This window comes from Pangasianodon hypophthalmus, chromosome 6, assembly GCF_027358585.1.
Source record: "Pangasianodon hypophthalmus isolate fPanHyp1 chromosome 6, fPanHyp1.pri, whole genome shotgun sequence".
Lineage (NCBI taxonomy): Eukaryota > Metazoa > Chordata > Actinopteri > Siluriformes > Pangasiidae > Pangasianodon > Pangasianodon hypophthalmus.
In genome coordinates this window covers 18907079-18979167 of record NC_069715.1, presented here as the reverse complement: position 1 = coordinate 18979167, position 72089 = coordinate 18907079, and the positions used below count along the sequence as shown (strand labels likewise).

The window sequence follows — 72089 nt, the reverse complement described above, 5'->3', positions numbered from 1 at the left end:
GTGAACAGTTGATAACTTCAATAACACACACTTCATGTGAAAACTATAATGAATTTTCCTTTTTACACAATTGCACCTTTTGACCATGTAGTACACAGTTATACTAGGGAATTATTTATAATTGCACGATCTGTTGTCACCCAGATGAGGATGGTTTCCCTTTTGAGTCTGGTTCCTGAAAATCCTCCTTGAATGATTATCCTCATAATCCTTCTGATCAGTCCTTGACAAAATGCACAATATTGCCTTGTCTAAGTTGTTTGGGAGTTGTTTTTTTTCCAATAAATTAGACATTGTTTTTCAATGCTTTTTTTTTCTTCAGAACAAACACAACTCTCATGGAAACAGCCTTGACCGGAGTTCTTTTAGTGTCTGTGCTTTCAGGTCAACAAACAAATATCCATAAGGTCTAGCCGTGGCATCTTGAAAACATTCTAAAAAATACTTGCTGTTCCCCAGATACATTTGAAAGACTAATATGTTCATCTGTAATTTGTCTCTAGGGTTTTTAAAAAGAACCATGTATTTGGTTTTCAGGTCCATTGTTCTACTAGTCTTGCCTATATAAAACAGGTTTTGAACGAGATAGATGATGCTCAGATTTGTAGGGTGGGTGTATTTTGTAAAACCCTTCTACTTCATCATTTTTACTGGCAGATTCCATCAAGTCATCAATTACCAATAAGTTTGTTTTGCTGGGGGGAAATAGTCAGTCATCACACAAAGAATCAGGGATTCCTTGAAGAAGATTTTTATTTATATACATATACATGAATAGTCTTAATAGCCATAAGGGAGAGTTGTGAAGGTAATAAAACAAGCTTATCATACACAACCCTGAACCTTTTTAACTGTGATTTGTTTCTCAAATGAAAACTCTTTTTATCTTGCACAATTTGGTTATGTGAGGTTATAAGTTGACTGGTTTGATCCAGATTTTTCACACGTTTGTCCACGAGCTCTGTCAATGATTTCAAATTGTCAACTTCAGAATTGATATAATTTAAAGTAATGCCTTTAGCTTTCGTTGTTGTTTTTCCTTTTATTATTTTGTAAGCATAGGTTTTAGGGCCTGCACTTATGAATTCTATAATTTGATCACCATCACCTAGTTTGCTGGTAAGACCACCCAAGTAATCGCTCAAAGGTGGCATCTAGTCACCTTCTTTACTTTTAAAAATGTTGCTGTCTGCATTGCTGTTCAAACAATGCTATTGCAATTGGTCCATCACATTGTACAATTAAAGTCTAGCATATGCTGTAGTGAAAATGCCAATGAATACATTAGCATCAGTCTCTTGTCTGCATAACGCCACTGCACGTTTGCAACCTCATCATTCAAACTAGTTCCATTTAGAACTAGTTCCATTTTTAAATATCAGAGAACATAAACTGTAAAAACTTAATGAGATCGCTGATCAAAGTTGTGTTCGATCTGTCTGGTCTTTGACACATCCACAATGAAGTTTAGCCACAGATCTTTTTTTAACAGGATTAATGATAATACACTTTAGATCCAACTTGATCCCTTCATTCTCCTCATAATTGTGCACTCAATGTACTCACGTTTAGTGGCTTCATCAACTACCCAGGATGGATATCCTGAACTTTCCTGTTTCGTCTTTAGAAACATTTTAATATAATTGGTAAAAAGATTATCCGACCTATTAGGAAAGTGCCACACTTCAAACACTTTTAAAATTTTGTAACCTTTTTCGACAGCTTTTGCAATTTCGATAGAAACCCATGCTGCTATAAGAGCTCTCTCCTGATCTGCATGGTCACAATGCTTTTGTTGTTGCTCAGTGCACATTCTACATAGAGGAAAGAGGAGTTTGCTTTTCACACGAAATGGAAGAACAGGTGCCCACAGACCCCTAGGTGGTAAAACATTTTCTCTGATGATACCAAAGTAATTTTCCAGAGAGTTGTCGCTTTTCTTCATTTCATTCCACTCGTGTTCCCACATCACTGTGAGTCTCTTGCAAATTCTTAATTTTTTCCATTGATTTTTGACAGACATCTCCGAAGCTAACATTAGATGAGCTAGTTGTATGCGGGGTCATTGAGTTGTTGACATCTCCGAAGCTAAAGTTAGATGAGCTAATTGGATGCGGAGTCATTGGTCGTTGTTCTTCATCACAGCCATGATAAAAACAACCAAGAAACTCAAAAGCCTTATGTGTGTCTGACCAACTTCATCTACAAAATAGTCACCAAACCTTGCTTCACCATCTTTCAGTGCATGTTGAATGGGTAGGTGTGTAGAGATGTATTCGGGCCATTGTATGGAAGGTGTTGAAAAAGTTTTCTGTCTGCTTATGTAATTATAAAGCAGTGGAATAGCTAAAGTGTTTTTAGCAACAAACTTGGTTCTAAAGATTATCATGCAGAGAGATGTGATTGTGATGCATGAGGTGATGCGTGATTGTGATGAAAAAGATCAACGCTTGTACTTTTCAGAAATTTATTTTTGAAGGTTAAACAGCCCTTTCTCAAATTGTCAACGTCATTCACACAGTATTTGGCCATCTCTTTCTTGAAATCAACTTTGTCAGAAACCATTCTGTACAAATGAAAAATTCTTCTCTTTCTTTAGGCATCATGCTACCTGCACCGTAAAACTTAGGCTCAGGATATGGGCCTATGTAGTCCTGATGTTCTAAGGTGTTCCAGAAATGGGGAAAATAACCTTTCTTTTTTCTGAAAATCCCTTGGCATTTGGGAGGCTGCTCAGCTTCATGGGTAAAGAATGATAGGCTATCAATGTAGGACTGATGAAACTTGTAATCAGTGAAACTTTTTACCGCCTTGCACTATATCAGGCATGATTTCTTCTTTCACTCAAAAGATATGAACCATTCCCTCTAGCATTATGTGCAATAAATGTATAGCCTTTGTATTTATTAAGACAGAACTTCTTTATAAAGGCATCAACGCATCTGTCCCCTTCGGTCACCTACACCTTTCCATGAAAATTAATAGAGCATAATAAATTAGCTATACGAGTTCCTGTTTCCTCTCTAGTCTCGAAAGCATAAAATACGTATTTCTCATCCACTTGTTCTTCCTTAGCTGGTTGTATTAAGGCAGAGGCGTGCTTCTGGCACTGAATGGAGTGAACGTGTTTTTTATAGCTCTCCACGAATCTTAGATACTTTATGTCAATATACCTTGTACCCGTTTAATTATCACTAGTTGTTATTTCTTAATACTCTGTACAATGCCGGCAAAGCAAAAGAAACCTGATAAATTGAATACCGAAGAGACAGGAGGCACAGATGGTCACGAGGAGCCGCCAGCTAACGCTAAGCAACTGTGCCAACAAACACGGACATTATGGAAGCGATAGCAAAATCGAACAGTTCATTTGATAGAAAGTTCAGTGTCCTTTCATCCACTTTATCAGAACTGAACGTATCACTCGCTAGTATTTCCACCAGAGTTGCAGTGACTGAAGAGGCAGCAAAGGCCCACGAAACGCGCATTGAATCTTTGGAGAAACGGTGTGCACATCTGGAGGCCGAATGTGGAAAGCTTAAAGAAAAGACCTGCAACTTAGAGTCAAGATCTCGACGACAAAATATTCGAATTGCCGGTTCGTGACAAGTTTGCTGACGCAGGTACTTGGTGAGGAGAATTTTGACCGACCAATTCAGATCGACAGGGCACACCGCTGGCCACAACCCCTCAGAGATGGCCAGTCTCGGGCAATTATTGTTCGAGTTCATCATTAATGTAAACAGTAATATTGATTATCTTGGGGGAATTTTATCAGAATAAGTTTATACCATTGACTGCTCATTTCGTCCAGCGAAATGTTTGGTGAGCCGTCTTATTGAATCTGGCAAGTCATTACTATCGTGGCTGTCAAGAGTCATAACTTCCTCTGAGGATAACCCTTCTAGAGCACAGTACTAAGATCGGGCACCTTACTTAGATGGTGAGCAGATGGTGAGCAGAGAAACACAGCACATCACCTTGAACATAGACGAGACTTTATTACACTAAGCTACTATAAGCATAGGCTAAACTACTACACACATATACTAAACTACTACACACATGCTAAACTACTACCACAACCAACACACACATAGACATATACATTCATACATGTAGGAATATGGCATGAGAAGAACCAGTGATAATAATCAGAAGGTTGAGTTCTTAGACATAAGCATGAAAAGTCACTAGACCCTGACCTGAGTGAACCATCAATATATCAGCATTAACTTGTGAATTGGTTAGTGAGTGTTTTTTTTAGTGTTACTGCACCAGCTTAATGAAGTTGGGAGGTATCAATACTTGCTTTGCTTGGGTGGTGAATTGAAGTAGTTGGTGTTGGTCAGCAGGTTCTATTTGGACCGGAGTTGGAGGGTCTTAGAGAAGTTATTGATCGTTGCCAGAGAGGGAGGATGGCAGCTGGGCGAAGGGTCGAGTCGAGCGATGTGCGGTGATGAAAGTCTGGGAATCTTCTGGTCCGGGTTCTCTTCCTGTTCCAGCTCTGTTCCAGTTCCAGCTCAGGTCCGGTTCCAGCTCACTTACTTGCTTGGGCATGAGGTTTTTATGCTAGTTTGAATGAGCCCGCCTCCTACGGTCTGCAACCAACTGCAGCTAATTTGCATGTGACCCCTCTCGGGTCGCATCCTTCTCAATGTCCATTGTCCCAATGTCCAGGCTTCCCACCATGTGAGAAGTTGCCTTAACTGAGTTGTAAGTTAACCTTAGACTCTTGCCCTCCTGTTTGATACACCATGTAGTGAGGGCACGTTCCCTATATAAACTTGATACACAAACCAGATACTACATTGAAATAGGATAAGACAGAACACAAAGAAAGAAGAAACACTTTTAAAGTTGAGAAGTATTGGGTATGGAGTTCTTTTTGCTGACTAAGTTCAGAGGGTCAATTCCAAACTCAGCAGGATGTAGCGTGGTGCGGATTGAGAGAAGCTCAGCCAGACACTTAATCCAAACAAAAGGCTGCTTTAAGTGTTGGTCAACTCGAGGTCAGCTCCACTGAGGGGTAATTTACACCCTTTTATTGGGGTGTTCCTGCATTCTGATGACCATTAGCATCCCCTAATGTTTGACAATGAGTCATTTAACCTAGACGGGCTGGAGCCATCTTAGGTCTGTTTGTTGTAAAGGAATGTCTTTGCTTGTCCTGTGTGTGGTCGGAGAGACAGTCAATTTCTTCAGTTTGATGATCTCTAAGTTCCTTCCCAGTTACCTTCTAGCTCAAGAGACAAATTGAAATTATCTAGGTTTGTGCTCGTTTGTTACAATTTCCTAGACACTAGAATCAGATGAATTTGCTGGATTTCTGAAGATGCAATCTCTTTTGGCAGATTGCCAGAATGTGAAAATTAACTTGTTAACTTTGATTAGGAGTTTCTGCCATTCTGCCACTGTTTGTGGTTTTTTCTGTTTTCTATTTATTTTTTTTTTGGTTTTTGTGTGGGGACAGGCTAATCTAGCTTAAAAAAAGGTAATGTGTGTTTATTTATGTCTAATGATTTAGCCAAAAGAAAACATTAGCATCATCTAAGGAACACCCAGGATTCCCCCCAAACACCCCTACCCAGAGAATGCCATTCCACAAACTTTTCACCTGTGGAAAACACATTCACTTCCCATCCCCAAACAGGATAATGTGAGTACAAGTACAGAAAGCAATGGCTTATGAGAATGGGACAGGATGGCTCCAATTTAAAAAAAAAAAAAAGGTAATGTGTGTGTGCATATTTCTTTGTTTCTATCCATTTGGACAAAAGAAAATATGTGATTGTGGGCCTAACTGAACCAACCCTTTTTGGAAATAGAAAGTGTGTGTGGTTGTGTGTGTTTGTGTTGACATTCATTTACACATATATGTTTTTTAACATCTGTGGGGTGTGTGTGGGAACAGTCCTTTACTCATTTAACATCTGTGGATGTGTGTGTGTACGTGTGTGTGTAATTGACATTCATTTACACATATATGTTTTTAAACATCTGACATTCTAACCACATTTAGATTTTCTAGACTTAGTAAGTTGAAATAATGATTTAGTATTTCTTTAATTGACTTACTAAGTCAGTATAACAAGATACTAAGTCAAAATAATGACATAGCAATTAAAAAAAAACATACTTTACAAGGCCAACTCTAGTTTTCAAAATAATAATACCAACTTAGTTTTGCCCACAAAGGGTGAACTAAAAACTCATTTGAGGAACCTCTAAGCAGCCCTTAAATTGGCTCGTCAGAGGTGAAGCCGGCTGTCACCAATTACCAAGAGGTGGCTCTCTGTCTCCCTCTGGTGGCGGGCCGGGGCTGTGTATACTTATACTAACAAGATACTGAGTCAATATAGTTAATTAATAAGTCAAAATGATGGCATTAATAAGTCAATGGTTAATTAATAAGTCAAAATGATGGCACTGAAGCTTTGTGTGTGTGCTACACTAAACAGCTGCCATTTGTGATGACAGTACTATGTGTTGACAGAACTGGCAAAAAAAACAAACTGCCTGCCCACCCAGGTTTACCCCAGGCCCACCCACTGTTCAATTTCCAGCCTTGCCACTGATCGAAATGATAACTGACACACATTGCACGTGAATAATATTTTATACTTACCTTTTATATGGAAAAAAATGTGAAACTCTTTATTCCAATAACAGTAGTAATCAAGCTCACATGGGGGGAAAAACACTTCTGATTAAACAGTTATTGAATCCTGAGTATCAAAAATTACACACATACAGTGCCACCAGAAAGTCTGTGAACACTTTGCAATTTTCTGTATTTCTGCATAAATTTGACCTGAAATGGAATCAGATCTTCATCTAAGTCCCAAAACTAGATAATGAGAACCCAATAAAAGAAATTGCACAAAACAATATCGTTTTTACATTTATTGAGTTTATTTATCTTTGTCAGAAAAAGTATGTGAACATATGCTTTCAGTAACTGGCGTGACCCCCTTGAGAAGCAATAACTTCAACCAAACATTTCTGGTACCTGGTGATCAATCCTGCACAATGTGTTGAAGGAATTTTGACCCACTCCTCCTTACAAAACTGCTTCAACTCAGTCATGTTGGTGTGCTTTCATGCATGAACTGCTCTTTTTAGGTCCTTACACATTTCTATTGGGTTACCTTCTGGATTTTGACTTGGCCATTCCAAATTGTTAAATTTCTTCTGCTTTAACCATTTCTTTGTAGACTTACTCGTGTGTTTAGGGTTGTTGTCTTGCTGCACGACCCACTTATGGTTAAGCTTCAGTTCACAGAGAGATACCTTGACATTCTCCTGTAGTATTTGCTGGTACAATCCAGAATTTATAGATCCATCAATAATGGCAAGCCACCCTGTACCTGAGGCAGCAAAGCAGCCCCAAACCATGATACTACCACCCCGATGCTTCACAGTTGGGATGAGGTTGGGATTATGTTGCAATGCAGAGTTTGTTTTTTGGCAAAAATAACACTTTTCTTTGAAACCAAAAAGTTCCATTTTGGATTCACCTGTCCACAGAACATTCTTCCGATAGGCTTCTGGCCTTTAGCAAACTTCAGATGGGCAGCAGTGTTCTTTTGGGAGAATAGTAGCTTCCTCCTTGCTATCCTGTAAAACCATTCTTGTTCAGTGTTTGCCTGCTGGTAGACTCATGAACATTGACATTACTCAATGCACAAGTGGCCTGTAGCTCCTTAGATGTTACACTGGGGTTCTTTGTGACTTCCCATAATATTATTTCTCACACACTTGAGGTGATTTTTGCTGGACGACCACTCCTTGGGAGAGTAGCAGTGGTGCTGAATTTCTTCCATTCGTATATCATCTGCCTCACAGTGGATTGGTGGAGGCCAGCCTCTTTAGAAATGGTTTTGTAATGTTTTACAACCTGGTGAGCATTGATCATTCTTTTTTCTGAGGTCCTCAGGAATCTCCTTTGTTCGAGGTACGGCACACTTCTATAAACCTGTGTGGTGAGGACCAGACATTGATAGTGAAGACCCAAGTTTATGTTCTTGATACATGGGAGGGCCTGCTAAACTCTGATTGCTATTCCCTTGACTGAAACACCTGACTTCAAATACCCCTTTAAATCAACTCATACTGCTAGAGGTTCAGATACTTTATCCAACAAAGATATTTAATGTTGGATAATTTTGCTCAAAGAATAAATGTAAAATATAATGTATAATATAATGTTTTTGAATCATTTGTTTAATTGGGTTCTCTTTATATACTTTTAGGATTTAGATGATGATCCGATTAGGTCAAATATATGCAGAAATACAGAAAATTGTAAAGGGTTCACAAACTTTCTAGTAGCACTGTATGTGAAACATTTGATATCCTTTTAGCTGAGCTGGTCTTTTATCCCGCTCCTATTCCCATGCTAAGATCTGCATACCTTCCTGGCCTAAGTGTAAATGTGATGCCATATCTGAGGACCTTTCTTTGTCAGTATTGGGAACTTTGATGTATTTTGGCCATGAAGCATCCCATAAATTTGCACCCTCCTCTTTTGAAGGTGTGCCCAGAACCATAGGTTTCTCCCCACTTAGGGAATTTTACCTGTCTTTGAATCAATAACTCATGACACACTGGTTTCTTTTACTTGCAAAATGCCCAATCATGACACAGTGCCCATCAAAACATTCTGGTCTGAACCTAATGCTAGAAAAAGAGGAGAAATCTTACCATCTCTTTCTCAGGCTGACTGCCGCACGATGTGGGTGCAAAGAGAAGGCTTCTCTCCACAGTGTAAAATCAACCTATTCTTCCAAGCAGCATCATGTGTGTTTTTCTTCCATTTTTTCTTAGTAGTTTACTTTCCCTTTTATTAGTAAGAGAAAAAACTGCTTTCAAATTTGTCTGATGACTGGATTTACGCAAATTATAAAAATGACTGAACTGCATCAGTGTGGAATGCCAAAAGGGCTACAAAATGCTCGTAAATATGCCATATCCTTTTAAGGACTTATTTATACTTCTGCAAGTGCATCACTGTGAGTACATCAGGACATTGTACATGGATGCTCACACAGAGTGAAGTATTCATACATGTAACATGAGCGTGTCCTCTAGGAGGCATGAACCACACCAGAATTTAGTGAATTACACAGCAAAGAAGAGAGGAAATCAATGTAAGTTTTGTATTTCAGTGTAGGATTAATAAATATTAGATAATACAGACATAATTTTTGTGCTTGGGAAACAAATCTACAATTCTATCAATCACAGAACGACGATGCATTAGTTTTTATTTTTATTTTACACCTACACTGTGTCTTTAGTCTGTTAAAAGAGAGAGAAAGTAAAGTATGTGATCCTGCATGACTGAATTGGCTATTATAAATCCAGAATTTATGAAGCTTCACACTTTATATGATATATTTATATTAACACAATGTCATAATTGTAGTTTTCCAAAAATAACTCTATTATACGATAATGTGAACTTGCTTGTGTTCATTAGCATTATGATTCCTCATATTTAGGGGCAAAACATGAAGTGAGTATAACTCTATTGGATTTGGAAGGATCTTTAGGTGGCCAAGCATCGAAGGTGTGTAAGCACCTTATTGGGATTGTATGTTTTTTTAATAGGGGTCTAAGCACCAAGTGCTGGAACCCTTTTATTTTAGTCTGGATTTTTCTTCTTAAGCCCCTGATGTTTGTGTCATGCCCCTGATCTTTTTGCAAATATTATTTGTGTTAATATTATCTTGATCTGTTATTTGAAATACATTCCTTTCCAAGGCAGCGCATCGCCTTTTAATGTCATATGTTTTGTTGTTGGTGGGACATCAGTTGCACCCCAGGAGGAACGCACTGGTCATGTGGTCAAATTCTTTCATAAAGAGTCTGCACCATTACCAAAACAAGAATTATCTGCACTTGTGAAGTGACCAATAGCTCTCCATGTTACAAATTCATGGTCATACACTAGATCTTGTGCTGTCACATGGTGTATCTATTTGTGATATTGACATTTGTGATTTTAGTTTTATGGATATCTTTTTCACAACTTCCTTTTGTTATCAAGCTGCCAAATCACATACTTCTATACATTTGTCTTGTACAATTAGTTCTACCGGGGTAGATTTCTCCTCAGTGTACAAAGAGGCTTCTAAATCTTATAATCTAGATTGTCACTCGCTCAATACTTTGAAAAGGTGTTACATGCTTTTATTTCTACTCGACTCAATTATTGTAACTCCTTTTATATAGGCATTAGCCACCTGTCTTTTACTCGATTACAAATGGTCCAGAATATTGTGGCTAGACTGTTGCTGGGTGTACAAAATCGTGAACATTTTGCCCCGATTTTTATTTCTCTTCATTGGCTTCCAATCCGTTATAGAATTGATTTTAAGATTCTTCTATTTTTTAAATCACTAAATGGATTGGCACTAGCCTATATATCCAATCTCCTATCCATGCACAATCCATCAAAATCCCTTAGATCTTCAGAACAGAGGCTGATGACTGTTCCTAGGTCAAGATTAAAATTGAGAGGTTATCGTAGTTGCCCTGAAACTGTGGAACAGCCTACCCATTCACATCAGAACTGCTTCAACATTATATGATTTCAAATCTATGTTAAAAACTTTGTTTTCTCTGTCTTTTACTATATCATGGAGAGTAATTTGAATGCAGTTTGTCCTATTGTTGTACTGTGTGTGCGACTGTTTGTTTTGTTTTTTAGTTTATCTGTGTACATCCAAGCTCAACTAAATCACCCCAAACCATGTGGCAAAATGTGTTGGTCTGATGAGACCAATTTCAAAAGGAATAATAATTCCATAATTTTTTTTTTTTTTGTTCTTTTTGTTTATTTTAGATAGGTCAGGCAGTGAAGCGGATGGCAGTCAGGCAGGGCATCAGCTTTCAGCAGGTATAGTCCACATTTAAGACAGGTTATTGGTTAATGTGTTTATAATGTAAATGTGCATATTGTACATAGTTTGGTTCATGTACTTATTAAAGTAAGTATTGTGACGGCGGGCTGGCAGCCCACACATGGAGAACATCCAACGCTCCTCACACGACTGCTGGTGGTGTGCTGAAAGGACAGCACCAGTTCAGCACCCCCATTGTTTTGGACAGCCAGAGTGCACACGGCTGTGAGGCGGAGCGAGTTAATGCAGCGCGTCTGTCAGCCAATCTACCCTCCCGGAGAAGACGGAGGGCTATAAAAGGAACCAGCAGCTGCTCTCCCTGCAAGGTAGGTGAGGTTTATGACCGCATTAATTGGGCTCTCTGTGCGTTTGCCAGATGGAGACGTCAGCGAGGAAGACAAACCTCACCCTCTGCACGCTGACCTCCACACTGCCTGAGAGTGTCCGTTGTGCTCCCTCCATCTCACTGGTGCGCAACTGCTACCTGCTCGCCATGCTGTCCACTGGGACAACACCTACCTCACACCACTGCACCAGCCACCCACAACTTCAGTCCCACTTATTCCCTGCACCAACTTTGTAAATAAAGAGCACATTCCCCACACTGCTGCCCTCCGCTCAGCCCTCTTTATAGTCTCGCTCGTCACAGTGTACAAAACTAACAGCAATGTTTCCCACACAAGATTACACTTGGTTGGTCTGTCAGAACATATTGACAGCCACCAAGGTATAGATTGCCCCATTAAAAAAATTAAGTATTTTCTTTATTAAACCATTTTGAAAAACCCAGGGACAAAGGGGTTGTAGGGAAAGTGATGTCTGAGCAGACTTTTCCTGTTGAGGTAGCTGACTGTAGTAACATCAATCTGACAAAAACCAGCATGGGGAGAGGAGAAACCCCTGAATTCACTTGATGAATTCACACTGTTTTTCTTAGACATCAGCTAATCCTGATATTCACTCATAAGGGTTTGCCATGATTAAACCATGAATCCACCAATGTGAAAATATTTTATGGCATTTTAGACAGCTTGAAAAAAATCGAGTGAGACCTCTGGGGGCATACCTTAAACATCTAGAAATGCCCCTGGGTACAAGTATGAAGTGCTTGTAACCCTAATGAAATTGTTAGGATTTTTCTTATTCTTATTAGGGGTCCAAGCACTGAAGTTAATGGAACACTATTGTAATTATGAGGATTTTTCTTCTTCTTCTTCTTCTTATTATTATTATTATTATTATTATTAATAGGGGTCCAAGCACAGAAGGTGCTGTATTATAATTGTTATGATTTTTCTTTCCTCTTCTTCTTATTATTATTTTTCTACCTTAAAACGAATTGTGCAGACAAAACAGTAAGTCACTGAGACATGAAATTTGGTCAGCAGGTAGTACTTCTACCCTCTACACGAGATGGGCCCAATCATGTTTACCTTTTGGTCCATATCTCATGAACCGTGAGTCCTATAAACAGAATAATTTTTGCCCCTGATTCCATGGGTTCTCCCAAACAAAAGATCCACTAGAACATTTAGCTCCCCCCACTCTGTTTTAACATGACTCTATTGTTGAAACAACAGAAAATTTCCATTTAGCCACACCCACTTGAATTTATGATCATTTGCATAATCATTGCATGATCACTGCAAACCGTACTTTTGTGAACTACTCCTAGGATTTTTAGCCAGTCTTCACAATATTGATATCAAACTACTCACCTCAATAATTATCAAAAACATGTTGACCTTTATAACGTGGCATGTCAATCAAATCTAATCAGGTTTAGCTTAATTTACTCAAACATCGCTAACTCACATGTCAACCAATTCTAATGAGGCAAAGCCTAATTTACTGTACAAGCCCAGTTGTGAAGCATTGTTTTAAGATTTGGACACAGTTTACATGGGCTTTTTCTCTTAATGACTTCTAAATGCATGCCCATATAATGGGAAATATTATATTCACTCCTTCATGAATGGGTGAAGAATGGAATCAACATCTCTGCAGATCTCTATTTGAATAATAAATGTATCTCTTTTGAACACCTTCAATTCAATTCGATTCAATTTTTTTGTATATCACTTTTAACAATAGACACTGTCACAAAGCAGCTTTACAGAAAAATATAAATTCAGGATATAAATTTAAAATTTTAAATTTATCCCTAGTGAGTGTAACAATTACAGTCCTAGAGCTATCATAGCAATTGCATATTGCATATGAGGATAGCTGTGGCTATCCTCAGCAGCAGCATGAGATGAGAACTCCAACCAGAAGTAGGGCATCAGGCTGGATAAGGCAGGTACAAAGAGCAGAAGGGGTCAGGATCACTGATATCTCAGGAGTAGCATATGACAGAGAGAGAGAGAGAAAGAGAGAGAGAAAAGCAGATTATTAGGTAGGCTTATTGTCATGTAATGATTAAGAACAGTGTACACTGTGTGCACAGTGAAAGCAGGGTCTCCAGCAAGACTAGCTATGACAGCACCACTAAAAGGGAGAGTCAGAAAGTAACACAGACATGAGGGTGCCCTGGGACATAAAGCGGCCAGCCACTCTACTGTCAACAAACCTGAGTGAACGTGTGGGGGGGTGGGGGGCAACAGCAGCCAAACATCCCAGTTCACCACAACACTCTATACCCATGAACCCTCATGATCTGCTCCTTTACCTAAGAAAAACTATTCACAAAAGGCTTGTAGGATATTTAAGTGAACAGGCAGCAAGGAAGCCATAAAACTATGAATCCTCGCTCACAGACTTTGTGGAGCCAAGTTAATTACAGCTTGTTTTGGATTTCAACTGTTCTATGAACAATTGGCAAATGATAGGACATCCCTGACCAGAGAATGAACCCTCTCAGCCAAGAGAAACCTCTGTCAAACTCATTGATTTAGGCCGTTGACCAAGACCAGATGGCTCACACAACAGGAAGGTAAAACTGATAACTTCAGGAAAAAGGGGGGGTGACTCACTCAAGGATTCTCATGGAATGAGACCTTTGCTCTCCCCAGAAACGCAAAGTTCACCACCCTTCACAAATTCCAAAGACCCCAGCTTTAACAGACTACATAAGGCTGCTTTACATCTCCTGTAAGGACAATGACTTTTAAGATGATGCACCATAGTTTGAAAATGTGCTGCCTTTTTTAATGTCATTCGTTACATGTATTATGCCTATAGCCACCAGGTCATTATGATGCTTTTGATCATTAAACATAGTGTTAATGAGTGTATCAATAACAGCAGGTATGTCATGTTTGGTATGTATGTGATTGCTATTGAACTTCCTAAGGGTTGGTATAACGTGAATTTGAGTACAATGTATTACATGCATGTTACCAAATTCCTAACCAAAGTTCTAACTTAACCTTGTGAAAAGTTAGAAAAGGCACATTACTCAGAGCCCTGTATGTTAATTAGTGTCAGAGGAGGAGAATGCAGTTTACCCCCTGCCCCAAGATCCTGCTGATTGGAACAAACACTTTGGGGTCAGCCCAACTGGAATGCGTTAAAACCCCTGACACAAAGGAATCTCTGAGTCTCATCCATCCATATCGCGAGAGGTCTCTTTTAACACCTTCAGAGTCTCATCTACCAACATCTCCGTGAGAGGTCTCTTTTCACATCTTCAGAGTTCTTGTCACCAAACTACTCCAGAAGAGTTCTCTTCAACTAACAGCTCAAGAGAGTCTCCATCCACATCTGAAGGAAGTCTCATCAACCAAGAGCCTTAGAAGTTCTCGCCCCTCGACATTACGAAGAGATCACGCTTGATCCGAGATTCCGCATCCAGACTGGTTCCTGCAAAGCCTCCAACTTCCGCTTTTGCACCGCTGTGAACCACTCGTCAAAGTTTTGCAACGCGCCTATGCTTCTCCGCCGGGTTCGCGCCTCACTCTGTTTATCATCCTCATTGGTCTTCCAAGGCGCTACTTAAGGCCAACCAGACCGCTGACCAATCAACGTCGCTGGAAAACCCCTCGAAACAATCACACAATGAGGGAATCCCTGGCAACACAAACACAAGTATAGTACCTCCAGACTCTACCTGAACTGGTGCATTTTATATAAAGTTTAAAGCCCTTCTAAACAAAGTGAAGGTTAAAATAATACGTTGATGGTTCTTTCAGGTCATGGTTTGAGAAACTGCTAGAAACTTGGGACTTCATTCATTCTCTGTTCAAAGCCATTTTCACCCGTTTGTGTTTTGTGTGTGTGCGTGTGTGTGTGTGTGTGTGCATGTGTTTATGTGTCAGATTAGTTTCTGTGTCTTAGAGTAGTAATAAAGTCTTGTCTGATTTTTAAAGGCAAGTGTCTTGTGTCTCTGTGCTTATAATTTACTGCCTTAACTGGCCGATCTTGTTATTGTGCTCTTAATATAGTGTTTCACTATATTTAGGATATTATTGCCAGTGGCCACGGAGGTAAATATCCTATGCACAATTAATAAATATACTAATTTCAACTTATCGCTGGATGAATAGTTGATCAGCTATTAAAATATTAAGTTTGCAAAATTTCCCCTTCTGAGCTGATTTGCTAATCTCCTACATATTTTTGGTGGAGAATGCATCAAGCTTAACCTAAACAGCTAATTTCCTACAGGCTTGACTAAACATATAATTTTCAGCCTAGACACTGAGACTATGTCTGAGTCCTGAACACTAATTAGGAGGCAGTTCCATAACTGTGGGGCTTTGTAAGCGAAAGCTCTGCCCCTGCTGTAGCCTTCACTATTCAAAGTACCAACAAATAGCCTGCACCTCTTGTTCCAAGGCTCACAACTGCTCCGACCATGCTTTATTTGTTTTTTATTTTTTTGCACTTTCTCTTACTTTAACCTCTTTTTCACTTCACCATGGCTACTATCAGTTATGATAGAAATACAGTATTTCTATTGGTTTACAATTCACTCACCTATCACCATTTTTAACACAGGATCCATGCTGCCCGAGCGAGATCCTGAGGAGGAACAAAAGACATGACCCGAAGCAGCGGCCCTGAGGGAAACGGGCCAGTGTCAGGAGGTCTCACGCACACCGTGCTCCCCTGCCTAGCATCCTGCTACCAATGTCCAGTCTCTGCAGAACAAGCTCGATGACCCAAGGGCCAGGTTTAAGTTCCAGCCTGCCGAGTTCGGAAGTCGTGAAAGTCAAGGTGAGGTGGGTGTATCTGATGGTAAACAGCAGCTGGTGTGACAGTGCAAGCACTGTTCCTCTCTCAAGCTCCTGCTCACCCAACCTGGAGCTCCTGATGATCAAATGTCGCCCTTTCTATCTTACTCGGGAATTTACTTCAAACATAGTTAGTGAGATTTATGTTCTGCCGCAGGCAGAAATGGACACACGAGGCTCTCACTCAACAACAGACTCATCACCAGGTTGCTGTACTCATTGTGGTGGGGGACTTTAACAGTGCCACCCTCAAAAAGCAGTGCCAAACTTCCACCAATACATCACCTGCCCCACCTGGGGTGAAAGGATACTGGACCATTGCTACATATTTACAATATATCTTTTTTTGTGAATCCATTTATTTCTGTAAAGCTGCTTTGTGAGCATGTCCATTGTTAAAAGCGCTATACAAATAAAATTGAATTGAATTGAATACACTCCATTCAAAGACAGCTGCAAGGCACAGTCTTATCCACCGTTTGGGAAATTGGACTATGCCACCATCTTCCTCATGCCTAGATACAAACAAAGGCTCTAACAGGAAGCTCCGGTTCAGAGGGAGGCTGCACACTGGACGGCCCAATCAGTGGCTGCTTTGCAAGACACTCTAGATGACTGGGACATGTTCCAGTGTAGCTCTGATGACATTAACGTGTTTAAGGAAGGGGTTGTGGGATTTACTGGGAAAGTGGCGGATGATACAATCCACAAAACCATAATCAGAATGTTTCTTAACCAGTATCCATGGGTGTATAAAACCATCCACGATGCTCTGAGATCTTGCACTGCTGCCTATAACACGGGGCTCACCACCGGAAATATGGACATGTACAAGGCTGCGTCCTACAACGTGAGCAGAGTGGTGAAAGAGGTGAAGCAGTGCTATTAGAGGAAACTAGAATCAACGTTTCAACAGGGTGGATCTAGGAGCCTGTGGCAGGGACTGAGAACGGTAATGGACTATAAAATACCATCCTTCAGAACAGTGAATGCAGATGTTTCTCTGGCAGATTTGAACACTTTTGTACGCTCGCTTTGAAGCTGCAGCTAACAGCGCTAATGGCGCTAACAGGGCTAACAGTGCTAGTAGTGCTAACAGTGCTAACATCTCTAAGAGCATTTGGCAGCATGCATGTGGAGAGTGTCAGAGTGGGGATTGCTTTCACCATCTCAGAGCACGATGTGAGGAAGGCTTTCAGGAGAGTGAACACCAGTGAACACCAGACGGCATCTCAAGTCGGGTCCTTATAGCCTGTGCTGACCAACTGGCACCAGTGTTCATGGAGATATTCAACCTCTCCCTTGCACAATTGGTAATTCCCACATGCTTCAAACAGTCCATTATTGTTCCTGTTACAAAGAAACCGCAGCCTACCTGCCTCAACGACTATTGCCCAGTAGCCCTAACCTCAGTTGTGATGAAGCGCTTTGAAATGCTGGTCAGAGACTTCATCACCACTTCATTACCTGACACCCTGGACCTATTACAGTTTGCATAGGGTTCCAAGTGCTCTACCAGGGACGCCATCACACACCCCTGAGCCATCCGGTCACCAGGAAGGGAAATTATGTTAAAATGCTGTTTGTTGACCACAGTTCAGCATTTAACACTATAATTCCCTCCAAACTCACCACCAAGTTGGAAGACATAGCCCATCCCTGTGTCAATGAATTTCCAACTTCCTGACAGACAGACCACAAGCAGTATGTGTGGGCAGACGTGTCTTACCTTTCCTCACTCTCAGCACTGGAGCCCGCCAGGGTTGTATCCTCAGCCCCCTGCTGTACACTTATGACTCTGTGGCCACTCCAACTCTAACACCATTGTCAAGTTTGCTGATGACTCTGTTGTGGTGGGCCTGATCTCTGATAATGAGGAGAAGGCCTACCTGGAGGAGATTAAAAGCTTGGAGAACTGGTGCCTGGAGAACAACCTCCTCCTGAACATCGGCAAGACAAAGGAGTTGATAGTGGACTTCAGCACAAAGCAGGAGAGGAGCTACCACCCCCCTACGATCAACAGGACCCCAGTGGAGAGAGTGGACAGTTTATATTACATTTGTATTCACATCATGCAGGACCTGTCATGGTCCTGTCACATGAACACCATGGTGAAGAAGGCCCGGGAGTGTCTTTACCACTTTAGATGTTTAAGAGACTTTAACTCTTAACTGCCCTCTAAGGTGCTAAGGAACTTTTACACTAGCACCAGCTGAGTGCACCATCCATACACAGAAACCAGTGCTGGGCCAAGGCCAGAAAGATAGTGAAGGACCTCAGCCATCTGAACAATGGACTCTTCGCTCTGTTCCGGTTAGGTAGGCACTTCCGCTCCATGAAGGCCAACACAGAGAGAATAAGGAGGAGCTTCTTCCCACAGGCCATTTGGGCCCTGAACCAGGACAACACCAAGACTAGAGCTTGGACCTGTTTTCACAACACCCACACCACCTACATTCCTTAATACACCTTCTATTCATCTTCAGTAACCATTTTATTGTGTATTACATTTAACCTGTATTTATTATTTATTTATTATATTTAATATATTTATTATATATTAATATATTTATTACATATGTGGGCAATGTCATACAAATACCTCAGCTTAATGTTGCTCAGCATTACATTGCACAAAACAACTGCACATATCTGCACTTTATCAGACTGTTGCTGCTACCATCTTTAAATCCTCACATTATATTTTTATACTTATTCTTCAATACTTTCCCATTTTCTAACTCTGTGTAAATTCTATTTTATGTCACAGACAGTCATAAAAAGCATTTCACTACACATCGTACTGTGTATGGTTGTGTATGTGACAAATAAATTTTGAATTTTAATTTTGAAATTTGAATTTGATCAAAGTAGGTGTGGCGGATCATAAAAGACGAGAAGTTCTCTCAGGTACTGCGGCATTCAGTGCTTTATAGGTCAATTAGAAGTACTTTATAATCAATGCGAAATTTGATTGGGAGCCAATGCAGTGTGGATAAGATAGGTTCTAGTGAGGACTCTTGCTGCTGCATTCTGAACTAACTGGAGCTTGTTTAAGCACCTTCTGGAACTTCCAGACAATAAAGTATTACAGTGATCCAATCTAGAGGTAACAAAAGCATGAACTACTTTTTCTGCCTTGCATAGTGACAGCATATTTCTTATCATAGCAATATTTCTGAGATGAAAGAAGGCTAGTAATATTATCTACATGAGTGTGATGGCCGGCTCATGGCCCGCACACATAATTCTTCCATCGCTCCTCACACAACTGCCGGAAGGGTGCTGAAGGGACAGCGCTGCTTCAGCACCCCCATTGTTTTGGACAGCCAGAGTGCGCATGGCTGCGAGGCGGCGCAATCTAATGCAGCGCGTCTGGCAGCCAATAAGAGCAGCGGCCGAAATCTACCCTCACAGAGAAGACAGACAGGTATATAAAAGGAGCTTGCGGCTGGTCTCCAGCTCGGGTTGGCGAGGCTTGTAAGCCCACTAATCTCTTCTTTTCCTACAGAAGGAGACGTGAGCAGAGAAGACGAGCTTCACCCTCTGCACAACAGCGACCTGTTCTGTTGAGAGCACCCGCCGTGCATCCTCTGTCCCGCCGCTGCTGCCTGCTCACCACGCTCCAGTCCGGGATGACCCCTCACTGCCACCTGCATGCCACCTTCCTTCACTCCCCACTCCCTTCACCCTTGACTTGAACTTCAAAAATAAAGAGCATGTTCCCCACATCCCTGCCTCTGGGTGCTTGTGTTCGACCACCTCGTGATCTTCTGTGTCACAATGAGCTTCAAATGAAAGACTGGAGTCAATAATCAAACCAAGGTCTCTTACAGAAACAGAAATGACATTCAGAGATACTACGAAATCAGTAAGCTTACTTCTAGATGCCTGTGGTCCTAGTACAAGTACTTCTGTCTTGTCAGAGTTAAGTAGAAGGAAGTTACTAAGCACCCAGTGTCTAAGGTCCATTACACATTCCTCTACTTTATTAAGCTGGTGTCTCTCAACTGTTGTTTGAAACAAACAACTGTGTGTCATCAGCCTAATAGTGGAATCTAATACCATGTTTTTTAATAATTTTACCCAGAGGTGGCATATATAAAGAAAAAAGCAGTGAGCCTAAAACGGAACCTTGCAGACCACCAAACTTTACCTTAGTAAGCATAGAGAAATCACCATTTACATCTACAAACTGATAACGATCAGTCAAATAAGAACTGAGCCAGGAAAGGGCCATTCCCTTAATTCCTATTCTATTCTATCAAGGAGAATAGTATGATCAATGGTGTCAAAAGCTGCACTAAAGTCAAGCAACACAAGCAAGGAGACAAAACCCTGATCAGAGGCCAGTAGTAGGTAATTTACCACTTTAACCAGCACTGTCTCTGTGCTATGATGAGGCCTAAATCCTGATACATTTCATGAATGTTATTCCTATGTAGGTGCTACAACATTTTCTAGGATCTTGGAGATAAAGGGGAGGTTTGATATTGGCCTATAGTTGAACAACTGACAGGGGTTGAGGTTAGGTTTTTTTAATCAAGGGTTTGATAACTGCTAGTTTAAAAAATTTAGGTACATAGCCAGTGCTAAGGGAAGAATTGATTATTTTTAGAAGAGGTTTGATTGTTTCTGATATTATCTGTATGCAGAAGCATGTAGGTAAGGGATCTAGTACACAAATTGATGATTTTGATGAGGAAATTAGTGAAATTAGTTCATTCTCTCGAAAGGGGAGTAAAACAGTCTAATCGCTGAACTGATATAGTTGTATTGTTTCTACGGGGTTAGTCATCAAATTGTCTGGTTTTAAATTTACAGTCTGAATTTTTTGCCTGATATTTTCAATTTTGCAACTGAAAACGTTCATGAAGTCATCACTAATACATATTGATAGTGTCCATGTCTCTGTGGTGGTCTTATTCCTAGTTAATTTTGCTACAGTATTAAAAAAGAATCTAGGGTTATTCTTGTTGTCTTCTATTAGGGTGGAGAGATATGTTCTAGCAGCACTAAAAGATTTTCTATAGCTCTGGAGGCTCTCTTTCCATGCTGTTTGAAATACTACCAATTTAGTTTGACGACATTTACATTCTAATATTCAAGTGGTCTGTTTTAAGGTGCATGTGGTATCATTATACCAGGGTGCTAGTTTTTTCTCTCTAATTATTTTATTTTTAAGTGAAGCTGCATTATCTAGAGTGTAGTGGAACTTTGACTCTAAGTATTCAAGTTCTGATCAAGTTCTGTGGGGCCAGACAGTGATCCAATCATAGTTGATAACTCTGGGAGATTACTGATAAAACTCTGTGCAGTAGCTGATGTGAACGTATGTTTGACGCAGTAGTGTGGCAAGGTGCATATATTATAACCAAGACACAATTTAAAATAGATGAGATAATGATCTGAGATATCTTCAGACTATGGAAATGTATATATTTTCACATGACTATGAAAAATATGACTATATTTCAGGGGTGGCGAACCTGTTTGGCATAAAGAGCCAAAAAAAAAAAAGATTTATCACTGCAAAGAGCCACACAACAGATGTGCAAACAACAGTATATCACAATAGCTAATGCGCTTAATTACATAACACAATAGTTCTCATGGATTTAAATCAGCCTACCTCCTTTTACTTGACTCAGTGGGACACCTGACAGTCCTTGGTTTCCACAATCTTTTTTAGGTCTGGCTTGTATTCAATTGTGGCTACTCATAGTAACTCTTTCACATGTGTGTCAGTAAGAACAGAGCAATGCTTTGATTTCACTTGTTTTAGTGTCGAAAAAAGTGATTCACAGATGCTTGGTAAATTTTCGGAAAAGCTGAGTTTGCTTTTATGACTGACATTTCAGTGTCTTTACCTTGTGCTTGCGAAGTTCACTGCCTTTGGGAAATTCCCGGGTTACGGTAGAATGGAGTGAAGTGAAATGGCGCTCAAGATTTGAGGCCTTAAAATGCGACAACGAAGTCTGGCATATCAAGCAGAATGGCTTTCCATTTCTTTCAACAAAAAAATCCTCTCATTCAGATAAAAATGTTCTGTGCTCATCTTCGTATTTACTTTTAGCTGTACGCTTCCCTGACTCTTCCCATGACGATTGATACTAACGAACTTCATGTCAATCGGCTAACGTATGTTAAATCGCGCGAGAGGTTGTGAAAAAAAATAATAAAATAAAATAAATAAATAAATAATAATAATACATATTAAAAATCTAAAATAGATTCAGCAAATGCATTTAAATACATACCCCTTTATTGCAAAATTAAGTTTTGACATTTTAAAAATAAATTGCGATTGTAAACACAGAACATGTGGATTGAAGAGCCGCACAAGAGCAGTGAAAGAGCCGCAAGCGGCTTGCGAGCCGAGGGTTCGTCAGCCCTGCTATACTTTCTATATTTAATCCGAATGTTGGTATTAGATCAAGAGTGTGACCAACATTATGAGTAGGTCCTATTACGTTCTCATTAACCCCTACTTTATCTAGAATGAACAAAACCGCTGTTCTTCCGGATTATCAAAATGAATATTAAAGTCTCCAACAATTAATGCTTTGTCTAAACAAACAACCAGGTTTGAGATGAAATCCACAAATTCACAAAGGAATTCAGAATTAGGCCCTGGGGGTCTGTAAATAATAATTAGTAGAATCGACTGGGTAGATTTTTTTGTGTGTGGCTACATATGTTTTGTTACTATAAAGAACTTCAAACACACTGAATTTATGTCTAGGTTTTTGTGTGACACCTAGATTAAATAATTGCGACACCTCCTCCTCTGCCAGTTAGACGAAGCTGATGTATGTAACTGTATCTGGGAGGACTAGCTTCATTTAATGCTACATATTCCTTTGGCTTAATCCATGTTTCTGTTAAACACAGTACATTTAATTCCTGATCAGTAAGAGCTTCATTAACAATAAGCACTTTAGATGTAAGAGATCTAATATTTAACAGTCCTGGCTTCAGCTCAAAGTTCCTGTGCATTCAGTATGATCTAATTTTATGTTAATTAGTTTACTAAAATATTCTCTCTGAGCATTTCTACATTTTTGTTTAGCTCGAGGAACAGACACAGTCTCAATATGGTGGAACCTGACTGACGACTCAGTGCAGCTACCAGACAGTCGGTTTAGCCTGCTTGTCTGCTCTTTGCCCTTGACTCTGGATTGTCACAGATTAAGTAGCCCTGTTCTGAGACTATGTGCTATGCTGCAAGAAATGAAAGCAGCACCTTCCCGAGTAGGATCGATACCATCCCACCCTAAGAGGCCAGCCTTGCCCTCAAAAACTGCTCCAATTACCTATAAAGCCCACACTGTTTTCGGAGCAACACCTAGACATCTAGCAGTTTAGCGACCATAACCTGCTGTTAGCTACATTGCCACGCTGCATTGGGTTGGGCCAGAGCATACCACTGCATCAGACATAGCCTTTGCTAATTTACACACCGCTACAATGTTACTCTTTGTAACCTCTGACTGATGAAAGCATATATCATTAGCTACTATATGAATAACTATCTTTGAAAACCTATGCTTGCCTAAGACCCTAAGATTACCTGCTATGCCTGGTGCTCTGGCTCCCGGTATACACCTAACTAGTGCTGCTGGTGCCTCTAAAGGCCTAGCTAATTTCACATGCCTTAAGATAGAGTCTCCTATAACCACAGCTCTTTCAGGTTTCTCGGTGGGTGCTTCACTGAGGAGAGCAAACCTGTTAGACATGTGAAGCAGAGAGAAGTGGTGCTCCCTTGGGCAAGCCTTAGCATTAGCTTTGGTTTTGCGATTATGCTGCCGAGTTATCACCCCCGCTGTGAGGGCTCTAATGCCGGAGTGTAATGCAAACAAATTTCAATATTCCCTGCTAACATTTCTTTAGATATTTACAGCTCCACAGTTTTATTTCATCACATTCTGCTCACTTCCCATCATCACTACCTAAATACCTTAGTCCATATTCTAAAAATATCATATGCATATTATACTCACTAATTAACTCAAATAATTTGAAGCCCCTAACCATACTAAAACAGCTGTGGGAAGGATATCTGTACATGAAAGTATCAGATGAGATATGGCATACATCCATAGACAGGATTCTATCTTCATCAATCTGTCTACACCATACAATTATGCAGTTTAAAATTGCACATCACTTACATTGGTCCAAAGTAAAGCCGACTAAAATAAAACCAGAAACTGGTCAAATGTGTGATAGATGCAAGGTGGAGCTGGGTACCTCACATGCTCACATGTGCAGCACTTATAGCCAGACAACTTATACTTATTAAATGCAAAGATAAATTCCCACCAATATTCAGTCAGTGGATTAGAGATATTATGCATTTTATGATATTGGAAAAAAATTGCTATTCCACAAAAGGTTCTGCAATTAAATTTTATATTATCTGGCAGCCAGTCTTAACATACACTCACCAAACACTTTATTAGGAACACTATACTAATACTGGGAAGGGCCCTCCATTTTGTAATGACGAGTCAACAGAGTGAGGATCCATTAGCAGCGTTTAATAAAAGGCAGACACAGTCATACAGGTGTGGTTGAGCAACAGCAAACAGGGTAATCAGAGGTGAGACAAAGGCAGAGTAATCAGACAGGCAGATGATCAGGGCAGGCAGCAAAGAATCCAGAAACGAGAGAAAACAGTCCAAGGTCAAAACACGGTAATCCAACAAAGAAGGTAGAAACACTCAGAAATGTCAGCTGGGGCAAAACAAGACCTCTGGTGACGATCAGGGGGAACCACAGAGGCCGGATTCGTTACAGAGCCCCCTCCCTGCGAGAGGCTCCTGACGTGAGAAGGCAAACAACGCCGGGGTCTTCCGCAAGGACGAGGACCCGGTTTATCCGGATGAGTCCTGTGGAAGTCAGTAGTAAGAGACGGGTCAAGAATGTCCTTGGCATTGACCCAGGATCTCTCCTCCGGTCTATACCCCTCCCAGTCCACGAGATATTGCAGGACTCCTCCCCGGCGCCGAGAGTTTAAGATCTCCTGAACCTGATATGCCTCTTCATGGTCGATGATGAGAGGAAGGGGAGGGGGTCCCTGGTTCCGGGGCTCATCTAGGTCATCCGCCCTTCTCGGAGCACCAGTGGCCTTGAGCAGAGAGACATGAAAAGTGGGTGAGATACGATATTGTGGAGGTAAGGCCAAATGGTTAGAAACGGGGGTTATTTGTTTAACGACTTTGAATGGACCCACGTACCTGGGACTGAGTTTGCGGCAGGGTAGTCAGAGCCGGAGGTCTCGAGTGGAGAGCCGGACCCACGATCCCGGGACATACTCAGGGTTGAGACGTCGGTGGTGATCTGCTTGTTCCTCCTGTCTCCTGATGGCACGTTGGAGATGAGTATGGGCCTCGCTCCAGGTAGTTTCACTCTTCCTGAGCCAGTCATTAAATGCGGGTAATTCTGTGGGCTCCCTGGACCAGGGAAAGAGAGGTGGTTGGAACCCAAGCACGCATCGGAAGGGTGTAAGCCCGGTGGATTGTTTGTGCAGGGAATTTTGTGTGTATTCTGCCCAAAACAGATATCAGCTTAATTGCCCAATCAGCTTAATTGCGGTGACAGTAGGATATTAGAAAGCGAGTGATCTCTTGATTGAGGTGCTCGGTTTGCCCATTTGGGTGGACTGCCATGACATTGCGAAAGAACGGCCCCGATGCCTGTGCTGGAGGCATCTACCTCCACTATAAACTCGCGCTCAGGATCAGGGTGATGGAGTATAGGTGCAGTGGAGAAACGTTCCTTGAGGTGATTAAAGGCTCTGTCAGCTACGGGCGACCAGGATAATTGACCTCCCCTCCTCTTAGTCATTGAAGTCATGGGGGCTGCGATGGAGCTGAAGTCTCTGATGAAACGTCTGTAAAAGTTAGCAAATCCAAGGAACCTCTGCATCTCCTTGACAGTCGTAGGTTGGGGCCAGTTCAGGACGGCCTGCACTTTGCGATCATCCATCGCCACTTCCTCAGGACTGACCAGATATCCCAGGAACGTGGTGGAAGTCTCACATTTCTCTGCTTTAGCATATAACTGGTGGGAGATCAAATGTTGTAGAATGGCTCGGACATGGTGAATGTGTGTTTCAGGAGCGTCAGAGTAAATGAGAATGTCATCCATGTAAACGATGACCCATTTATTGAGCATGTCACGGAATACATCGTTTATGAATGCTTGGAAGACTGAGGGACTGTTGACGAGCCCGAACGGCATGACCCGGTACTCATAGTGCCCAGAAGTGGTGGAGAAGGCAGTCTTCCACTCGTCCCCCTCCTTTATGCAAATCAGATTGTAGGCATTGCGCAGATCGAGCTTGGTGAAATATGTGGCGGAGCGAAGCTGCTCCAGAGCTGGTGGAACTAGAGGTAAAGGGTACCGGAACTTGACAGTTATTTCGTTTAAGCCTCTATAATCAATACAGGGCCAAAGACCCCCATCTCTCTTTTTGACAAAGAAGAATCCGGCGGAAGCAGGAGACGTAGATGGAACGATGAAGCCCTTAGCCAGTTCTTCTTCTATGTAGGCTTTCATGGCTTCAGTTTCTGGTTGTGAAGGAGGAAAGATTCTGCGGTGTGGAACCAGGGAGCAGCTTGATGGCACAGTCGCTAGGCCGATGTGGCTTTAGTTGGGTGGCGTTGGACCTGCTGAATGCCTTAGCTAGATCAGCATACTCCAAAGGAAGATTGGCTGAAGGCAAGGGGTCCATCTTGACGATGGCTGCTTCAAGTGATGTCGGTTCTAGGGTCTGAAGACACTGTGCAAAACACTTGGCCGACCAGTGAGTGATTTGACCCTCAGTCCATGAGATCTGTGGTTTGTGGAGCTGAAGCCAGGGTAGTCCAAGAATAACTGGGTTATTGGGAGCTTGTATGATGTAGAAACGGTTTCTGAGTGCATGGCGCCAGTAGTCAGGCAGATGTCATTGGTGGTGTATTGGACCTGACCGGCGCCCAGAGGTCTTCCGTCTAACGCTGCCACTGCCAAAGGAGATTTACTGGGTCTGAGAGGGAGGTCATGAACTTTAGCGAAGCCACATTTACTCTCAAAACAGTTTAAATTCTTAGTGGCATGCATTCCACAAGATGTTGGAAACACTCCTTTGAGATTCTGGTCCATGTTGAGATGATTGCATCAGGCAATTCCTGCAGATGTTTTAGGGGCACTTTCATGCTATGAATCTCCCATTCTACCACATCCCAAAGGTGTTAAATTGAATTTTTCTGCTTATTACAAATGTAAAGAGTGGTTATCTGAGTTACTGTAGCCTTTGTGTCAGCTTGAACCAGTCTGGCCATTCTCCGTTGACCTCTCTCATCAACAAGGCGTTTCCATCTGCTGCTCACTGGATAGTTTTTCTTTATTGCACCACTCTGAGTAAACTCTAGAGACTGTTGTGTGTGAAAATCCCAGGAGATCAGCAGTTATAGAAATAATCAATCCAGTCCATCTGTCATCAACAATCATGCCACGGTCAAAATCACAGAGATCACATTTTTTCCCCGTCCTGATTATTAATGTGAATATGACCCGAAGCTGTTGGCCCGTATCTGCATGATTTTATGCAGCCACATGATTGGCTGATTAGATAATTGCATGAATGTGTAGGTGTTCCTAATAAAGTGTTCAGTGAGAAAAGATGGAGTCTCTTGACATTACAATCCCATGAACAGTCTTATTTAAGTTTTTTTTCATTCTGCCACTAACTCTTATCATGCAATCTCTCTTTGTCTTTCCATTTTGTGGCAAACTTCTGTTTATTTTTCATATGGGTACTGTTTTTATTCTCCTGTATTGATCATGTCTAAGTTTTTTTTTTTAACTGTATATGCTGTATACGCTATCCCAATGGTTTGGCCTTTTTTCTGGACAGAGTGTAAAACTTAATAATTATCAAAACAATATGGCCACCACATGTCAATCATTTTCTATTGAGGTGGAGGCCAATTTATTTAAACAGCTATAACACAGTGTTATCATTGACATATTGCCACCAAATTTGGCAGTTAGATCCCACATCACACCCCTTACTCAGGCAAAGTAAATGACACATTTCCACCTGAAGGGGATGCTGTAATATATGAATTTATCTTTTGGTTTATATCTTCACAACTGTAGGGAATAGAGTAAAACTATTATATCAGCAGAATACAAGAGTCCTCCTGCATCATTTTGCCATACGGTTTTGGCTGACATACTTTCTGCCATCTTTAATTAAAAAAAAAAAAACTTTTTAAACTAGTCCTAGGCCCTTTATCTGAGAAGCATAAAATATGTAATATAGCAAGTAGAGAGCTTGCTGACAAAAACATACTAAGTTAATTTTGATTGCCCAAACCATTTGGCCACTACAAGTCAGTGAAATTTTAGGCCATTGTATATACTGTATGTACTGACTGCAAAGTAAATTTTCTATGAACTTTACAACAGTCAGTAGGACACTGTCTGGCCACTGCTCAAATATCACGACAATGGGCCTATAGAGGGCTTTATAATTAAAAATGTATATATCTCCTCAACAATTTGATATAGGAAGAGGAGATTTGCTGTACATTTTTTTGGTCAAAATTTAAAACTTTTGCTAGTTATTTTTCTCAGACTTTTCGACCATGGGCTCTGTGTGTGTGTGTGTGTGTGTGTGTGTATGTATGTGTATACATCACCAGGAAATACACTAGATGAGAGTCTATGTTTATGATCAGCTGAGATAATTCAGTATTTTAAAAGAGGTTTTGGTCCCTTTAAATGGGCTTCACTGGATTGACCAATCAGTGTGCGCCATTCACGAGCACCAAACTCCGCGCTCCTGTGAACAAGAGTTGCACAATCTTTAAGAACCACTCAGTGCTAAGTTAATTTGGTTTATAAAACTTATTAAGTGGATGGTTAATTTATTTAACTTCAGTAAGGTGTATTTTGCATGCATATTAAGTACGACTGTACTATTTTCATTGTTGTTGACTTTAATTAAGCCGGATGCATAATACAGTAATGTTAGGGTGATATATGCGGTTACGCTTCTGGTGTTAGTATTAGTTGTTACACTGAATTCTGCCACTACATTGGATTTAAATATTAGTGTTGACTTAAAGAATATAAATGCAGGTTTCATCTCCAACCAAAATCTAACACACCTGTTTTAGTTGATCAAGAACTTCTTAAGGCAATGATTAGATTGTTAGGTGGGCACGATTATGGTTGGAGCTAAAGTCTTCAGGAAGATAGATCTCCAGAAACAGGGTTGGTGACCACTGTTATAGAGAATAGAGAATTTTCTTTCTTCCCCTGATTCAGTCATTTGGCCCCATCCAATCAAATTTTGTATAATTTCATTAATATGTGAACTCATGTTTTGCAAACTATTGCTAGGATTTCTGTCCGATCTTCCAAACTGTGGTGTCAAAATACTCAGCAGAGTCTGGCCTTCAATAATTATTTAAAATCTGTGGACATTTAAAAAAGAATGTGGCCTATGTCTACTAATCAGTCATTCCAAGTCAGGGCTTAATTTACTTGAACAGCTATAACACATGATAGATGGATATGCACAACACTTGAAAGGCATATTCAGGGCCAGATTCTGAGGCCGTATGCTAAAGATGGGGTGTGGTCACCCTCATTGGGCATGGTTAAGTTCTCATATGCCATATGTCTGATGGAGCTGAAATGGCATTACAATCAACAAAGTATAAGCTAGGAACCACGTGCAATATACAGTCAGGTCCATAAATATTGGGACATCGACACAATTCTAACATTTTTGGCTCTATACACCACCACAATGGATTTCAAATGAAACAAACAAGATATGCTTTAACTGCAGACTGTCAGCTTTAATTTGAGGGTATTTACATCCAAATCAGGTGAACGGTGTAGGAATTACAACAGTTTGCATATGTGCCTCCCACTTGTTAAGGGACCAAAAGTAATGGGACAGAATAATAATCATAAATCAAACTTTCACTTTTTAATACTTGGTTGCAAATCCTTTGCAGTCAATTACAGCCCGAAGTCTGGAACACACAGACATCACCAGACGCTGGGTTTCATCCCTGGTGATGCTCTGCCAGGCCTCTACTGCAACTGTCTTCAGTTCCTGCTTGTTCTTGGGGCATTTTCCCTTCAGTTTTGTCTTCAGCAAGTGAAATGCATGCTCAATCGGATTCAGGTCAGGTGATTGACTTGGCCATTGCATAACAGTCCACTTCTTTCCCTTCAAAAATTCTTTGGTTGCTTTTGCAGTATGCTTTGGGTCATTGTCCATCTGCACTGTGAAGCGCCGTCCAATGAGTTCTGAAGCATTTGGCTGAATATGAGCAGATAATATTCATCCTGCCGAAACACTTCAAAATTCATCCTGCTGCTTTTGTCAGCAGTCACATCATCAATAAATAAAAGAGAACCAGTTCCATTGGCAGCCACACATGCCCACGCCATGATACTACCACCACCATGCTTCACTGATGAGGTGGTATGCTTAGGATCATGAGCAGTTCCGTTCCTTCTCCATACTCTTCTCCTCCCATCACTCTGGTACAAGTTGATCTTGGTCACATCTGTCCATAGGATGTTGTTCCAGAACTGTGAAGGCTTTTTTAGATGTCGTTTGGCAAACTCTAATCTGGCCTTCCTGTTTTTGAGGCTCACCAATGGTTTACATCTTGTGGTTAACCCTCTGTATTCACTCTGGTGAAGTCTTCTCTTGATTGTTGACTTTGACACACATACACCTACCTCCTGGAGAGTGTTCTTGATCTGGCCAACTGTTGTGAAGGGTGTTTTCTTCACCAGGGAAAGAATTCTTCAGTCATCCACCACAGTTGTTTTCCGTGGTCTTCCGGGTCTTTTGGTGTTGCTGAGCTCACCGGTGCGTTCCTTCTTTTTAAGAATGTTCCAAACAGTTGTTTTGGCCACGCCTAATGTTTTTGCTATCTCTCTGATGGGTTTGTTTTGTTTTTTCAGCCTAATTATGGCTTGCTTCACTGATAGTGACAGCTCTTTGGATCTCATCTTGAGAGTTGACAGCAACAGATTCCAAATGCAAATAGCACACTTGAAATGAACTCTGGACCTTTTATCTGCTCATTGTAATTGGGATAATGAGGGAATAACACACACCTGGCCATGGAACAGCTGAGAAGCCAATTGTCCCATCACTTTTGGTCCCTTAACAAGTGGGAGGCACATATGCAAACTGTTGTAATTCCTACACCGTTCACCTGATATGGATGTAAATACCCTCAAATTAAAGCTGACAGGACATCTTGTTTGTTTCATTTGAAATCCATTGTGGTGGTGTATAGAGCCAAAAATGTTAGAATTGTGTCGATGTCCCAATATTTATGGACCTGACTGTAGGCACTGACAATGCCCCATCAATCCCTTAGTGACATTGTGGTGTTGTTGTGTTGCTTTGGCTGTGCAATCCCTCTACATTTTCTTCAGGAAATGCATCACAAACCAAGATGGCACCATGCTAGTGGCAGCCAATTACAGCAGTTCCTTTCGAGAGATGTTAAATGTTAAGTATATTACCTATATTAGGTTTTTCTACCTACATATCTGTCACTTTGCTTTTCTTCAGGTCCTCTTTTTCTTACTTCTAAGTTTCAGTCTGTTTAGGCACAGTTTTTATCTGTTATGCACTCTATGCTTGGCATGGAGAACAACGGGGAGATAGCAAGTTGCTTCATGTACACACGATCAGCTGCTGGTGCACTGCTGAGATTGTACTAAAGATGCAGAGCTGTATACAAAACAAAGGCAAAGAGGAGATGCTACAAGCCCTTCTTTCCCTCCATCATCATCAGAAATGTTAGGTCTCTTGGCAATAAGATGGACAAGCTCAACACACTGATCATAACCCGGAGGCAGTATCGGGAGTGCAGTGTGCTTTGTTTCACTGAGACATAGCTGCAGGCGGATATTCCGGACTTGAATGCTTCCATCCTCAAGGGAATTACAACAATCTGTCACTACCGGCCAGGTGAAGAGACAGTTGGAGAGGCTGAAATTGGGAAAGCTGTAGCTGCAGCTGACAGCCAGCTATGTGGGATCCTCCAGCACCTCTTCAACCTGAGCCTTCAACAGGAGAAAATGCCAGAGCTGTGAAAAACATCCTGCCTGGTTCCAAGACAACTCCCTCCTCCCTGAACAATTATAAACCAGTAGCCCTCACATCACATGTTATGAAGGTCCTGGAGAGACTAGTGCTGTTCCATCTCAGACCTCAGGTCGACTCTTTTCTGGATCCCCTGCAGTTTGCCTACCATCCACAGGTAGATGTGGAATCTGCAGTCATATATCTATTGCAAAAGGCCCACTCTCATCTGGACCACAACACCACCACAGTGAGAATCACTTTCTTTGATTTCTCAAGCACATTTAACACCATCCAATCTCTCCTACTGAAAGAGAAGATGAGAAGAACGCAAGTGGACATGTCCATGATCTCCTGGGTCGCTGACTACCTGTTGGAAAGACCCCAGGATGGGCAGCTGGGAACCTGCCTGTCTGAGCACTGTGCTCTCCACCTTCCTCTTCACCCTGTACACCGCAGACTTTCAGTGCAGGTCAGGTCTCTGCCACCTTAAGAAATTTTCTGATGGCCCTGTGGTGGTAGGGTGTATTAGGGATGGACAGGAAGAGGAGTACAGGGACCTGGTCAGCAACTTCGTGGAGTGGTGTGGGAAGAAGCATCTGATCCTCAATGTGGCCAAGACCAAGGAGATGGTGGTGGCCTACAGGAGGATGAGGACTACAACCAGCCCCATTACCATCATGGGTCAGGACATTGAGCAGGGTTACACCTACAGATACCTTGGTGTCCATCTTGACAACTGGACTGGAAGGTCAAATGAGAGGCTTCGTACAGGAAAGGAAGCTCAGGTCCTTTAATGTTTGTAGCAAGATGTTAGAGATCTATTAGTCAGTGGTAGCCAATGCACTCTTCTTTGCAGCAGTATGCTATGGAGGCGGCATCAGAACTGGCGATGCAAGAAAACTCAACAAACTGATCAAGAAGGCCAGGTTGATCTTGGGCTACTCTCTGGAGAGTGGTGGAAAAGAGGACATTCAATAAAATGCCAGCCTTTCTGGACAACAAGCAGCATCCTCTCCATGACCATCAAACAGTGGCGCTCCTCTAGGAGAAGACTCATTCAGCTCCTTTGAGGAAAGGAGCAGTGCAGGAGGTCGTTTGTACCAACAGCGATCACACTGTACAACAGCTCATCACTGTGCTGGGACACTATTTTGCACTGAGCCAGTCTTAGGATAAGCTAATTGGACAATAGATGAACTTGAATAGTACCACCATGCTCTATTCATGTCCATATGCACTGCCATTTTACTTCTATTCACTTTTCTGTTTTCACACTGTTTACAATGTTTATATTGTTGACAATGCTTGCATTGCACTGCCACTTTAATTCCACTGAAGTCTGTTGCTTATATCTACAATGTTTACACCCACCAGTGTTTCCCACAGGACTTTGTGAGACTGTGGTGGGTGGACCTCTGACCCTCTAGGGGGGGTCAGGAGGCATGGTCCCCCATAAGAAAGTTTTGTACATTTTAAAGTTAAATGCATCAATCTGTTGCAGTTTGAGAGCAAATTTAGAGTCTAGCTCCATAAAGAACTTTGTGCTCTAGTAAACGATTTTGTGCTCTAGTAATAATTTAATCATAAACACATTGGTTGTATGATATGAATGGTGATGACACAGCAAAAAAGTCACACCCACCAAGCATGTTATACGTGACAGAGTTTAACGTGGTTCACAAATGGTCAAAACACAAAATCAAATAGAGCATACATTTGATGCATCAAAGAAATGAAGCAAAAGTGGTTACCTGTGGTGAACTGATTTATTTTTTAGAAAATAAAAAAAATACTGGATGCGGTATTGATCAACTCTCCCTATTGGCAATCTTTACACCCTGAATTTGGATATTTAATTTTCCTGGGCTTTGAGAAAAACATTTCTAATGCCCTTTTGTAGTTGAATTCCCTTGGGCTTGGCCCATTGACGATGACCCTCAGGCAGGCGGCTAGGTGCTCTCCTTGCAGCCTCTTACGAAGGTCTGATTTGACCTGAAAATGAAGGTAACTACATTTAGCCAAATGAATGAAAATAAAAGGTACACTTGTAGCACACTGTTTGTACTCTTCTTTTATTTAAGAAGAATATGAAGTTTATCATGTAAGTGCAATGGGGTTAAATCTCAGCAAATTCAGTCATACTGCCATGCCCTCTGTTCATTGTGGAGATGTCTCTCTCACAGCTGACACCGGAATGACAATTGCAATTGCAAAATAAAAAAGGTAGCTGCTCATGAGTCCTTCTGTCTATGCACATAATCAATGTATCTTTAGAAAGCTGACACTTGAAAGTTTACTGTTCAAGAATTACTTAGACTGTTATTAATAGCTATAAAATGCTATACAATTAGCATCTAGCTACACATGACAGATGACTGATCGAGGGGAGGGTCTGCCTGACTTGGAGTGAGAGATGCTTTGCTGAAACAATGGCGCAAAACAGAGATCTTTTATGTATAAGTGTAAAAATATTTTTGGTTCATTATGAAACTATGGCAGGACAAATAAGACTGTGGCAGGCCCTGGATGCATCAACCAGTGGCTACTTTGCAGGACACTCTAGATGATGAAGACTGGGACATGTTCAGGCATAGCTCTGATGGCATCAACATGTTTTTACGGAAGCATTTGTGGGATTTATTGGGAAGCTTGTAGATTAGTCCACAAAACCACCATCAGAACATTTCCCAACCAGAAGCTGTGGGTGGATAAAACCAATCGTGACGCTCTGAAGTCTTGCACCACTGCCTATATTGTTGCCTATAACACGGTGCTAAAACATGCTAACAGTGCTCACACTGCTAACTGTGCTAATGCCAGTGCTAGTGTCAGAGCGGGAAATTCTTTCATCATCTCGAAGCACAACATGAGAATGTCTTTCAGCAGAGTGAACACCGGGAAGGCAGCAGGACCAGATGACAGCTCAGGTTAGGTCCTTAGAGCCTACACTGGCCACCTAGCACCGGTGTTCATGGACGTATTCAACCTCTCCCTGGCACAGTCAGTAATTCACACATGCTTTAAACAATCTATAATCATTCCTGTTCCAAAGAAACCCCAGCCTGTCTACTTCAATGACTATCGTCCAGGAGCCCTGACCGTAATTATGATGAAGTGCTCTGAAAGGCTGGTCAGAGACTTCATCTCCTCTTCATTACCTGATAGCCTGACCCATTACAGTTTGCATATCGTCCCAATCACCTAACAGGTGTACACACAGCCCTGAGCAATCTGGACACCAGGAAGAGAAATTACTTTAAAATTCTGATTGTTGACTACAGTTCAGCATTTAACACTATAATCCCCTCCAAACTCACACCAAATTGAAGGATCTGGGACTCAGCCCATCCCTGTGTCAGTGGATCTCCAACTTCCTGACATGCAGACCGCAAGCAGTACAGGTGGGCAGGCATGTCTCACCCTCCATCACCCTCAGCACTGGTCCTAGAGTTTTTGTCCTATCTTCACAAAGTTGGTGTCAAATAGCTCAGCAGAGTTTCTCCCTCAATAATCGTCAATAAAATATTGAGACTGATGTAGGAAATTAGCTGTTTAGGTTAAGCTGCCCGCATTCTCCACCAAAATATGTAGGAAATTAGCAGATCAGCTCAGAAGTGGAAATTTTGCAAACTTGATATTTTAATAGCTGAACAACTATTCCTCCAGTGATAAGCTGAAATTAGTATATTTATTAATTATGCATGGGATATTACCCCCTTGGCCACCAGCAATAATATCCTAAATATAGTGAATCACTATATTAAGAGCACAATAACAAGATCTGCAGTTTAAGGCAGTAAATTCTAAGCACAGAGACACAAGGCACTTGCCTTTGAAAATCCGAAGAGACTTTATTAAACTATTCTAAGACACAGAAACTAATCTAACACATAAACACACGCACGTACACACACAAAGGTCAAACAGAGAAGGGTTTTGAACAGAGAATGAATGAAACACTCGAGTTTCTAGGACTGTATGCTATTTAACCATGAGCTGAACGATCAATCAACTTATCAATTTAACCTTCATTTTGTTTAGAATGGCTTGAAACATTGCACCAGTTCAGTGAGAATCTGGAGGTACTGTACTTGCGTTTAAGTTGTCTCTTTGGACGGGGATTGCCTCATTGCATTGCCTTGTCTGAGGGGTTTCCCGGCGATGTGAGTTTGTCAGCAGTCCGATTGCTTTTGAGTGGCGTCTTGGAAGACCAATCAGGATGATGACTGGAGTGAGGCACACATCCGGCGGAGTCTCGAGTGTTGATGAGAGAAACTGTGGTTCCCGGTGGTGCAAAGACGGGAGCTAGAGGCTTTGCAGGAACCAGTCTGGATGCAGAACGAGTGTAATCTCCTTGGGATGTTGAGGGGCAAAAACTTCTGGAGCTCTGGTTGATGAGAAATCCAAAGTACTCACTGATCATGTTGAATGAAGAGAACTCTGAGTTTCCTTTGTGTCAGGGGGTTTTAACCCTTTCTAGCTGGGCTGACCCCAAAGTGTTCCAATCAGCAGAATCTTGGGGCAGGGTGCATTCTTCTCCTCTGACACTAATTGGCATACTGGCCTCTAAGTTATGTGCTTTTTCTAACTTTCCACAAAGTAAAGTTAGAACTTTGGTCATGCATTTTGCAACACGGACGTAATACATTGTGCTCAAAATCACTTTATCTCAACGCTTAGGAAATTAGATCATGATCACAAACATACCAAACATGTTGTTATTGATACAGTCATCAACACTATGATACCTGTTAAATGATCAAAAGCATCATGATGAACTGGTGGCTATAATCATGATACATATAAGGAATGACATTAAAAAGGCAACAAGTTTTTCAAACTATGGTGCATCATTTTAAGAGTCATTGTCCTTTCAGGAGATGTAAGGTAACCTAAAGCTGGGTTCTGTGGAATGTGTGACTGGTGATGAGAACAGGGTGATAATTGTTTTCCTGGGGGAAAAAACAAAGGGTCTCAATCCAGAAGGCCAGCCTGTGTTGATTCTTTCTTGAGGCCTTCCTGGGTGAGTCACCCTCTTTTGGCCTTAGGTTATCAGATTTATGGTTGAGGGCCCTTGGGTGTTATCCTGTGGACCAGCCATCTGGTCTTGGCCAATGGTCTAAATCAATAGCTTTGACAGGGTTCCTCTTGGCTTCATCCTCTGTTCTAATATTTGCTCTGTTGAGCACAAGACAGTTGAGATTAGGCAGCTGCAAGTAATTAACTGGCTCTTCAGAGTCTGTGTGGGAGGATTGATTGTTTTATGTTTTTCTTGCTGCCTGTTCACTTAAAATCTTACATTGATGAACAATGTGGCCGCCACCTGCAAATCAATTCTAATGGGGGAGTCAATTCACTCAAACAACTGTAGCTTATGATTCTTTGTATACACTTGAATGAAAATTGACAGGCCACTTCAGGACAAAACCCTGAGATGGTATGCCCAGTTTTGGGCATGGTCATAAATAGTGGCATAGCTCAGAAAATGTTTCTCAGGAACCATAAGTCTGATTAGGTAAAACTTGGAATTCAGCATTTTTATCCTTATTGTTAATGATGACCTGGTCGCTTAAAAAAACATGGCTGCCATTGGCCAATCAGCTTTCAGCAGGCATTTGACAGGGTTAAAATGATCAATCTTTACAAAACTTGAATCATAGTTCCCGCTATCGACCCAGAAAAATGCTGTATTGTCACTGAAATTGCCAATGGGAGGTTATATTCTTTTTTCCCCACTTATAAACAAACATATCTCATGTAAAATAAGGCAGGAAGGGGAATATTTGTTTTCTCCTTATTCAGTTGCTTATGCAACAAAAATCTGCATTAGCCCAACCTACTCACATTTTTTTTTATTTGATTAATATGTGAACCCATCTTTTGCAAACTGTTCCTAGGATTTTTGCCAAATCTTCCAAAATATAGTGTCAAATTACTCATTAGAGACATATTTGTAATAATTATAATTATTAAATTATAATTATTTAAATTCCTTGTATAATTGCAAAGAATATGGCTGCCGCCAGTCAATCATTGCAAAGCCAGGCTTAATTTATTCAGATAGTTATAACACATGATATTCATCCATTTTCCATACTGCTTATCCTACACAGGGTCACAGGGGAGCCTGGAGCCTATCCCAGGGAACTCGGGGCAGAAGGCGGGGGACTCCCTGGATGGGGTGCCAGCACATCGCAAGGCACAATTGCACACATTCACACACTGAGGGGGCGTGTTTGCAGGTCAAGTACATTTTTCTCACATCTCGTGTCTGATCAAGCTAAAGTGTCCATACAACCACTTAAGAACAAGCTAGGAACCACAAGCATAGCCCTGTCCTGTCCTGACAAACCCCTTACTGACACCTGGGATTTGCATTGGATGTGCAATTCCTCTGCATTTTCTTCAGGAAATGCACTTTTCTAGTATTACTGGTGCTTGCTATGCATTGCTATAATTATAATTGTGCATATTTCTTCTTCTTCAGCACATAACTAGTCTATACACATAGACTTTCTGAATTTTTGCCATAAAATGTCCAGAAAATGGTGTTATTCTGGCCCCATACACAATAATGGGAAATTTTTGACCTCCCCCCCAACTCCCCAGCCCTCAGTGACACAGACATGAATGATGTGTCCAAGTGTTTGGCTTGGTCCAGAGAATCAGGAAATCCCATTTGGGAATTGATCCCATGTGCATGTTGCGTTTAACTTTAATATAAAATGCAAATTGAGCCTAGAGGAGCAAACAGGCAAACAGAGACACTGTTTAGATTTACTATCTCCATAGGGAAACTTCGGCACCTAACTAGTCCGATACTGTTTGACTCACAGCCACAGATCACACCTAAAATCGTTATTAATATTCAGGAGGTGTGTGCGATTACTTTTCTCATCAATCGCACGTACATGTCTTCTGAAATTCCCAATTAAATTTCGCCCATACACGTTCACTGAGAAATCAGTAGCAGGACCCAACAGGCCATAAACTTAGTGTAATCACCAAACTACTGCAGTCATGTCATTCATCAAAACAATCGGCTCAATGAGGAAAACTGCATTATGGGGGATGACTGTACCCTCGACTCAATGTGCAGAATTGCATTATGGGTCACGTGGTGTCACGTGCATATCACCACAAAACTGAGTGTAATCACAAAACTACTGGTACACAGACATATGTCATATCAAAACACATGGCTGATTGAGGAGAATTGTGTTACGGGTACTTTAGTGACATCAGATGCATGTCACGTGCATGTTAACCCCCAAAATAAGTGGACCCACAAAACTACAGCAACATGGACATGTTGTATATTAAAACGTTCGGCTCAGTGAGGAAAACTGCATTATGAGCATTCTAATGACATGTGCATGCAAGGGGACTGCTATAAAACCTATTTTATTAAAAACTTGCGTTAAAGACAATCATCACAGCTACCAACACAGGTCAAATTAGTTATACAAAAGCATACACATATGTAGCTTCCCCTACTGAGTGGCATGTGCAGCTGCATGTCAGTGTGTCGAATTTTGCACAGGCAAGCACTAGTTCTATTTCTAGTTCTAGAATTCTAGTTCTTTTTATTCTGTCAAAAAATTTGTCCCCTATCTAGTCCTACAGTTTTTGAGATATCAAAATGGGACCAGTGCCAAATTATTAGTTCTAGTCAGGAAAAGTGTGCTTGTATACAGCTTTTTGATCAGTCATGCGGTTCCCGCATAGCCGGCCGTTTGAAGTGCATTTTTTTCCCATAGGAATGAATTGAAAAACTATTTGGAAGGAAATGCAGACCAAACCGTACATGCTACAGACATGAAATGTTGCCATTATGTAACACTTCCTCCCCCTCTCAAGCAAGAGAAGTGAGCCTGATTGACCTAATGGTGGCGCTATCTATAGTGCTGCATAGTGCACCATTTTACGCTTTAGGCCATATCTCGAGAGAACCATGAGGTCTAGAGACAAAATTCTTTTTTCTACTGATTCTTTTTTTCTTTTTTTAAATATTTATTTTCAAATATATATATTTATATATATATTTATTTTAAAAATATGTACAAAATACGCATGACAAGATCTTGCAGGGTAACATGTAACAGGAAAAGAATAAGTAAGTTACAATCTGGGGTTGCATTTTTAACATGTGTAGGCACATACATTACATTTATATTTATGGCATTTGGCAAACACCCTTATCCAGAGCGACTTACAAAAGTGCATTGAAGTCTATCAAAAATACTCTAACCTAATTATTTATTAATTAATAATTTAATAATTCTAAATATATCCCATTATAAAAAATCAAACATACATTTTGAAATCTATCAAAAATACATTCTGAACGGATTCCATATTTTCTCTAGCTGTTCGTTACATAGAAAATACAGTATCTCCAAGTATATTAGTTAGTTCCTTTATCCACGTCGTACGTTGGTACTGACTCTAGTTTCCACAATTGTGATATAATTTTTTTTTGCAATAATAATACTAAAAGGAATAGCATGCTGTTCATGCTTCTCTAATGCTACTGAGGTAGTCCTTGTTCCTAACATAGCCCAAAGTGGGTTAGGCTCCTAGTTCTTTCCAAATTCATTTGAGAGACAATTAAAAATGCTAGCCCAGAATGTTTGTAACTTGCTACATGCCCAGAATGAGCACATTACCATACCTTACATTACTTTACATCTGTTGCATAAAGGAGATATGTGTGTGCAGATTAGAGCTTAGATTTACAGAGAGATATTCTGTGTAGGGTTTTAAACTGAACTAAGTTACACCGATCAGCCATAACATTAAAACCACTGAGAGGTGAAGTAAATACATTAATTATCTCGTTACAATGGCATCTGTCAAGGGGGGGATATATTAGGCAGCAAGTGAACAGTCAGTTCTTGAAGTTGATGTGTTGGAAGCTGGAAAAAATGGGCAAGCATAAGGATCTGAGTGACTTTGACAAGGGCCAAATTGTGATGGCTAGACGACTGGGTCAGAGCATCTCCGAAACGGCAGGTGTTGTGCACGTGGGGAACAAAAGCTAGCCCATATAGTCTGATCCCAGAGAAGATCTACTGTAGCACAAATTGCTGAAAAAGATAATGCTGGCTATACATTGCAGCTTGCTGATCAGTAAGTCTTACCTTTATTGAGCAGGTGTGCATACACTTCCCATAGATTGTTTTCAATTTCCATCTGTGTTTGATGGCCTCTGTGATGAAATCTATATGTCTTAATAATACTTAATAATAGAAATAGTAGAGTGCACCTATTTAGGGGGTGTAGGAGGTTAAATCTATTAATATCTTCAAGAGTATTGTGTGTATACATAAACTGAATGTTCACCATTTATGTTCTACAGGATAAAACCCAAGGACCCTCAGCCATAAATCTGATAACCTAAGGAAAAAAGGGGGGTAACTCACGAGGCCTCAAGAAAGGGTTAACACAGGCTGAGGACTGTAATGAGACCTTTGCTTTTCCCCCCAGGAGCACAAAGTTCACCACCATTCACACATTCAACAGAACCCAGCTTTAACAAATGCATCAGGTTACCTTACATGTCCTGAAAGGACAGGTTAAAACCCACAGACACAAAGGAAACACTGAGTCCTCATCCATTAACAACTCAGGAGTTCTCGTCAAACTACTCCAAGAAGTTCTTGTCAAACAAGAGCTTCAGAAGTTCTCGCCCCTCGACCACGAGGAGATCACGCTTGCTCTGAACCTCAGCCAAGTCTGTAATGACCGGTTCCTGCGAAGCCTCCAGACTCCAGTCGCAACAGTGTCAAAGAAACCTCTACCACGCTAATCAAGCGCCTTCCTGCAGCTCGCCTACGAGACTCCTCACTCCATTCACCATTCTGATTGGTCTTCCAAGATGCCACTCATAAGCAACCAGACCGCTGACAAATCCCCATCTAGGACAATGCAAATGCAAGTACAGTACCTCCAGATTCTCGCTGAACTGGTGCTTTTAATATAAAGTTTAAAGCCCTTCTAAACGAAACAAAGGTTAAACTGATAAGTTGATGGTTCGTTCAGGTCATGGTCTGAGAAATAGTCCTGGAAACTCGAGTATCGAGTTTGCCGATCTTGTTACTGTGCTCTTAATATGATGTTTTCACTATATTTAGGACATTATTGCTGGTGGCCACGGAGGTAATATCCCATGCACAATTAGTAAATACACTAATTTCAACTTATTGCTAGACGAATAGTTGACTAGTTGTTGCAATATAAAGTTTGCAAAATTTCCCCTGAAATTAGAGCTGATCTGCAAATTTCCTACATATTTAGGTGAAGAATGCGGGCAGTTTAACCTAAACAGCTAATTTCCTACAGTGGAGAATGCGGGCAGCTTAATCTAAACAGCTAATTTCCAACATTGCTATACATATGGTAAGGTCAACAGGTACAATATGTTACAGTTACATGTTTAGGGACAACCTATTGGTCATCTTGGTCAAACACCAATCTAGCTCAACCCATTTGAAATATGAGCATTAGAGTTTCAGTAAAATACAAAGCAGCATTGTTTAAAAAAAAAAAAAAAACAATTGTACAAGTTTGCAGATTATTTGCCATAAACACGAAAAGGCAAACAGATACAATATGATATAGTCGCATTTACAGATACAAAATATCTTTTTCAAAAACATTTTTGCAAAATAACAGCAACCAAGTGACCCACATAGTGACATGTATAGTAAGCTATCTTACGAAATATTAACACTGTTCTTCCATATTTAAGGATCAAGTTAGAAACTTTACCATGGTGATAAGAGAATATGGTGTACTCTTCAGGATCCTGAACTGATTGCCGTCTTCATAGAATGGTTACCCCATTTTTGCAAGGTCTCTTGTTCCAGGTGCAATGTCTCAGTAGTGCAATGATGGAGTGACACAGATCCATTTCCACATTCTCTGTCACCTCTATCCTGCTGCCTTCACAGGTGTCTCACTTCTCCTTCTGTCCTCATAGGTGTTTCACTGCTCCTGCTGTGTTTTACAGGTGTCTCACTGCTCCTGCTGTCCTCACAGGTGTCTAACAGCCAGGTGTTTTGCAGCTTTCTGCATTTAAACAAATGTACTATAAAAGCTATCTGAGGCAATATTCTGTAGCACATTGTACAAGCACATTTACAGCCTATAATTAAGATGAAACCATAAAAGGGAATTTATGTCAAATTTAGCTGTGTCATGTTTTTAAACCCTTCTGTGCAGAGATTACTTGGAACTAGAGGTACGCATAACTGCTACCCGGGTGCTGAATGCATGACAGCACCAAAGACGCCACTCCCCCTCTGCACCGCGTGTCTGCGACCTCCATGCTTCTGGGGTGCCTCCCGACATCGCGCAGCCACCACTCATCGCCATACACCCACGCCGCCACGCCACAATGACAGTGGCTCTCCAGCCACTTTCCTCACTGCAGCCCATGTCCCAGAGAGCCAGCAACCCTCACTCTTCCTCCACCAGCACCACCACTCCCCCTCACCACTGCGCTGAATCAATAAACGCACATGAGTTTGCACTAACTCTGCCTGTTATGTTTCTGTGTTCTGCCTGCCTCAGCTCCGAGACGCTACATAATGTAGTGACGATATCAATGGATACTAGTGGAAGATAAATTGAAACATTCTCAAAAATGTCACGCCAATTATATTATTAAATTATCCATATGCATAAACTTAGGGAATTCCATCCAAAACTCTAAAATAACTGACATGCCAATCAGAGAATATACATAAGCAATGGTCCACGATACCTTTGTTCACGTCACAGATGACCTAGGTATACCACCATGTCTACTTCTGTTTCCGATCCATCCACATTGGCATCACTGGAATGGCTAGAAAAAAAAGAAACAACACTTTATTAATTAAATAATGTTATTGGTAACTTTACAATGGGAGTACAGCCACAAAAGCAGTTTAGCGACAAGCTAACAAGCTAAGTAACAGACAAAAAAAGTAAGTGGTCAATTATATAGTATGGTATTACTATACCACTGACTAAACAATACTAATGGTATTAGTATGGTCAGCAGTATTGATTTAACCAAGTACTGCGTCTGTATATTAACTGATCTAAAGCCAATACAGCTACAAACTAATTTAAAAGTAGAGAAGGGGTACAATAAAAAAAACTAATAAAAAAAAGCTCGTCAGGCAGCAGTTAGCTTAATAAGCTAACTATCGAACTTAATCACTACTCTACGTAACTACTTACTATTATTTGTAATATGTTGTATTGACGATAAAATTTCACCATTTCTATCGAACCACTTTGTCTGTTATTTATTTTAAAATTGATAGATGTTACATGATACTTATGCTACGAAGGAGATTCGTCAAGCTCTCATGCTCATTTTCCTTAGACATCCCTCAGAATGGCTTGCTCTTGCCCACTAATTTTTGAAATGTAGGATGTCAGGGGAAAGGTCATTAATGTTCATGGGGGAAGTGTTACATTACTGGCTGGTGAAAGGTCATGGCTCTGACATTGCAATAGCAAATTTCCAAAATGTATGATCCTCCAGTTTTGGAGTTCGGCAAGATGGCAGACTGGACAAGCACTCACCTCTAAGCTCTTGCTCAAGTGCCCCAAAATTTACTTGAAACCCTCAATTTTATCAGTTAAACAAGATTAAAAACAGTAAAGTGAACATTTGAATAAGTGATTGTACCATCTCAAAGTACAAATTAGAACCTAAATGTACTTTTAACCTGACATGCCGAGCGGAAAGACTGAACCTAAGCTAGCTGCAACCTCAGGCCAAGCAAACACGAGGGACCATGACTACTCGCAGATGGATGCTACAACCAGCAGCTGTATGAAGAGAAAATCTTCCCTTTTTCCTCCAACAAAATTACAGCACCACCTCCAAAGGTAAAAACCTCACAGGAACTGACTGAAGTCCCAAATGTGACTCTTGTTGAAGTTATAGAAAAACTGACCTCAAAAATTGACAATTTCGGTGACCATTTAAGAGAAAACTCAGTCATGGTGGCTAGTATCACCAGAGTAGTAGTGATGAATGCCAATGAGCTTAAAGAGTGCAAAGGCAAGACACAAGCAATAGAAAAAGTAATGCCCCGAGAGAAGCTGGAACCTCAAAACACATGGTTTGAAAGAAAAAGACAACAAACACACCCTAGTCATGAATATTCTGTCCAAAATAGTGCTGCAGTGGGATACATCAATGGAAACTGTGGTTGATACTGTTCACTGCATTGGGAGAAAAGCGTAGGGGAGACACCGTCAGGTCATCATCCAGTTCGCCATGAGATACCACCGGGATACCATCTGGAAGCTTTTGCAAAGCTGACAGAGAAGCTCGCGCAGCTGCATGACCGAAGATGGAGCAAGACAAGGTGGCAGGAAAGAATATGTACTACAGAAAATAAGTGAGCTACATCAGTGTTAACAGGGTTATTCCAGATTAGACAGGCTAAAGGCAACAACATGTCATTTATTTCACACTCTCAGATGTTTGAGAGTCATAAATGTGTTCTGTGTTAACATTTTTTTAGAGGTTCTCTTTCATAACTGTAACAATTTTCTAATGTTATTATTCTGCGGTGTAGTTAAAAAGAAATATTGTTATACTTTAAAAAAGATCTCAGTCTGAAGGTCAAGAAAGAGGAAAACAGATTAGTTTAGCTTAGTAACCAGTTTGTGCTAACTTTACATTAGTTCATTTATCTACTTACCTCTTTTCACACAATGATATGCACTTAAAATTTAGCTCTCCTGGAATTTCTGTTTTTTACACATCTAACAGGTAGAACAAGGAAAAGCTAAGCTATAAAAGTATATGTTCACCTTAAATACACTCTTTAATATGAGGACAAGAATGTTTGCTTTATAGTAAATTTTACTGTATTCAATAGTGCCAGACAGGGGCTCTGCAACAGTGTTTAATTCCAAAAAACTAATACCCTTAAATGTTTACTTTTAGTTTATATTTCCTTTTTTTTTAATATGTCTTCCTCTAACCCTATGTTTTCACTTAACACTATGGGTCTAAGAGATTCTGTTAAAAGAAAATCAATCTTCCTTTTTTTTGTAAAAATGAAAAAGCTCAATGTTTTCTTCTCTAAGAAACTCATCCTAATGACAAGGATGAAAAATTCTGGTCAAACAAGTGGAGCAACAAAATACTTTTTTTTTTTTTTTTTTGTCAGGGTACAAATAGGTCAGCAGGCATTGCTGTATTTTAAACAATTTCCCTGGGGGAAAAAAGGCTGTAAAGGATCTCTGTGAAAAGGTATCCTGCTGAAGATTTTATATTTGGAGATGATTTTAATATGGTGATTGATGAATGGCTTGATAGAATTTTTGTAGTGTGTTTAAATTGAAAGACAACATGATGCACTAAAATCCCTGGTACTCAAATTTTCACCTGGTTTAAACCTGATGGTTTAATCAAATCCACAATAGATTTTTGGTTAGTGTCTGAAAATAGGCCTAGTCTGGAGTCAAATACTGTAGTTTCTGTAGCACCTCTAACAGGTCACTGTGATGCTGTAAAGGCACTGCTACTTAACAAACAAGAATGTACAGACTCTGATGAGATTTCTAAGGAAATCTTCCATTTCTACAGTAAGCAGTACTCCTCCTCTTATTCATACATAGATACTGACACTTTCCGTTAACACCAGGGTTTGAAATTAACTTTTTCACTCACCAGCCAATTTGGCTACTAAAATTTTAAGTTACCGGCCATTCAGAACTTCTACTAGCCAAACAGAAGGAAAAAAAATGAGCGTTTCTAAAGAGAAGTTTCATTTGGTCTAATAGCGATGACTTCATTGATAGTAAGCATTTAGCTGCAACACAGTTTTCAATAGACGCTGATTTTGCTTGTTTTGTTGCTAAGCTCTGGAGATGACTTTTTTATTTTTTCGTGGTCTTTAACAGCTTCCACCTTGAAGTTATTCGTTCCAATAACAAAATTATTTGTTTTGTGCTTTTCCAACGCATATGTCCAGCAGTCCTCACAGTACATTATCTGATTTGTGGAGTCGTAGACGAGCAATTCGTGCCCAGTTTGCCACTTGGTATTAAAACTTCTGCTTTTCTTTTCTTGGTCTCCTTCGTTGTTTGGGGCGACTTTCCTTTTTACGCCGGGGTGAGTAACCCCAGCGAAGTAACCCACACTCTTTCAACTACTATGAACTAAGGGATCATCCCTCTCTTCCCCAAACCTGGAAAACATCCAAAATTAATAGACAATCTTAGACCCATAACCCTGCTTAATTAATGACAATAAATTTTTAACTCATGTTTATGCCAACAGATTAAAAACCAGTATTACACACATTATCTCAGATACACAGTCATGAAAGGTCGGTCAATTCATAACAATATACTGGCAGATGACACAACCATATTCATGAAAAATAGTAGCCAAGTTCCAAAAATCCTCAAAACAATACAGCTTTTTTAAATTTTTTATACGGCATCTGGTTTAAAATTAAACCTTAAAAAATGTGAATTACTACCAATTCATAACTCCCCTCTGTAGACAATTGATAATATCCTTGTTAAATCAACCATTAAATACCTTGGCATACACATTACACAGGATAATATCACACTAAATAATCTCAACATTTGGAATAATCTAGATAAATCTAAATCTTATTTGAATTCGTGGTCTCAAAGAGACATCTCTATTATTGGCCAAATTTTCTTACAAAAATGGAGTGCATTTCAAGATTCATTTACCCAGCTTACTCTATGGAAGTATTTTCCAGACAAATTTCAAAACTTCATTTGCAATTGTGTTTTCTATTTGTGCACGCATAAATTGTGACAAATTTCAAATGGAAAAGCAAAGTCCATTTGCAATTGCATTTCCCATGTCTTGAAATATTGAAATAGCAATAGCAATTACCCCGTTTGGTATTTCACTTCCTCGGTATTGCATATGTAGCCTGCCAAAATTCAAAGGGAATGTATATATACTATGGAGTATACTATGGGGTGTGTTTGTATTTGGAAGTGACGTCAGTCACAGTCGACGGCCAAGAAGGAAAACGTGTAGTCGATTGTGCTGCATGGAGTGTGTGTAACCGAGCAGTGTGGTGAAAAGATCATTTTTAATTTCGGGTCAGAAAACAAGATGAGTGACAGTCGCAAACGAAGTAGCATTTGGATGCATTTTAATAACATAGACAACATAAAGGCAAGATGTAGAATTTGTAAGGTAAAAATATTATATCGAGCAGGGTCTACTAACAACTTTCACAGGCATATTAGAATTGTACATCCAAATGTGCACGTTTATTCTTTATTTGTTATATGGCACAGCATGTTCCGTTTTTTTTTTTTTGGTTGTGTTTTGGGAAGCTCAGTATAAATAAAACGTTGAATACGCATGTGTAATAGTGTTTGATGTTTTTATATTATTTAAGGTTTTTATACCAGACGTAATGTGAAATTGTGGTATTCTGAAAATTATAAGGTTTAGTATAATTACATTGAATACTTTAAGTGATATATGTGCATGCATACCAATCATAGGTCAAAATGATCAACCAACCATTTGCTAAATTTGGCTGAATTATAAAAGCCAGAATGAAGAGCCATTTGGGAGCCGAAAGAGCCGGCTCTTTTTATTTATTTTTTTTTATTAAATAACATAAACAATATACACGTTCGTTCAATTGCAAATATTAAACATTATGCAGTTAAGTGCGCCGGCTCTTATTGCCGAGCTGAGCGAAACGATCTGGCTCAATAAAAAGACCCGGAACTCCCATCATTACTTCTTGGCCGTCGACTGTGACTGACGTCACTTCCAAATACAAACACGCTCAATAGTATACTCCCACTCTAACACTGATTGACATGTTTCTAAGCAAGGTATCGGAAATGCAACTGCCAAGGGAACTGAATTTGAATTTTGGCAGGCTCCACACGCGACGCTGATGAAGTGAAATAGCAAACGGTAATTGCTATTACTATTTCGATTTGACAGGATCATAACTCGTAAGACTTTGGAAACGCAATTGCAAATGGACTTTGCTTTTCCATTTGAAATTTGGCAGATATTGTACGTTCGTGTAAACGAAAATGCAAACAGTAATACACGATTTGCATTGCAATTATGTCACAATTTATGCGTGCATAAATAGAAATGCAATTTACAATTGCTTTTGAAATTTGTCCAGAAAATACTTCCATATTACTTGATGTCACTTCCCAAAAATGCAATAAAAGCTATAAACCAGGCTAATTTTAATTATATTTGGAAAAGACAAATACACTATATCAGGAAAGGAATTATGGTTAAAGAGCATGAGGAAGGAGGGCTAAAAGCCACTGATATTGAGTGTATGGTACTATTAAAACGAATTGGCTAAGATCCTTTTTGAAAAATTAAAACAGATGATCTACAGTCATAATTTTAGCCCCATAACATCCCATTGTGGAATTGTGGTAGATATGTGGTATTTACAACAAACCTTTATTCTACAAAAATTGGTCAAAAATAGGGAATATGGTCTGTAATGCACCTTTTGGAAGATACCGGAACCATTATTCCTTATGAGATATTTTGTTCAAAATTTCAGCTAAACGACCATAACAGTATGATAATATTATCAAAGCAGTTCCACAGTCTACTTTGATATGATATAATTCAGATGTCTTATATCAAAGTAATGAAATCGCCACCTTCCTAAGCTTTTAGTGAAAGGGATTGCTCTCACTAACCTAAAATTGCCCAACACCACATTCCAGAAAGCCTTTGTCACAGAATTATATCCATTTTCTTCAAACAAAAACTCAATTTTTCAATATTTTCCCAACCATGAAGCTTCAAAATTAAGAACAAAATATTTTAAATTTCTCATGGCACCAAAGGCAAAGGAAGTCCACTTTAAAATTCTTAATGGAGTATATCCTTCAGGAGAATTTTTAAGATGTCAGTTTGGTCTTTTATATGTGATTGTTTTATGGTGCTTGTCTGTTGTCTTTAAAAAACAAACAAACAAGCAAACAAAAAACTCCAGTTTCTTCCTTTCTGTAACTTAACATCACATTTGCACTTTACTGCCACATAGTGGTCATATAAAACTTTTTACATTTGGAAATAATTTTCAAAGACCAACAAACCCTTATATAAATGCATGTAATGTGAAGCATTCTTCAGATTTTGCAGCTTCGTGCCAATCCAGTATCTAAATGCATGCATCCCATTTCTTGCATGAAAACTACAGAATAAGCGTAGTTTGACGTAGACAGTGATTTCTCGTCAAAAAAGTAATCTAATTTACTCACATGCATAAATACCACTATGCTTGATAATTCCCATTAAAATCCAGAAATAGAAAAAACCCAGCATTTTAACATTTTAATGTTTTAACATAGCCTTTATCATTTTAACCTTTATATGCTTAACTGTTCATAGCAACCAAGTAGATACATCCTAGCAACCAACCTTAACATATTGTACTGTAAACTTTTAGCCTGTGCCTGCTACCACTATGACTGCTAACTGCCACAAAACCCAAAAATAAATACTCCCCAAATATAATTGCTCCCAAAATTTATTCACAAACATACTCATAATCACTTTGAAGACCTTCAGTATATATTATGTATTATTTCTTTTTTCCTTTTTTTTAACTTTTTTATTAAATCAACCTTTCTTCACCAAGGACAAACTATTTTGTTTAGACTTTCAACCTTTTTTTTTTCTTTAACATTTTAGCCTTTAATTGGCTTTGTCTGCTCTCAAACTTCACTTTCTAGTCATGTTGGCTTGACAAAGATAATTCTATTCTTCCTATCAACTTATTATTATTAGCAGTAGTAGTATTACACAAAATTCATCACAGGTGTATAGCCAATATGGGAATGGGGTGCTGGTGCTTCTGGGAAATATCGTAATTACATGGTGAAGTGGTTCATTTGTCCATAGGGATGAGGTCAGCATGCTTTTATTTTTAGTCATTAGGTCATGCAAACCAAACTGCAAGATTCGCAGACATGAAACTCAATCATTACATGGAGTACATGGAGAATACAGCAATCATTCTATTGTCATAGCAACTTGCTAGCAACAACCTAGCAACTAGCTGGACCATGATAGCAACCATTTAACACCCTAGCAACCAGCTGAGTTTCTTTAGCAACCTACTAGCTACAACCTTGCAGGCATCTGGTGTCAAATTGAAAAGTCCTAAAGTGACAAGTTGGAGGTGGAGACCCCTGAAGTACTAAGGCACACTCTTGCAAGACAGAGTCCAAGCATCAAGATGACAGCCTACAGCCCATAGATCATCACCTAAACACCATCTAAATATCTTCATACAATCACAATAATCCATTTTGCCATCTCAACGATGGAATCACTACAAAGACAAAGAACTAGTGCTAAGCAAAGGAAAAAACTCAAAGGAACAAAATATGGCATCTACGACCAATTCCCTCATGAAATACTTGAGAGACACAGAAAACTGCTCACTATCCGAAGGTAATTAATCAAAGAAGGAAAAAGAGCAGTTGTATCTGTTGATAAACTGTATGTTGATGGACAGTTATTCAGGGACAAATATATGACACCCTGGTTGTTCTAGAAATAACTAGTATGTTCCTAGCTATCCACCCGACTTCATCTAGAGGAACCAACTAGCTGACTCTGTGTCTAGGTGACTATTCTATCTAGCTGAATAGTCTATCTCACTGATTACCTAGCTAACATTCTAGCTGACTATTCTTCATTAACGAGTATCTAACTGATACCCTTATGACTCCCTATCTATCTATCTATCTATCTATCTATCTATGCTGTAATTTCTAGCCCTTTATATGGCTTTCTGTCTGTCTCTACCCTCCATCTCCATACGCGCACACACACACACACACCCTTATCATGGATCCCAATTGCAGCAAATACACCACCGCATGTAGATAATCAGTGTAACGCATAAGCTGTTTTATCAGGAGTACCAAATCGCAAAGCACTGCCTTGTCTTCCTCCTTCTGTTTGGACCCCCTTTTGGCCCTCTCTCAAACTCAGGTAAACATCAACAGGTAATGTACTATAATGAGTTACAACTGTGTGTCTCGCCACAGGAAAACTGGATACCCAGCTGTTGATGGTGAAATGTGCTGGCTGTTTCAAGAAATGAGAAATCGCTATGAAAGAAACTAAAAAAACATGACTGCTCTGTAATCCAGGTACCTAATAAACCATTAACTAGAATTTTCCCTCTGATTTTAAGAAGCTTCAATAGCAAGAAAGAAATATCCGGTAAAACCTCTTACCTTGCCTGGTAATCTATTTGAGAATACTATTTAACACACTTATTTCAGGGGAAAATTGAGAACAGACAACATTTATTTTAACTTAATGAATGAAATGACAATAATATTTAAATAAACAACAAAGGAAAATTAAAATGAGAACTTTTGTGACTTATGTGACTTATCACAGCAGGCATTTAACCAGAGTTCAAGAAATAAAGCACAAATAACCAAGAACCCTTCTCTTTTCAGTAGTATGCTAAATAAACTGGGTATTGATCACAAACAAATAAAAAGAATATATTTAAAAATATATCCTTTAAAAGGCTTGATGAAACACAATTTATGGAAGTATCACTGTAACACCAAAGAAAGACAAAAAAACAATAACTTCAAATATGTGTCACTCACATGTATAAGATCATCACATTAATTTCCAGCAATACTATAGTTTAGAATCAAATTTCAACATCCCATATGCAGTGCAGATGGAGTAAGGAAACAGTTCAGTCAAACTGCATATGAGTCTCAATCAAACTGTACAAGCGCTTGTAACCAGGTTGGGGCACAGTTGGCCGGTGCACATCTGACTGTGTTCAATATTAAATTTCCACTCGATGTATGGACAGGAACAGATCAGTCACATACTCACACGATCCAGTAATCTGCGATCAGCTTGGACGGGCAATCCAGATGGAACCAACCAGCCTTTCTCATTTGGATGCAGTTTCTCTGCCTTGATTGGTAAATTACCTCACGATCCTTCAGCATTCTTTCTTCCTCACAGCGCTGTCTCACAGAACTGTTCTCACTGCAGCTCAGTTAACGGCTCTAAACCCTGGGCCAATACAAACTGTATTTAGTCTCCAAAAGCTTTTAAAACTGATTAAACTTATGCAGCTCAATGCAATGCCATCATCTCCATCACCATCCTAATCTAATCGGGATCGGACTAGTGTCCTACATAGGTGTACACTGCAAAAAATGACAGAAAGTGAAAATTTCATGAATATAGTCAAATTTATCTAGTATTTCCTATTACAAGATTACAACAAACCAAATATAAGATTACTAAAACCTAGTTCTAGACATTTTTACTAATTTCAAGATTGAATTTTCTTGTTCTATTGGCAGATAATGATGTAAATGTAGATGTAAAGCTTGAAATGAGTTAAAAAAAAAGTATAGAAATAGGTTTAATAATCTTAGATTTGGTTAATTGTAATCTAATAATAGGAAATACTAAATAAATCTGACTATATTCAAGATATTTTCAATTACTAAGATGTCAGTTTTTGCAGTGTAGTAGTAATGTATAGTCTGCACCCCATTTTGTTTTTATCAGCACCTTTATAATATCTAAGACCTTAAGGCATCTGTTCTTTAGAAGTTTCATATGTGGGATTAAAAAAAAACAGTCTGTTGTCTAAAAGAAGTCCTAAAAACCTTGTCCCCTTTACTACCTTAATGTGGTCTCCATGTATGTTCAACTCTGGCTCATGGTGTAGAGATCGTAGTAAGCAGAAGTGTGTACAGACAGTTTTTGTTTTAGAGAATCTGAACCCATTATTGACTGACCACACATAGATTTTATTTATGTATAATTGTAGTTGTTCAATGGTATTCATATTTTTTCCCTTGTAGCAAATACAGAGATCGTCAACATAAAGACTGCATAATATATTATACCCAATCTATTATCACATTCACATTACTATTGATATTAATACTAAAAGGAGTAACAGAAAGAATGCTTCCCTGAGATACTCCCAGTTCTTTTGTGTTTAAGATTGATAGAACCTACCCTATTTTTAAAATATCTATTGGATAAAAATGGGCAGTTGCCCCTTAAAACCCATTTAGTACAGTCTTTTAAAATGGCATACTTCCATGTTCTGTCGTATGCTTTGTGTAAATCAAAAAAGACAGCTACAGCATGCTCTTTTTTTTAACAAAGGTGTCACGTACATAAGACTCCAGTCTAACAACGTGATCTAGTGTAATCCTACCCTATCTAAAGCCACACTGAAGTCTATTTATTTGATTGTCAGTTTCTAACTTCCAGACATATATTACTAGACATACGTCCAGACTATATTTAAGTTTTTAAGAAGCAGAGACAGAACCCTATGGGGGAGGTGTTTTATAAACATATAGTTAATCTTGTCTAGTTTGATAAGCTAGCTGGTTATATGGTTCTGCATTGTCTGAGTAGAAGTCAAGTTGTTTCTTTTCTTGCTGTATTGCTTGGAATCCAGAGAGGCAGTTTTATGTTGAGGAGTTCTTTTCAAAAGTCTCTTCTAGTTTGTTTGCTATTTCATGTTTTGTGGTAAGTAGCATGCCTTGATGTTTGATATGCCGTATTTGTGATCCGCTTCCTTTGCCCTTCATCTTACACATCATACCCCAAACCTTTTGTGCTGGTGTATTTAGTGTTAGGCTTGATACAAATTGCCTCCAGCTTTGTTTCTTTGTTGCATTGTTGACTCTTTGGGCCTGTGCTCTACATATTGGGTCCTGGATATATTGAGGCTCTATCTTAAACTTCTCTGGGCACAGGGTCTGAAAGGAAGGCCAGTTAGCTTTTTTTAAGCTGCCATCTTTGCACTCTTTTTTGCATGTCTGCTTCTACCAAGGTTATAATCAAGGGGAGGTGATCGCTCCCACATAGGTTGTCCCATACTCGGCATGAGAAGCAATAATACCTGGGTGCAGATAAGTATGTGAGTTGTCATTTAGCAAACAGAGTGCATTTTTACTGATAAAGTTCTCTATAGTCTTTCCTTTAGTGTTGTAGTGGCTGCTTCCCCATAGTGGATTGTGGCTATGAAAATCACCCATGAGGGTATATGGGGATTTCAACTGATCTTTGAGGTCATCCAGGTCTTGTAGTGTTACAGAGCCATCAGGTGGTACACAGATAGAGCACAGAGTGATGGGTTTGCGGAGTGTTAAGTGTACTGCTGTTGCCTGTAGGTTGGTGTCCATTGCAATGGGGCTATGGATTATATTATGTCTTATTAAGGTGGCTGTACCACCAGAGGGACGTTGTGGTTAGGTCTTCCGGAGACAAAAGGCAAGAGGTTAAAAAACAGCAGCTAAGCACTGCAATTCTGTGAAGTTGCAATTCTGCAAATAATATCACTCCGCATCAGGTAAGCATTACATGTACTCACACCTTATTCCTGCCTTTGAGTGAGAGGCATCGACTGAGAGAGCCCACAGTTTCTGCCATTTCAATATCTTTTGTGTGTTCAGTTTTGTTCAGACTGCTTCCTTGGCTTCCATTTGGTTGTTGTAGGGTTGATTTCTTTTTGCTCTTACTATTAGATAGATTACAGCCCCTGGCAAAAATTATGGAATCACCAGTCTTGGAGGATGTTCATTCAGTTGTTTAATTTTGTAGAAAAAAGGCAGATCACAGACATGACACAAAACTAAAGTCATTTCAAATGTCAACTTTCTGGCTTTAAGAAACATTAAAAGAAATCAAGAAAACAAATGTAGTAGTCAGTAACAGTTACTTTTTTTAGACCAAGCAGAGGGGAAAAAATATGGAATCACTCAATTCCGAGGAAAAAACTATGGAATCATGAAAAACAAACAAACAAAAGAACACTTCAACACACCACTAGTACTTTGTTGCACCACCTCTGGCTTTTATAACAGCTTGCAGTCTCTGAGGCATGGATTTAATGAGTGACAAACAGTACTCTTCATCAATCTGGCTCCAGCTTTCTCTGATTGCAGTTGCCAGATCAGTTTTGCAGGTTGGACCCTTGTCATGGACCATTTTCTTCAACTTCCACCACAGATTTTCAATCGGATTAAGATCCGGACTATTTGCAGGCCATGACATTGACCTTATGTGTCTTTCTTCAAGGAATATTTTCACAGTTTTTGCTCTATGACAAGATGCATTATCATCTTGAAAAATGATATCATCATCCCCAAACATCCTTTCAATTGATGGGTTAAGAAAAGTGTCCAAAATGTCAATGTAAACTTGTGCATCAATGACTGTGGAAATTTGCATGTTTTCTTCAGGCAGTTGTCTTCATAAATCTCATTGGAACGGCACCAAACAAAAGTTCCAGCATCATCACCTTGCCCAATGCAGATATGTGATTCATCACTGAAAATGACTTTCATCCAGTCATCCACAGTCCAAGATTGCTTTTCCTTAGCCCACTGTAACCTTGTTTTTTTCTGTTTAGGTGTTAATGATGGTTTTCGTTTAGCTTTTCTGTATGTAAATCCCATTTCCTTTAGGCGATTTCTCACGGTTCGGTCACAGACGTTGACTCCAGTTTCCTCCCATTTGTTCCTCATTTGTTTTGTTGTGCATTTTCTGTTTTCAAGACATATTGCCTTAAGTTTTCTGTCTTGACGCTTTGATGTCTTCCTTGGTCTACCAGTACGCTTGCCTTTAACAACCTTCCCGTGTTGTTTGTACTTGGTCCAGATTTTAGACACAGCTGACTGTGAACAACCAACATCTTTTGAAACATTGCGTGATGATTTACCCTCTTTAAGGAGTTTGATAATTCTCTCCTTTGTTTCAATTGACATCTCTCGTGTTGGAGCCATGATTCATGTCAATCCACTTGGTGTAACAGCTCTCCAAGGTGTGATCACTCCTTTTTAACTGCAGATTAACGAGCAGATCTAATCTGATGCAGGTTGGAAAGGAAATTGACAGGGTGATTCCATAGTTTTTTCCTCGGAATTGAGTGATTCCATATTTTTTTTCCTCTGCTTGGTCTAAAAAAAGTAACTGTTACTGACTACCACTGTAGCACGGAGTCAACAGAATGGGGATCCATTAGCAGCGTTTAATGAAAGGCAGACACAGTCGTACAGGCGTGGTCGAGCAACAGCGAAACAGGGTAATCAGAGGCGAAACAAAGGCAGAGTGATCAAACAGGCAGATGGTCAGGGCAGGCAGCAAAGAATCCAGAAACGAGAAGAAACAGTCCAAGGTCAAACGCGGTAATCCAACAAAGAAGATACAAACGCTCAGAAATGTCAGCCGGGGCAAAACAAGACTTCGCAAAGAGTGAGCGAGAGGAGGAGGCTTAAGTAGTCCCGGTAATAGGCTGCAGGTGAGCTCGTAATCAGTGCTGGGTGCGGGGTGATGGGAAATGTAGTTTCGAGGGGAAAGTCAATACTCGGGTGATGGTGACCTCTGGTGACGATCAGGGGGAACCACAGAGGCCGGATTCGTTACAACCACATTTGTTTTCTTGATTTCTTTTAGTGTTTCTTAAATCCAGAAAGTTGGCATTTGAAATGACTTTAGTTTTGTGTCATGTCTGTGACCTGCCTTTTTTCTACAAAATTAAACAACTGAATGAACATCTTCCAAGACTGGTGATTCCATAATTTTTATTTAGATGCTTGACAAGCTTGACGAGCTTTCATTCTGGCTGGACTGGACTGGTCTTTTTAGCAGGCACTATGTTCACCTGCATAGTTACAACACTTGCCCTTCCTCCCTACAATTGCAGCAGGTAGCCTTGTTTTTACAGCTTGGTGATCAATGACCAAATTTCAGTTGAAGCATATGTTGGGTATTAAATCAGTGGGTACTCTTTGGTAGCCTATTAGAATCTTTTCTGGTGGTTGTGGCCTATTAAACATGATGAGATAGGTGCTGGTTTTAATAATTCGATCTTGGTTTTTTTATTGTTCATTTGACAATACTGTCAATTATTTGACAAAATTGTATTCATTTGACGTCTGACACAGCCTGTAGTGTCAATTCTGAGGCTACTTCAGCCTCATTCATTTCCTCTAGCTCTTTAGTGTGAATTACTCCTTTCCTGCTGTTCAGAAATGAATGCGGGAAGGCCTTTATATGAGTACCTTCCAATTCAGTGACACGCAAAAGATTTTCTGCTTTCACCTTGTTCAAGAACTCCACCAGAATCTGGCCAGACCAGATGCAACTTTTTTGCATCTTTGTACCTGCTATTCCTGAGATGCCTTTTTGTATGGCGAAAAGAGATTGGTAAGGGGCATGTCTGATGACAGATATTCTATGATTGCAAACCTCTGCCAGTTATCAAATGATAAATAAAAAGAATCTCTAATTACTGAATCAGCATGTAAATCCTGATCCAGCATCCTTTTTGGGAGAGTTTGTTTTGTAGTCATGTCTATATGTATTTTTTTTCATCACCCATACTCCCCACCCACCCCGGAGCCTAACAAGGGGAAGCACAGAGCCGCTGACATCCTGCAGATATGCATCAGGGATATAGGGGTGGTAAACTTCAGTGAAGTAGGAGCCAAAGCACTGTGTTTGACTTTTGGTAGCCGCAGCAGACCACATTCAAGTGCCAGGACCTCTTCCTCCACAATCACAGGTCGCAACTTATGGCAAACAAGTCGCCCCATTTGTTGCCTCTTATGATCAGCATGGGTGTGCTAGGGACCTATTCTACCCCAGGTCCCCATGGGGGCACTAACAGATGTGTAAAAGATGCAGGGTTTGATAGGAAATGGCAATCCTGGAAACATAGAAAAGACTTTCATGTTTCTTTTCCTGTAGTACACTTTCAGTACAGGGGCAGACATTAGAAGAACCAATATCCTTAGACAAATTTTATAATGCCCTAAATCATATACCTAACAATAAAGCACCAGGACTAGATGGCTTCCCTGCTGTGTTCTACAAACATTTTGGCTCATATTAGTGCCTTCTTTAATAGATTAACAGCAGAGCTAAATATGAGACTACCCATGGACATGTACTGATCACTATCACTCATTAATACTGACACAAATATTACAAGTAAAGCTCAAGCAAACAGAAAAGAAAATGTAATGCCATATCTAATCCATCCCAACCAAACATGTGTCATCAAAGGCAGACACTCTACTAACATGTGCAAACTGCTCAACCTAATCCATTATGCTACCCATCAAAAATTACTAACAGCAGTAGTTACTCTTGACAAAGTCAATTGGAGATTCTTTTTGCACAGTGTATTCATTTGGATTTGGGCAATCATTTATACAATGGGTTAAGATATTACATACGTCACCCATGGCCATTGTAAACACTAATGGGGTAACATCACAACATTTCACACTGCACAGAGGCTCTAGACAAGGATGCACTCTCTCCTCTCATTTATTTGCCATATTCATTGAACCATTAGCTGCAGGAATACATCAGAACATAAATTTAAAAGGAATATATGAATACCCAATACCCAAAACAAAATCAGTGTATATGCAGACAACACCCTACTTTTTTTTTAAACAACTATCATCCTCAATAAAATAAGTTATTCAAATTATTGAAATTTACTTCAAAATCTCAGACTACTCTATTAATTGATCCAAATTCAGTATCTTACCAATAAATAAGAGCAAACATGACACATCAATCGAAACAATATATATCCCACTGAACACTAATCATATCACATATCTAGGCATTAAGATCCCCCCAGCTTTCAGAGATACCCAAACTGAATTTCAATCCCCTCCTCAAAACAATATGCAACGATCTTGAAACCACATAGAAACACCATAGCAACTGCCTGGGACCCCATATCAGCCACCTAGCAACACCCTAGCAACCAGCTGAGATTCCTTAGCAACCGACTATCTACAGCCTTGCAACCAACTGGGGTCATATTGAAACCTCCTAGAAACACCATAGCAACCAGCTGGGACCCTGTAACAGCCACCTAACAACATAAAAATACTTTAATAAAGGTGTGTCCCCTATCTGTGGATGCATGGTACCTACACTAACGCTCCAAACAGCATTTTTTCCCCATAGGAATACATAATTTTTTTTTTTTTAACTTTTACATTTATGGCATTTGGCAGATGCCCTTATCCAGAGCGACTTACAGAAGTACTTTGAAGTCTCTATCAAAAATTAAATCCTGATACTTGTTCACTAGGTCATAGAATAAGAATACTATTAGTTTAAAAAAACTCTGTTGGGGAGATAATATAGTAAGAAAAGCACACAGACAACACCAGATTGTTTTTTTGTTTTTTTAATAAAGTGCTAATTTAAGTACTTCATGCAGAGGTAAGTCTTTAGTCAGCATTTAAACACTGCCAGTGACTCAGCTGTTTGGAAGTTGGAAGTTTTGGAAGTTCATTCCACCACTTCGGTGCCAGAACAGAGAAGCGTCTTGACGCATGCCTTCCTTGTACCCTGAGAGATGGTGGGACCAGTCGAGCAGTGCTAGATGATCTGAGGGAGCATGGTGCAGTGCGGGTTGTGATAAGAGAGTGCTTTAAGAGAGGTGGGTGCTAGTCCATTTTTGGCTTCATAGGCAAGCATCATTGTTTTAAATCTGTTGCAGGCAGCTACAAGAAGCCAGTGGAGGGAGTATAGCAATGGGGTGGTGTGTGAGAACTTAGGAAGGTTGAAAACAAGTCATGCAGCTGCATTCTCAGAGGCAGACCTGCCAGGTGCGAGTTGCAGTAGTTCTGTCTCTAAATGACAAGGAACTGAACAATCACCTGAGTGGCCGCTGTGGATAGAAATGGATGAATCCTTCTGATATTTTAAAGGAGAATTCGACATGAGAGTGTCAGATTAGCAATGTGAGAGGAAAAGGACAGTTGACTGTCTATGGTTACCCCAAGGTTGCATGCAATGACAGAAGGTGAGATTTTTAAACTGCTCTAATTCATTCAATTCTCAAGCTATAACCACCAAAATTCACAAGGTCAAACCTGGGTAGACCAGGACCTGTCATGCAAAATTACAGGCAGATTGCACTCATTGCACTCATTCTTCTCTTTTTTTCTTCTTCTCTTCTTCTTTTTTCTTTTTCATTTTTGCTGTTTCAGTAAAAAACATTTTACTCTAAATCCTTATACTTTCACCTAGAAACTCCATTCAAGCTTTACATTGTTGAGCTACTTCCCCTTTTAAAAACCTCTAAATATCTGATTGTTTCAACATTCAAACAAATTTTTCAAGTTATGAGCATTTGTTTGGCACTAGGACAAGTGAAGAGTGCCATTCACTTCCATTCGAAATCTCTCGCCATCAGCTTTGGCTTTTACTAAATGTTCATGTGTTTATAAACAGCTATAATTGGCTATCCACCCCTGCAACTTGATGAATATTTTTTGAGTTTTGAAGGTTTGTTTAACTTTTTCGTGAAGTCATATAAATGTAAATGCATCTAATTGTCTTCTACTTCTCTTCTAATTTGTCTCGTCTTATTTACGGTGTCATAAATCAGAAAATTTCAGGTGAAATTAGACATATTTCAAAATGACCATGTGGATCTCCTGAAGCAAACCATGTCATTAGCTAAGCGTTTTAGTGAATATTTTTTCAAGTTTTGAGCGTTTGTTTGCATTGTCTTTATAGTGCAAAGTTCTTCCTGCTTCAGACTTCTGCCAATATGGTTGGGAAAAAGGGACAAATTAGATCTTTTCCTCATACCGGCTATATGGATGGGGAAAAGGAACAAATTAGTGTCCGTGTTTCTGAAGCTGAAGATTTGCTATGCTCTTCCTACAGCTTTTGATATATCAACACCAAACCAAATCTAATATCCTGTCTGATCCCAAGAACTGTGCTTGTATCCAGCTTTTGGAAATATTCATCCATTCTCCTGACTGTTTTTGGGTCTCGGAAACTCTCATAAATCAAAAAATACCCATTTTGGCATCAGCTTGATCGGCCATCCACCCCTGACCCGCAACATATAATTAGATAAGCGACTTGGTGAATATTTTTTGATATCTCCTGAAGTGAACCATGACATTTTCGAGTTTTGAGCAGTTGATTGCACTGTTGTCTTTATAGCATGCTTCCTGCCAATATGGATGGTGAAAAGGGACAAATTAGCCTAGAGTTAAATGTAACATTATGCATGTAATGGGTAATAAGTGTATAACTATGACATGTGTGTCATTTCAAGGCAGGGCTTAATTTACTCAAACAGCTAGAACACATGATAGATGTATATGCATAAAATTTGAAAGGCATATTCAGAGCTAGAGTCCATGTGCTAAAGTTGGGGTGTAGTCACCTTCAGGGGGTGCGGTTAATTTCCAGTTTTCTCACACACCATATGGCTAATCGAGCTGAAATGCTCTTACAGCCACCTGAGAACAAACTAGGAACCACATGCGATACCATAGGCACCGCCTGAAAATGCTCTGTCTACTCATTATTATTATTATTATTATTATTATTATTATTATTATTATTATGAAATTTTGTCCACTATTTAGTCCAGCAGTTTTCAAGATATCCAAATGGGACCAGTGCCACATTGTTCAGTGTGGTCGGGAAAGGTATGCTTGTATACAGTTTGACTGGTCATACGGTTCCTGCATAATGGCCAATTGAAGTCCAATTTTTCCCATAGGAATGAATGGAAAGAATATTTGGAAGGACATGTAGACCATACCATACGTGCTACAGACATGAAACTTGGCCAGTATGTAGTACTCACTCCCTCTACACAGGCAAGGGAGAAGAGCCTGATTGGCCTAATAATAGCACTATAGCCCAGCATAGCACCACGTTTTAGGTTTTTGGGCATATCTCAAGTACTGTGAGGCATAGGGACAAAATTATTTTTTCTACTGATTCCATGGCTAATTCTGAACCAATTCGCAAGTTGGCCCAATAAGCTCCACCACTTAGATTTTTTTGCTAATTTGCATAATTAATAAAATGTACCTTTGGGAAATAGTCCTAGAATTTTTGTCCCCTCTTCACAAAATTGGTGTCAAATGGCTCTAGAGAGTTTCTCCCTCCATACTAATCAAAACATATTGAGATTTATGAACAGCCTGGCTGCCACCTGCATTCAGGGCTATATTTATTTTGGGTTTTGGGTGTATTTAGCAGTATAGTATAGTATAAATCCAAATTTTTGGATTTGGGGGAAAAAAGCGTTCAGGTGGTATTTAAAGTTGGGTTCAGGGCAATTGGCGATCATGGGAATTTTTTGGGGGGGGGGGTTAGGGTTAGAGTTTACAGTTTACAAAAGAATTTATCTTGGGCTTTTGGGGTATTTTCCAGTCATGGTGTTATTTATTTTTGGGTTTTAGGGCAATTAGCCACAGTCAGGGTGTATTGATATTTATGTGTGGGGCAATTAGAGATCATGTGAGTATTAATTTTTGGGGTTTGAGGCATTAAGCATTGAGCGGTATATTTAGTTTGGGGTTTTGGTACATTTAGCAGTCATGGGGGATTTCTGGCTTTAGAGATGTTAGCAGGCAAGAAGCAATAAAACTCACCGTCTACTTTAATAGGAACACCTGTACATCTGCCCATTTATGCAGTTATCTATTCAGCCAATCATGTGGCAGATACAGTTCAAGGGCTTCAGTTAATGTTCACATCAAATATCAGAATATAGAAAAAGTGTCTCTGTGACCTTAACCACTGCATGGTTTTTGGTGCCAGATTGGCTGGTTTGATTATTTCAGAAACTGCTGATCTCCCGAGAATTTTTACACAGAACAGTCTCTAGAGTTTACACAGAATGGTGCGAAAGACAAAAACAATCCTGTGTGTGGAGGGTCTGCAGGCTGAAACACCTTGCTGATGAGAAAGATCAGAGCAGAATGGCCAGACTGCTTTGTGCTGACAGGAAGTCTATAGTAACTCAAATAAGCATTCTTTACAACTATGGTGAGCAGAAAAGCATCTCAGAATGCACAACACATTAAACCAGGTTCCACTCCTGTCAGCCAAGAACAAGAATCTGAGGCTATCATGGGCACAGACTCAGAGAAACTGGACAATTGAAGACTGGAAAAAGACCACATTTTTTTAATGGTGTTTGAGTAAATAGATAGAGGATTATTTTTACGTAGAAAGGCCAGTCTGTGTCAAAGTGCAGGCCTGCAGACCTGCACTGTGTGTGTGCGTGAGATTAGCCCTTGACATTCCAGAACTCTTAACTGACAAACATTCAGTTTGGGTATTATTGACAGGTTACAAAATCCTTTGCCCAACTGATTTTTGTCACTGCAAAAAATGCTCAAAAAATATTAGCTGTTTAATTAATGACTTTGTTCAGGTAAGGACACTTTGCTGTTCGAGCAGATGCAAAAAATGTGTGGATTGAGCAGGAATTGTTTGATTTATGGCTGTTTAAGGACACATAAGCATTTAGTAAAAGCCAAAGCTGATGGCACCGGATTTTGCATTGAAATGAAGGAAGCTGTTTACTGTCCCTAGTGCCAAACAAATGCTCATAGCTCGAAAAATATATTTTGAAACAATTAGATATTGAGAGGTTTTTGAAAGGGGGAAGATCTTTACCATTTAAAGCTGAGTTGGAGTTTCTAGGTGAAAGTGTAAGGATTTTAGATGAAAATGTTCTGTTGAAAAAGTGAATTCAGACAGTTTACACTCAAAGCTAGAGTGGTGATGACATAATGAAATGAATGGGGAAAGAAAAATGATGGATAGAAAGAGGAAGATGAGTGTGATCTGTCTATAATTTGATATTACAGGTCCTAGTGTACCCTTGTTTGACCATGTGAATTTTTGTGCTTATAACTTGAGAGTTGTTAAAATTAGAGCAGTTTTTAAAAACAAGTTAAAAAGTGAACTAGGAAAAACAGGATGAAAAAACTAGTGTAGCAGGAGAACAGAAGAATATTTCCAAAAGTTGTATACAAGAACAGTTTTCCAGATCAGACTGGACATGAAAGATTTGATTTGTTGTTATCTCAAAAACAGTAGGAGGAGATGCATGCAGAAGTGTGTAATAATAACTAGAATTTACATTTTCTTAAGAAAATCTTCGGCATTAATGTGCACGTGACATTACTAAAATACCCATAACACAATTCTCCTCAGTCAGCCAAGCGTTTTGTTATGTCACATGTCTACGTTGTGGTAGTTTTGTGATTCCACTAATTTTCGGGATTAATGTGCACGTGATGTTACTAAAATACCCATAACACAATTCTCCTTAGTCAGCCAAGCGTTTTGTTATGTCACATGTCTATATTGCTGTAGTTTTGCGATTCCACTAATTTTCGGGGTTAACATGCATGTAACATGTATGTGAAGACACTAAAATACCCATAATGCAGTTCTCCTCAGTCAGTCATGTGTTTTGATATGTCACATGTCTATGTTGTGGTAGTTTTGTGATTCCACTTGTTTCAGGGGTCAACGTGCATGTGACATGCATGTGATGTCACTAGAATACCCAAACACAATTCTCCTCTTTGTGCCAAGTGTGATATTCATATGTCTATTGTGATTCCAGGGTTAATGTGCATGTGACGTCACTGAAATACTCATAACACAATTCTCCTCCATTATCCAAGTGTTTTGATATGTCAAATGTCTATGTTGTGGTAGTTTTGTGATTCCACTAATTTTGGGGGTTAATGTGCATGTGCATTACTAAAATACCCATAACTCAATTCTACACATTGAGTTGAGGGTATTGTGATCCCTAATGATGCAATTCTCCTCATTGAGCCAATCATTTTGATGTAAGACATGGCTGCAATAGTTTGGTGATTACACTCAGTTTATGGCCTGTGTCCTGCTACTGATTTCTCAGTGTGTATAGGGTAAATTTCATTGGGAATTTCACATAACACATATATGTAAATGGTGAGAAAGGTAATCACACACACCTGCCAAGAATTCTGAGCGATATGAGGTATGATCCATGTCTGTGAGACAAATGGTGTGGGACTAGTTAGGTGTCAAAGATTTCCTATGGCGATAGTAAATCTAAACAGTGTCTCTGTTTGCTCCTCTAGACTCATTTTACATTGGTGTGTATTGTGAAACCTGATGGGAAATTACATGCAACGTGCGTGTGGGATCAATTTTCAAATGGGGGGAATAACACTATTATCAGGACATTTCTGGCAAAAATTCCAAAAGACTATGTGCATATGCCAGGTCTACTCCCTGAGACATAAGAGGGGATCTGTGATTCGAGCATGTTAGCCGAACAACGTCTGAGCTGTGACACCCATGTTATATTCCCCATTCATTCTCTTTGGGCGCATGAGTGCACTTGGGAATGCTGAGAAAAGTAACAGCACACCTGTCCCAATGGTGCTGCACATTTTGAGGTATGATTTGTGACAGTGACAAAAATGGTGTGCGACTAGTTACATGCCGACAAAGTGTCCGGAAGAATAAAAAGAGCTAGAATTTACATTTTCTGAAGAAAATGTGAGTGGTGCTTGCCAATGCAAAATTCGACACAGACATGCAGTTGCACATGCTGGTCATTAGGGGGGAGCTACATGTGTGTCACGTGCATGTTAATGCCCAAAATAAGTGGAGTCACAAAACTACATCCCTAGATTACCCATAACACAATTTTCCTCATTGACCCAAACATTTTGATATGTCAAATGTCTATGTTGCGGTAGATTTGTGATTGCACTTTTTTGGAGGGTTAACATGCACATGACGTCAGTAAAAGACCCATAATGCAATTCTCCTCATTGAGCTGATCGTTTTGATATGTTACATGTCTATTTTGCGGTAGTTTTTTGATTCTATTTATTTTAGGTGTTGATGGATGGAGAGATCATGTTATTAGTAGAAAGACAGAAGGAGTGAGAGAGTGAAACAGATAGACTGATAGAAAGAAATATGTTTGTGTGCTACTGGTAGATTGATAGAGAGATGGATGGAGAGAGAGTGGGTGTGAGATTAGTTAATTGTATAATAGTAGAGTTGATTAGATAGATAGATAGATAGATAGATACTGTAGATAAAGTTAGTGATAGATAAAGTTATACAAGTAGAAAGTCAGACGGAGTGAGAGAGTGACACAAGTAGATAGAGAGTTAATAGTAGAAACACAGAAGGAGTGAGAGAGTGAAATAGGTAGATTGTCAGAAATATGGAGTGTGTGTGCTACTGGTAGACTGATAGAGAGATGGATGGAGAGAGTGTGTGGCATTGATAGAGAGATAGATGAAGCGAGAGTCTCTGTTACAGGTACACTGACAGAGGGATAGGGAGAGAAGAGGGGCTTCAGGCCATGTGCACATAGGTGTGTGTGAGTTTTGACAGTTGGAGTTTGAATCATGAACATTCCAAGCCAGCCTCTGAACCTCTGAACATTCCTTCAGTGTAACTGAATGGGAGTTTTGTTATTTTTGATCATCAGCTATGGGAAAACTGTAAGTCCGATCAGTTGTAAAATAAAAAAAATACAGCATTATCAATCTGATTAGATTGAAGGACCATGCTGAGTTTGGTGCATGTAGCTTGAAAGCTCTGGGAGGAGTAGTGTTTTTTGTTATAATAATAATAAGCTTATAAAGCAGAACAGTATGTTGGTTTTGTCAAGCCAACATAACTAGAAGAAAATGTGAGTGATGCGTTACCCGTGCAAAATTAGACACCAACAGGCAGCTGCACTTGGCAGTCAGTAGGGGGAGCTACATGTGTGTATGCGTTTGTTGAAGCATAATTAATAAGACATATATCAGTAGCCATAATGATAGTATTTTACTCGAGTTTTTAATATAATAGGCTTTATGGAAGTCCGTTATTGTGCACGTGATGTCACAAGAATACCCATAATGCAGTTCTTCTCATTGAGCTGAGTGTTTTTAATGTATCACATGTCTATGTTGTGGTAGTTTTGAGATTCCGTTAATTTGGGGGGTAACATGCATGTGACGTGCACGTGATGTCACTTGAATACCCATAACGCAATTCTCCTGATTGAGCCAAGCATTTTGATATGTCACATGTCTATGTTGCAGTAGTTTTCTGAGTCTACTTATTTGGGGGGTTGATGCGGACGTGACATGCATGTGACATCACTAGAACTCTCATAACTCAATTCTCCCCTGTGAGCCGAGCGTTTTGATATGTCACATGCCTATGTTGCCTATGCCTGCTACTGATTTCTCAAAGAGTGTGGAGTTAGGGGGGGGTCCAAAATTTCCCATTATTGTCTATGGAGCCGGAATAATGCCATTTTCTGGACATTTCCGGCAAAAATTCTGAAACGTGATGTGTATATGCCAGGTCTACTCCCTAAGACATACAACAAGATATATGACACGAGTATGTCAGCTGAACAACATCCAAGCTGTGACACTCGTGTTTTATTCCCCATTCATTCACAATGGGCCAAAAACATAAAAAAAAATTTTGTCCGTGGTTCGAACATCGTAAGTTAGATCAGTTATTAAAGTCATAGCAGACCTCTCTTCAATAAGCCGGTCAGTTTGAAGACTCATTCATATCTGTAGCACAAACAGTGTGGGGTGAGTTACGCGCCAAAGTTTTGTCTGGAAGTAATAATAATAATAACTAGATATGTACATTTTCTGAAGAAAACGTGAGTGGTGCTTGCCGTGGCAAAACCCAGCACCGGAGCCATCCATCATGCCCCCCATGTCTCTATGACACTGTGATCCAAAGATATCCATCTGGGCTTTTATAATGGCAGTGTATGGGATCTCTTGCTAGGGTGCCCTAAACGGTTGCTAGGGCATGGCTTGACAGCTTCACAGTGATCCTGAGAGTCTGATTGGTTGGCTGAGTAAAATGAGCCCGCCCCCATGTATCTATGACATTGTGATGCAGAGTTATGTTCAATGCAAAGGTCCTATGTTATGTCTATGGGGCAACATTGGGGTGCTCTTGTGCCCCAGGGGTACAAAATATACCCCACTGCGGGGTATGTTCTCGCACAGCTTGCCAGCCTCTTCAAATGTGGTGATCCTCATGTTTCTGCGAAATTCCCGCTCTGAGCTACAACTCGTCAAAGTTGGTCACAATGTTAAGTCTATGGGACTTTTTTTGCCGGTTGTTCGCCGACTGTGCGACCACCGTACGCGCGATCGCTTATAAAAGTCATAGCACACCTCTCCTCAATAATCCGCATGATTTGACACCTCTTTCGTTGGTCTGCGTCAAACGGTGCGGGACGAGTTACGGGCCGAAGTTTTCTCCAGAAGAAGAAGAATAAACTTTGCTTCGCAAGCACCACTAAATGTAATAATAAGTATGCAAGATTACAATAGTGATGCTTTGCTTCACAAGCACCAGTAATAATAATAATAATAACTAGATATGTATATTTTCTGAAGAAAATGTGGTTCTGAAGAAAATGTGAGTGGTGCTTGCCGTGGCAAAACTTGGCACCGGAGCCATCCATGTCACCTGAGCAAAACAAGCCCGGCCCCATGTCTCTGTGACATTGTGATGCAGAGTTATGTGCAATGCAAAATCCCTATGTTATCTCTATGGGGCAACTTGGGGGCGCTATTGTGCCCCAGGGGTACGACGTATACCCCTCTGCGGGGCATGTTCTCGCACAGCCTGTCAGCCTCTTTGAATGTGGCAATTCTCATGTCTCTATGACACTGTGATGCAGAGTTATGTTCAATGCAAATGTTATCTCTATGGGGCAACTTGGGGGCACTATTGTGCCCCAGGGGTACGACGTATACCCCTCTGCGGGGCATGTTCTCGCACAGCCTGCCAGCCTCTTCAAATGTGGCGATTCTCATGTGTCTGTGAAATCCCCGCTCCGAGCTAGGAGTCGTCAAAGTCGGTTGCAATGTTAAGTCAATGGGACTTTTTTGGCCGGTTGTTGTCTGATAGTGCGACCACCGTCCGGCCGATCACTTATAAAAGTCATAACACACCTCTCCTCAATAATCCGCACGATTTGGCACCTCTCTCGTTGGTCTGCGGGACGAGTTACGCGCCGAAATTTTGTCCAGAAGAAGAATAATAAAATATAATAATAACTAGATATGTACATTTTCTGAAGAAAATGTGAGTGGTGCTTGCCATGGCAAAACTCGGCACTGGAGCCACCCATGTTGCCTGAGCAAAATGAGCCCGGCCCCATGTCTCTATGACATTGCCATGCAGAGTTATGTTCAATGCAAAATCCCTATGTTATCTCTATGGGGCAAATTTGGGGCGCTCTAGTGCCCCAGGGGTACAACTTATACCCTGCTGCAGGGCATGTTCTCGCACAGCCTGCCAGCCTCTTCTAATGTGGCGATTCTCTTTGGTGTGGTACATTTGGTGTGGTAAATCAGTCACTAATCTTTTAATCATTACTGAATTACTTTAAAAAATGGCTGCCTTCATCCAATCAGCTTTTAGTAGGCATTTCAAATGACCTGCGCTGACCTATCATCACATAAGTTGATAAGTATGTTCATCTATGGTCTCTTTATTGTTCTGTGTAACTTGGCAGGAACTGGCCACTGGGGGCACTATTTGCAAAGAGTGCTTGGACAATGTAGATTGCCACTTGTGGCTATATTTATTATTATTATTTTTATTCTTTGCTAAAACATGATAGGCAGCCCAGACTGTAAGACATAGAAACACTAAATTTTCTCAGTTGGTACAGAATTCCCACTGCAACTCAGGGAACTAAAGGGACCACCATTGGCCTGATGGGGACGCTATAGCACAAAAATTTACATTTGGCCTTTTATTTCAAGAACCGCAAGTAAGATTCTTTTTTCTTCTTGTTCCTTGGCTTCTACTGAATTCTGCTAGACCATTAATTTCTGCCAGGACGGATTTTTTTTTTTGCTATTTTGAATAATTTGCAAAGCACTTTTGTGAACTAGTCCTAGGGCTAGTCCTTTTTGACCGCTCTTCAGAATTTTGATGTCAAAATACTCAGGAGAGTGTGATCCTCAATAATTTTTAAAAACATGTTGACCTTTATAAACAATATGGTTGTCAATTTTCACAATCAATTCTAACGAAGCTGAGCCTAATTTACCCAAACAGTTGTAACTAATGATTGCTTGCATGTGTAACCCTGGGGAAAAGGGTATTGCCTAAGTTAATATAATAACCTTGTATGGAGATGCAGTAGAAAATTGAGTCATTCCTCTTTAAGAAAAGTCAAGTTAGGTGAGAATGTACATGTTCAAAACGTGGCCTTTGACAGCATGTTTGTACATTTTATTTCCGATTGGTAAATCCCTTTGACAACTTGTTCCTTCTACCAATGGATGGCTGAGAGGGAGAAAGAGAACAATCCAGAACATTGGGAGTCTGAGCCTAGCATCTGAGATGGAAGGAGCTAGAGGGGAAAAGAGAAAAAAAAGGGAGAGAGTGCAAGGAAGTAATAGCGAGCACCACAGTGTTTTAGCCTATGAAACACTGATAGTTCGAAGCTATTATCATCTATGAAGTAGTACAGCTAGTGCTATACATTGTCTGCAGGACCTGGACGATTCTTTCACTCATGTGTCTTTGCTTAGAAACAGTGAAGTGTTGTTCCAAGCTGCTACAGTAAGTGCTGCCATTGCTAACCTGTTTCCCTGCGGCTAGTGGCGTTGCTAAAAGGTGAATGGAATTTGTTAATGGTTTCGCTGTTTTAAAAAGACAGAAGAAGAACGTGTCTGAACTGCGTTCTGTGAGAGTTGGACAAGGACTTTGTTTCACTGAGCGCTGAAAGGACATGGACATGTTTGCTGCACATATTTGCGCAGAAAACCTGAGTACCGCTGCTAACTAGCGTGTTGTGGGAGAAGGACTGCGTGGCCCGACACCAGATAGCTCTGCTAGGTGCGGTGCTGTGCTAGCCTAGCAGGTCCTCTGGCACTGCTGGATTCCAGTCACTG

General features: G+C 40.0%; 1 protein-coding gene and 1 long non-coding RNA gene across 3 annotated transcripts; both read right to left on the bottom strand.

The window, feature by feature from the left end:
- Nucleotides 1–24628: 24628 nt before the first annotated feature.
- Nucleotides 24629–28514, bottom strand: LOC128318511 (uncharacterized). Its single transcript, XM_053234688.1, has one exon. The coding sequence runs from the start codon at nt 26651–26653 to the stop codon at nt 25673–25675; it is 981 nt and encodes a 326-aa protein (XP_053090663.1). The 5' UTR covers nt 26654–28514; the 3' UTR covers nt 24629–25672.
- Nucleotides 28515–31453: 2939 nt separating this feature from the next.
- Nucleotides 31454–49161, bottom strand: LOC113538061 (uncharacterized). 2 transcript variants are annotated; one of them, XR_008301869.1, is made up of 4 exons: nt 48130–49161; nt 43993–44076; nt 36314–43295; nt 31454–34214 (listed from the first exon to the last, which is right to left on the bottom strand). It is a non-coding gene; the product is annotated as an uncharacterized LOC113538061 (long non-coding RNA). The 2 variants fall into 2 exon arrangements; XR_003403813.3 differs by having other exon boundaries at nt 42996–43295.
- Between the last annotated feature and the right edge of the window lie 22928 nt (nt 49162–72089).

What these genes read in the sequence shown, in the direction of transcription:
- LOC128318511 (XM_053234688.1), bottom strand. Translation starts at nt 26,653, where the DNA reads ATGAAAGCCTACATAGAAGAAGAACTGGCTAAGGGCTTCATCGTTCCA.